Source organism: Miniopterus schreibersii, assembly GCF_964146895.1.
Source record: "Miniopterus schreibersii genome assembly, chromosome: 10".
Lineage (NCBI taxonomy): Eukaryota > Metazoa > Chordata > Mammalia > Chiroptera > Miniopteridae > Miniopterus > Miniopterus schreibersii.
The window spans coordinates 12,061,463-12,121,806 of record NC_138110.1 but is presented as its reverse complement, the minus strand read 5'-3'; the positions used below and the strand labels follow the sequence as shown (position 1 = coordinate 12,121,806).

Here is a 60,344-nt window from a genome sequence, read left to right as displayed (position 1 = left end):
CACGACGATCCCCTCTGGTTCATTCCCGCCGGGGGCCGCCCCGCCCTGCGAGGACCCGCCTGGAAGGGCTGCGCGCGCGGGCTCGAGGCGCGCGCGGGGCGGAGGCCGGGGCGCCGGCTGCCTCCCCTCCCGGGGGACGCCGGGGGTGCAGCAGGCTGGCGCGAGCCTGCGAACCTGAAAGACACCCAGGTCGGGTCGCAGGCAACCCTGCTGCCCGCTGGCGCGTGTAACCTGCGGAGCCAAGGGGAGGAAGCTCCCTGGCTACGCCCCGCGCCCACTGGGGCGGCGGCCGCGGAGGACCCCCCTGCCCCGCCCTCCCGGGGCCCGGTCCCCTCGCACGTCCCGGCTGCAGACGCCGCGCCCCGCGCTCGGGCACCACCTGGCGGGCGCGGCCGGCTCGGCCGGAGGGGGGCTCCGCGGGAACGGCGGGCGGGGACAGGTGCCCGGCGGGGCGGGGCGCGGCGGGGCGGGGCGGGGCGGCCCTGAGGTCCCAGGCACCCCGCCTCGCCGCCCGGGCCACAGAGGCCGCAGAGCGCGGCGCCCAGCCCGCCCGTCCGCGCCATGGCCCCGCGCGCCCGGCGGCGCCGCCCGCTGCCCGCGCTGCTGGCGCTGTGCGCGCTGCTCGGCCCGCTGCAGGTAAGGGGCCGCCCGCGCCCGGCGCCCTCCCCGGGCTGGGGGAGCGCGGGGGCTGCGAGGCGCCGGGACAGCGGGACTGAGAAGCCTTTGGGGGCAGAGACGGTGGAAATCTGGGGAGGCGGTTGCGCGGGTTGGACCGTGGCGGGAGGGAAAGGGAGGGAGGATGGGGCATTGGGGACTACGGGACCCCAGCACCGGACCCGGCGCTTCCCAAAGCCCACTTAGCAGCAGGCTTTGGTGGCACTATTGCCCCGACATTTCTGGAGCCCCGAAGTTCCCACGCACAGTCGCTGCCGCGCAGACTCAGCGCCTTCCCCTCCGCGCGGGAGAAGCCCTAGGCGCAGACGTGCCTGCGTGCGGGAGCCACCCCTAAACACGAGTTCCCAGGCCATTCGGGGGCCCCCCGCGAGCTCGCGGGCGGACCCTCTCCGCGGGCGTGGCGCCGTCTCCCGAGCTCAGCGCCCCGTCCTGAGGGCGGAGCGCGCTCGCCCGCAGGGCGCCTGGAGCGTGGGACGAAACCAACCGGGCGATTCTGCAGAGAAGCGGACCCCGGACCTTTTTATCATGTCCCCTCCCACTACCCCACAAGCAGTTTAAGGTCCACCAGTTCAGGCTCTGGCCCCGAATAACTAAAATCACTTGTTCTCAGGAACCCTTCGATGGTGTGGGGGCAAAAATGCTGTTTGCAGTGGGAGAAACCAAGGTACACGCGGGGCTTCAAGCCAGCGGGGGAGCCAGAAACAGCCTTGCTGTCAATCTGTCTGTCCTGGAGCTCAGCCGGATGGGGCTGGGGTGGCAGGCACGGCGGGGCAGTGGTTAGTGCAGCTGGTGCCAGCCCCCCTCCCCCCCCAAGCTCCCCGCCTGGAGTACCCCGTGGCCCGTGAAGGGCTTCAGTGTGAAGCATGCTAGGGGTGCCCCCAAATGAGCTCCCAGGCCCTTGTCGCTGCGCAGCCCCCTTGGAGGAATTGTCTCTATCCCATCACTCGGTACAGTTGCAAGTGAGCAACGCCAGCCACTGGCTTTCTCCCCTCCTGGACCCGCAGCAAACCCGGCACCGCAAATCCTATGAGAACCTTGTGGGCTTGGAAGTTCCGCGGAGGCAGGGTCAGTGGTGGTGGTTTCCTCGGTTTCAGCAGTTTCAGATTTCCCCTCTGGTGGCCTCGGTTGAGGCTGCCGTGACCGCCCGTGCAGAGGCCCGTGCAGGCTCCCAGAGGCATTTGCAGAACTGACTGCGTTTGGGCTCAGAAGACGGGGAAAGCCTGCCTGGGAGTCAGGCCTGGAGAAAGAGAACAGGAATGTGCCAGAGGCCGGAGCAGAAAATGCTCATGGAGATTCCTTCTGTGCTCTTCCTCCTTGTATGGGTCCCTCAGAATCGTTGAGGGAAAGGAAAGCCTAAGAAACCAAACGGGATTTTTTTCATTTTAAACACTTCAGGTGTTGCTTAATTAAGTGTTCAATAGGTTGGGCAGGGCACTACCTTACTTGAACTAAAGAAGGACCAGGGTTCCCAGGAACAACTAGACACCGGAGAAAAACCTGCCAGCTACCACGCAATTTAAAAAAGCGTTTCCCATTTTGTTACAAAAACTACCCACATGGGCATAAAATGCAGTAGGTTGTAATAGTAACAGCAGATGCTACCCAAACAAATTTGTTTTTCAGAGAGCCCTTTCAACAAGTGCTGTTTCCCCTCCCTTTCCTTTCGGCAACTGGAATTATGTGCATTTATTTATTTATTTGCCAATCCTCACCTGAGGATATTTTTTCCATTGATTTTTCTCTTTTTTTTTAGACAGAGTAGAAGGGAGGGAGGGAGGCAGGGAGAGAGAGAGAGAAAGAAACATTGATGTGAGAGAGACACAACTGTTGGCTGCCTTTCCAGTGGGCCCTGCAACCCAGGCATGTGCCCTTGACCAGGAACTGAACCCATGACCCTGAAGTGCACTGGCTGACCCTCCAACCACTGAGCAACACAGGCCAGGGCTGAATTATGTGCATTTTTAAAATCATACCTGAACAGAAAACAATCAGATGATATTGGCATTGCAATCCAATGACATCCTTTATGCCCACTCTCCCAGTGGAAATCCACTGACTGAAAGTGGAAATGCAGTATTACCCTCCAAAGATACTTGTAGTTACAAGCACTCCGTGTGTTCAATTACTGCTTCTTTGGCTAACCTATTAGTTTGTAAAAAGGAATTGTTTTGGCTATCCATTGGTGTAAGTTACACATGGGGCAAGGCTTGGTAAACTGCTTGGTGGTGTTGGAGGTAGGGCATTGGTTTTGTAAAATAGTTGGCAAAAACAGCTTCTAGAAAGTGCTTTATCTGCAAGTATTGAACTTGGTTTCGTTTACATTAATTAAATAGAAATAAACTTACCTGGAAGGCTGTAAGTTTTGCCTTTTAAATCATTTCTGTGGTTATATCTCTGTCTGCCTGTCTTTGGGAGGGAATTTGTTTTCAGACATAAGAAGAGTATTTGCCTACAGATAAAAACATTTTAAGCTTTTATGTCTGTTTATTCCAAGTAAGAAAATGTAGAAGCATGCCGTTTTCATTAAGGTAACTGCTTATCCCCAGTTATCCAAGACCTAGGGGCAGATTCATTCGTACCCAGGCCAACAAACATTTATGGGATGTAAAACATTGTGCTAGTGAGAAACAAGAGGGAGACGTGGCTGTGTCTTCACAGGTCACAGTCCAGGGGAGAGGACCAGACGGGTGAAGCTAACAGTGATAGAGCAGCTGTGATAAGAGACAAGCAGAGGGCGGTGGGGAGCCGGTGGGAGTGAATATAGCTGGAGGAATCAGGGAGGGCTTTGGGAGGAAGGGGTTTCTGAAGTGGGCTTTGGTGGATGGGTAGGAAATCAAGAGAAGGAGTGATTCGAAGAAACGCTTGGGGAAGAAGCCTAGTCGAGAGGATGGCATGAGTGGTTTAGGCTTAAAGGAATCTTGCCAAAAAAAATACTTTCACATATTTTTATGACTTTATAGATAGCACAAAGCACTTAATTCAGGAAACCTCACCAACAGACAGGGCATTAAACATTTATAGTTTTTGAGATAACTCCTATATGGCCCTTATTGAGGTGGTAAAGAGAGTAATCAGAAACAGATAGGCCACAGGGCCCTGGAAGGGAGACCCCGTAGAGGAAATCCCCTAGGGTGGAGCTCTGTCGAGGCTATAGGATAGGTGGGTGCCCCGTGCCTCCATGGCTGTCTCTCTGCCTCCCTACTTTGGAGAACCACAGTCACACAGATCAGTGGCCTTGTAGTTCATTTTGTCAATAACAACTACTTCAAATGACTCCCCATTATTTCCTTCCCACCAGTTCCCCCCTGAAAACGGCAAATCTGTAATATGAACGCATTCTCTGCCTTGATAAGGAAATATGAGCTTGCTTTTTTCAGCTATCTACCAGGAATTCTCACACCAGGAAAACTGAAACAATAAAGGTGAATCTTTAGAGGTCAATAAATCAGTGCTTTACGAGACCATGAAAAGGGGAGTTCCAAGCCAGGGCCTCCTTTGCGCAGTGTTGTTTTAAGAAGGTGCTGCAGGAACTCTATCTGCCATGTCAGTATTAACCCCCCTCCCCCTGCCCCGTGTTATCCTATTTTTGAAGTGCATGGGAAGAAATATTAATGTTTTTCCCACCGGGTGTGTCCAGTGGACTAGGAATGCTGTGTGGGCTGTTCTTTTTGCCAGGTGGGTCTGCATCCACCCTAATGGTCATCAATCTACAGGTGACCCACTTCCTAGGGCCACTACCCTCTGGGCAGATGGACGCCCACGACAGCTGAGGGCCTGTCTCCCTGCAGTATCCTGACCTGAGCCCACAGGGGAAGCACACCCCACCCCTGGAGCACACAGCCCCCCACTCTCCTCCATGCCTCCCCGGCTGGCATGGGTGGGACTCTGCCCGCAGGCGACTTTCTCTCCAAGCACTCCTAGGCTCTTCACCTGGTTTGTGGGCAGTCGTTCACCTTGTCTGTGTCCCCCGTGGTGGCCATGTGTGGGCTTCCTATAGGGTCCACTACTAGGAAGACAGTCTAAGCTCAGCTCAGTCTCTCTGCCCCAAAGCCCTGAGCCCGAAGAAACCAAGCTCGAGACAGCGGGCTTCCGCGAAACAGAAGACTCGGGCCGCCTGAAGTTCTTCGTGAGCTTTGAGGTTTAATGCTGAGTGGGCGGCGGGTGAGATTACGCAGCCTTCCGTATCTCTGTCCCCATTCTGAGAGCGGCTGTCAGTCTGCTTCCTGCCAGCGCTCCCCGCCCGCCAGGCCTCCCCGTCTCCTCTGCTGTCCAGGGCTGGCTGGCGCTGCTGTTCTCACGACAGCAGGTCCCAGGGTGAAGCCCTTTCTGGATGTGGGCTGATACCTTCATATCTGTGTTTGTTTTGTGGGCTGCCCCCGCCGACTTCCAGCCTTTGATGTCTGTGGGCCGTCTCACGCAGGGCACGGTACCCAATAGTGAGATTAAATGGAGTTTGTGTTCCATGTATTTGTTTATTTCAACAAAGGGAGCCCCATTACATGTGGGGCAGTCTGCACCAGGCCTGGGAGAGCAGGGTCTGGACACGGCAGACACTTGGAAGGTGGGAGGGTGCGCGTGTGACTGGTATCGGTTGCAAAGTGTGGTGGGCACCCAGGACAGGAGTGCTTTAACCCTCCTGAAAGTGTCCGGGAGAATGCTTCGTGCTTCCTTACCATGCCGTCCTGTGTGTCTGAAGCACACAAAGACAAGAGAGAGCAGAGTTTGGGCCAGGGGTACAAGGTGGCTAGTGGTATGTCAGGTGGGGGACTGGCGGAGGGGCGTGACAGTGTCTCCAGGGATCTCTAGGAAGGACAGCATCCTGGTTTCCAAGAGCCTATGTGCAAGCCAAATACTTGAGATTTTATTGGATGTGCGGTGGGCCGGGGAGGGACGTGATCAGATTTGTGCCCTATGGGGAAGTGTCTGGGGTGGGTGGAGGGGGCAGTAAGGAGGCCACTGCTTGAATCAGGTCAGCGCAGTGGTGAAAGGAGAAGCCGAGAGTCAAGCGTGGCAGAGCCAGGGGCCTGTGCTAGTGCCGACAATGCAGGGCCAAAGGAAGTGGGCTGGTTGGACCTATCAGTAAAAAAAAAAAAAAAATGTGGTTGATGTCACAACAAATAGCTGACTATTTGGATTGTCTTTTTCACAGTTTATGGAGGAAATTTCTGTCTTAGTCCCAAGCAGAATGTTGTTCAGGTTCAAGTAACGAGAGACTTTTTTTTTTTTTTCGAAACAAGTAATAATGAAGGATGAAGTTTAGGCTATTGAACCCCAGCTGCTTTGGATTATTTTATTGGGCAGCAGACAAGTTACTTAAATTTTGTACAAGTAAACCAGCTAAAAGTCCCAAGGCATTGGGATCTGCAGGAAATTGGTGCACACTGGAATTTAGAGCCATTTCCTGACCTAAAGGTGTCTTGTCTCAAAAGTTCAGGATGTAGGCAGAGCTCTAACACTCAGGACTAAAGAGAGATAAGCAGCCAGTGATCCCCAGAGGGTCCAGCATCAGAGCAGGTGTGACCTGACCCATGGTCCTCTCACACTGGCCTCAGATAAGTCACCTGCCCTCAGCGGCAGCAATGTTTTCCTTGGACCCATAGCTTGGCAGAAAGCTTCGCTTGCATAGAACACATTTTTCCTGGTGGATTGCTAGTCCCTACGATGAGTGTTTCTCTTTCTTTCTGACCAGCTCCCTAATGCCTCCCCGACCCAAAAAAAGTCCTAGCCTAGCAGGTGACACAGAAGTCTGTCTGGCACAAACACAGTCACAGCTGCCAGTTTTCTAGTGGCAGGAAGAACTGACTGCAAAAGCTACCCGTTCAGTTCATAGGAATAATAATAACTCATTACATTTCCTGTTCAGTGTGGAGAGGACAAGAGCCACTTCCTCCAGCTACCAGAAATTTGAAGACTTTCCATTAAAAATGAGGAAGAAAAACTTTAATTTTGCAAATGCGATGGTTAAACCTGGCAAATGGGAAGAGAGGATGTGTGGTATTGCATAAATCCTATTAGCACCACATTGTTGGCTGGTTTGGGTTCTCATGACACCCCTGGAAATGGGAAAGGAACTACTTCCATAAGGTAATCAGTTTCTAAAAACATTTGTTACTCTTTGTAATATAGTTAGCAACTAACTGAAAAGTGTATCCTTAAGTAGTATGAACAGCTGCTAAACTCATATCCAGTTAAAAGAAGGGCCCTCCCCTCCTCTCACCTTTATACCCAAGGTATAAAAGCAGGGTATAAAAAAGAGCAATTTTCATGGTAATTGAGATAATCAGTTCCATTATTAAAGTTTAGCCAAGATTACTCTCATCGGCCCTTGCTAACCCTGGTTGATCACTTAATAATCCTCAATGTCAGGAACTTCCCCAGGGCAGACCTAAACCTAATATGTCACAATTTGATCCCATTTCCTCAAATTTGTTCCATCACAGGGGTAAAGATCAGTTGGTCGATGTCATCTTTATTTTAATGGTTCTATTATTGAAGATTGTTAGCCCACAACTTCCCCTTGCCCAGCGTTACTCATTCTAGTTCCTTAACCTCTGTCAGCTTTCATTCCTCTCAATTCAGTGGATACCTATTTGCATTTATTAGTTAAAAACCAAAAACAAAGAAAAGCCCATAAGACCTGGTGGAAAACCTCAGACTTTTGCCACACAGCCTCTGACCTGGGAAGCTCCCCATCCAGTAGGGAAGACCAGACATCACAATCTTCACTTCTTGCAGTTTTGTGGGTCTAGTCCACTGCAAAAGAGGAACAAGTGAGATGCCCAGGGAACACAGAACGGGACGGGAGAACTGGGCAGGTAGTGCTGCTCTGGTACTGGATGGACAGGCGAAGGGGCCAAGATAGGACATGCAGAGTGTACAGGACAAAACCATGTCCCTTCTGTTTGCACAGCTCATAAGTAGCAGAGCTGGAATTTCTCCTAGGTGTCTGCTTCTGTGCATGGTCTTAACCCCTCAGGGAATCTTATTCTAGAGTGAACTACTGTATGGCAGTGTGGGGAGCAGAGAGGGAAACCTCTTGGGACGGTAGGACAGCTGCAAGCCTCAGCCTGCGTTGGTGGCTGTCTGCTCGAGAATGTACACTCATTGAGGCCGTGTGTCGCTGTTATTAAGCAGGAAGGAAAATGCTGTGATTTTAAGGCTAATTGAGTTTGAGGCAGCTCCTCGAGTACTCTCAGGACAGGGTCCGTATGCCAGTTAGTTGATCCCTGACTCAGGAGGAAAAGGAATGTGACACATTGAGTCATCTCTGCCACTTCCTGAAGCAAAGGCATCTCGGAGTCCTCTACACCACCCCCCCACACACACTCACCGGTCAGTTCTGTGGGTCTGCAGCCCTGCTTCTGCCCCAGTCCAGGTGGGGACAGGACTGTTTATGTCACTCCTGTCAGTTGCTAGACTCTGTGCTGGATGGTGGGGGTGGTGTGTAGGGGTGGTGTGTGGGGGGGGACAGGAGGGAGCCGAGGCCTCGCAGCCCCAGGGCCATGTCCAGTGAGCAGGTAAATATTATATTTTTAGCAGGTATCTATTATATTTTTAAATTGTTAGAAGTTCTGTCTTACTATTATTATAATCACAGTGAATTTGGGGACTCCTCTCTTGGCCCAGATTACCTGTGCTCTGATTTCTTTTTTTAAAAATATCTTTAACTTTAAAAAAAATATGTTATTTCATTGATTTTAGAGAGAGAGAGGAAGGGAGGGAGATCGGCTGTCTCGTGCATGCCCCCTGCAGGGGATGGAGCCCGAAACCTGGGCATGTGCCCTGACGGGGAATCAATCAGCAACCTCTTGATGCATAGGTCAACACTCAACCACTGAGCCACACCAGCCCGGCTGGGCGCCAATTTTGATGTGTCTGTCATGGCACAAATCTTAAGTCATTTCTATTACTGGCATTTTTTTTTTTTTTTCAGTCCCTTCGAAGGTACTCCCCTAAGTAGCAGGAGAAAAGTTGGAATGAGACAGAGGGTCAGAACATATATAGCCTCGGGGTCGCTGCCAGGCCTCCAGCTTTCTCTCGGAGTGAGATAGGAAGCTTCCAGTGGGGTTTGGGTGGAGAATAATACTGTGTTTCTAGTGCACAGCAGCAAGGAATCTAGATCAGACCTCCTACCCTATGACAATGGGGTGTGACATACAGGGGCAATTAAGTTCAGCAGGAACACAACTGGAATCTTGGTCCTAAACTTTAACCCATTACAGTCACAAGGTTTCAAAATTTAGCAATGAAACCGTTCCTCTTCTGATAGGCTCAGGTTTTCCTTGCCCCAGTTGGGGTCCCTGTAACCAGGCATTGAGGTCCTATTTATGGGTAAAATTACAGATGACCCAAGCACCTTCATGCACAACCAGCTGGTTGTCACCACGGTGCAGAGCAGTCCTCACAGGCGAGGTTTGCAGAAGGGGTGGGCGCTGGCTCCTCCTTGCCTGGAGAGCGGGTCTAGAGTAGCCACGAAGGAGCCTCATCCAATGTGAGAGGCACCCCAGTCCCAGTGTGAGTGACGGGCATGAGAGGCCTGAGCAATTGTGCTGTGTGTTAGTTAGGCAGACCTGAATTCCGATCCGACTGGAAAACAGAATTGGAGCCGAGGGAGAGGTTGCACTCTGATCGTGTGGCCTTACCCCACTGGGTATCTCTAGTTTTGCGCACAATCGGTGGAGTCTTTCCAAGTCAATGCTTGGGAGTGTGAACCTGATTCAGAGCGAGTAGGAAACTGTTACTGTCCTCTGCACAGGGAAGTTATGAGATCAAACTGTCCTTTAGGAAAAATTACTCATTGGTCGAACAAGAGTTTGGGCATTTGCTACACACCTAGCACTGTTCAGACTACTCATCACTAGCCATTTGTGAGGATGCTGGAAGGTCAGGAAAGACAGGTCTCTGGCCTAGTGCCTGGCAGGCACGCAGTGGATGTTTCATGAGCGTCAGCTTTGCCTTCGCTCCCGCTCAAGATCAGTGGTGTCTGTGTCCAGCGGTGGGAGAGGTGGTTCTCTCTGCACAGTGCTTGCGAACATGAGGAAGTTCTGGCTCTTGGTCTTTAATGCAATCTCTGACCGTGCTACTCAAAGACCATCAACATCACCTGGCACCTTGTTAAAAATGCAGAATCTCTGCCCTGGCCAATGTGGCTCAGTTGGTTGAGTGTTGTCCCATGCACCAAAAGGTCATGGTTCGATTCCCGGTCAGGGCACATGCCCAGGTTGCAGGCTTGATCCCCAGTACGGGGCGTGCAGAAAGCAGGGGATAGATGTCTCGCTCTCACATCAATGTTTCTCTCTTTCTCCCTCTCTAGACCTACTGAATCAGAATGTGCATTTTAGTAAGATTTCCAGATGATCCCATGCACATATAGAAGCACAGGACTTGACTCTGAGGGCCAGGGGCAGTCTAGTCCCTTCCTTGGCCGCTCTGGGGGCTCACGGCCTTATTAGCTTGGTGCACCCCCAGAATGCAGGCAGAGCCTAGAAGAGTCCTTGGCCTCCAGCAGACCAGGGTGCTCTTGGAAGCACAGGGGGTCACTGACGTTTACTACAGGAAAGAAAAGAAAGCAGCTCTCATCTGGAATGAAGGCAAGATTTTGTTTTTGATCTAAGAATGGTGGTGGTGGGGGGAGCCTTGAACCCTGGGAGAATAAAGGGGCATTCACTGGCGCCTTTGGAAATCGTGTTGAGTGTAATACAGGGACAAGTCAAAGCCATCCTAATTGCCGTGTTTAGGAAACAAACCTACCTTGTATGTTCATTTCAGGTAGCCCACAGCTGCAAATTTTTTAAACTCTTTATCTCTCTGGAAGACAAAGAAACTTGCAATTAAAGTGTTGAAATGCAAGGTTATTTCTTCATTTTCCCTTGGGGCATATGTTTTCTTTGGGAGGAGCAGAGATAATAAATGCTTTGTGAGGAGAGAGAAAGGGTTGAGTGAAGATCAATGGACCTTTGAGATCTAGAATCCAGGGGTTCAGGGGAAAAATGCTGATGTATCCAGAAAAAAGCAACCTTTGAGATAGTCAGTTGTTTAACATTGGCAAAATCAAAACTGACTATGTCAAGACGTCTAATAGGCCACAGTTACTCTACATTTTTAAGGTGGGGGGGTTTTTTTGTGTGTGCTTTTTTATCAATTCTTACCTAAGTCAGATTTTTTTTCCTGTGCATAATATCTATTCCAAAAACATCTATGGCAAAAATGATTCAGATAGTCAGTTTTATAATTACGTGCATTTTATCACAATTAAAAATAAAATGAAAAAATAATCTTATAGCAAATATTATTCCTGCCTGGTAATGAAAATAGCACGAAGTGCTTGTTATTTAAACATTTGTGGAGTAACAGCAATGTCCTATGATATGAACCTACAGTCAGTATCACACAAGCCTGGTGCTGTGGGTGTATATTAGCTTATGATGTGGATAAATTATGTAACCAGTTGTGTGACTTTATACACCACCCTCTCCCCACTGCACTAGTCACCCGGGTCTTCTTGCTGTTCCTGACCACGTCACACATGCTCCCTCCCAGGCCCTTTGCAAATGCTTTGACATCCACCTGGAGTGCTCTTCCTCCTGACCTTGCTGTGAACTTGATATGTCCCCTCACATTGTGCAGGTCTCCACTGAATGTGGTTTCTCAGAGAGGCCCCCCATCATAATCCTATCACCTTACTGCTTTATTTTTGTCACAGAAGTTATCACACCCAGATTTCATTATGTTTGTTTATTGTCACTCTTCCCATGCAAGGACTCTCTAGGCCCCTGGTAGCCTCTATTCTACTTTCTGTCTCTATGAATTTGACTACTCTAGGTACCCCTTATAAGTGGAATCATACAATATTTGCCCTTTTGAATCTGGCTAATTTCAAGGACTCTTACATACAAGGACTCTCTTTGTCTAGTGTCCATCTCCTGTATCCACAGAATCTAAAATTGTCTCTGGCACATAGTATATGTTCAGTTAATATTTGAAGACTAAGTGACTTGGGCTTAACTTGCCCCACCTTTAGGCTGTAAACTCGCTGATTATGTCTTACCGAAATGCTAAACCTCCCAGGTTACTTTCTAGGGAACCAGGCAGCAATGCTGTTTAGAGTGAGGGCATTTATCATCAGTAGGAAAATCAAGGATGTCTCTCAAAGTGGTGAACATGAACCTAAGAGTCCGACAGCCCCCTGATTCCATTCCTGTCCTGTCTAATGAGTCAGCCCTATTAACAGCTAAATTAAGTCATTGGAAGAGATCCAGGCAAAATTCAATTACCCCATAAAAAATCACAAAGGACTTGAGTAGACATTCTCCAAAGAAGATAGACAAGTGGCCAATAGACACGAGAAAAGAGGTTCAACATCATTAATCATGAGGGAAATGCAATCAACCTACAATGAGAGACCACTTCACACCCGCTGGGATGGCTGTTACCAAAACCCCAGAAAGTAACATGTTGGCGAAGACGTGGAGAAACTGGAACTTGTGCATTGTGGGTGGGATTGTATTAAACAGGTGTAGCCACTACAGAAAACAGTTTGGTGGTTCCTCAAAAAGCTAAACTTAGAATTACCATATGACTCAGGTATAGACTCCCAAGAATTGAAAACAGAGACTCGGAGATTTGTGTGTCAGTCTTGCAGCACTATTCACAGTATCCAGATGGTAGATACAACCCAAGTGTCCAGTAGTAGATGAGTGGATAAACAAAATGCAGTAACTACACAGGCTGGAATATTATTCTGCCGTGAAAAGGAATGGAGATCTGACACACGCTGCAATACGGATGAACATTGAAGACTTTATGCCAAATGAAATAAGCCAGACACAAAAGGCCCAATATTGTATGATTCCACTAATAAGGGGTACCTAGAGTAGTCAAATTCAGAGACTGAAAGTAGAATAGAGGTTACCAGGGGCCTAGACTTAGATAGAGGGGAAAATGTGAATTACTATTTAATGGTTAAAAGTTTCTATTTAGGGTGATGAAAAAGAGCGTGGTGATGGTTACACAACATTGTGAATGTAATTAATGCCACTGGATTGTACACTAAAAAAATGGTTAAAGTGGTACATTTTGATGTGTGTATTTTAATCACAATAAAAACATTTAAAAAGCAACCCAAAGTTTTAAAAATAAAAAAAGGCATTCAAAATACAGACATAGAAAGAGCCAAATCTGATTTTTCCTGATGGGAGACAGTTTTCTTTCCCTCCTGCAAATAGAGCCCAAGATCCCGAGTCGCTGCTTTGTTGTAATAATCTATTATTATCTACCCCTCCCGTCTCCGTGCCTGTGTCCTCCGACGCTAAGTGCCTCAAGAGCGCTGGGACGGGCTAATTCCCTTAGCCCTGCACTCAGGCAGCCCCTTGCACAACTATAAATGAGAGCCCAGTAAAGACATCTCAGTGAAGGTAACAGAGTTTACCTTCACTGCTTTCTACTGTTAAACTCCAGACTAGACAAAAACCTATCTTCTGACAGTAATTATGTGAAAAATTATTTTCCAAGGTAAAGGCGGATGACGCAGGCAAAGGAATGTCTGGCCTTCCTCTATTATTTTATCAACTCACCACCCCTTTATGGAGAAAGGAGTTGGTTCATATTTGTGATTTTCGATGAAGCCAGTAGAACTTGACCTGCTGTGATGAATACCTTTGAGCTGGAGTTTCAAAGACTCCTTTTCAGAGGGAACACAGTCATAAAATTTATTGCAGAATGCCCCAGATCCTTTACTAGCAGGTCAGTTATAATACTGTTGGTGACCAACACCATTTCCTTCACAATCTTCTCAAACTAGCCACATTTCTTCCCATGCTGTACCAGCCAGAGAATGCTCCAACCTCACTATTGGCAGTGGAATATTTTTTTCACGAGCGGTGTGTGAAACATGTTTCTGTGAAATGACTTATATTTTAAACACAGAATTTTCTGTTTAAACCCTTTGATTCTCTGTACCCGTTTCTGTTATGACTTAACAGCCAGGAACCTGGCTGGTATAACTGGGGCTCTTTGAGTTTCTAATGTGTCTTGTAGTTCAGTGCATTCCTAGGGGGGTGAACAAGCCAAAGGGAGTGTACCAGGTGATCACTGGGGTACCTGGGAGATCCCCAAAGCTACCCCTTGTTCTCTTTCTGTCTTTCATTTGTAAGATACTATCTTTATAAATGCCGGTCTAATATTCTGGAGCATGAACTGTGAGGCTTTGGTTTGTACAAAAGAAAATTGAGTCTGATATTTTCTCTGTAAACCTGTAAGCTTAAAATTCTGTCTCTCAAGTTTATTTAAAATGAAAATGTCTAGAAGGGCATTCAGTCATAACTCAATGATGTCCTAGTTAACAGGATCCCTGACAGATAGGATCTAGCGGCCGCTTTATCAGCAGACACCCTGAGTAAACTGTCTCTCCCCTCACCCAAGGGTGGCTTACGTCACTGACTGAACCCCCAGACAGAAAGCCACTGAGATAACTCGGACCGCTTGCCATGACTGCAGTCCCGTAAGAAAGCACTTCTTTATAAGAAATTGAACATCTTTCCAGAAACAAGCCTCTTTGGTTAAAAGCACATTCTTCCAGTCCCCAGCTCACGGCTTTTCTTTGTCATGCAGGCGAAGGGTCTGGGGGCTGGCGGGTAAGGAACCTTGTCAGGCAGAGTTTTTCTGTGGGTCCCCTTCCTGTCGTTTCCACCCGCTTTCTTCTTTCTGGTGACGCTCTTTTCCGTTTAGCCCCCGGGGAATGATCCGAGTGACTGATGTTTCCCACCTCGCTCAGGTGCGCGCTTTAGCAGCCGCCGCTCCTGACTGCAGGCCAGGTGTGCGCCTCTGTGCTGAGTGATTAATGCGATTACTTCATTTCCCCAGCAGCCTCCTAGAAAGATCTTTAGCTTTGAAGGGAGGAAGCAAGCCTAATTTTCGTTGAGAGTTGCTGCTTGCCAATGCTACGTCATGCACGTGAATCACCACATCTGGTCCTCAGTGCGGCGGGGTGGGCACAATTATTAGCCCCATTTTACAGGTGAGCAGACTAAGGCTCGGAATTGGCTTTTTTAATTCTTGCCTTCCAATTGTACAAATGTAGACAGTTCTATTAAAGAAATGTCAAATAACAAACAGCACAAGAAAAAGAAATGTCTGGCATCGCTTTGTCCAGGCCACACTGGAAGCTCAGTTCGGAGAGTTGCCCTGGGTGGAAAAAATCTTCCTGCCCCGAAGCCCACCTGCCCTAACCCGCGAGGCCGCCTGGTCAGGCCCCCTCCTGCCTCCCCACCAGCACTCTGGGTACCACCCCCCTCCTCAACCCGTCTTCTCCCAGCCCCTACCTGTGCTCCACTACATTCCCGCCTTCTGGCATGTCAGCCTTTATCGTAGGTAGTGTTTCCTTTTTCCTTTTTCTGTAGAATCCTGCCTTATCTGATTTCCGAGCAACCAATGACTCCTCAACAGTTTCCACTTCCAGTTATAAACTTTTATCCGAGAAGCAAGACGGGGGGATGCTTTTTCCCACTAATGGACACGTGGCTGTGCCATGATCGAAAATAGAAAGCCAGATGAAATAGAGAAGGCCATCCGGAAGCTCCCGGAGAAAAGGCGCTAAGAAAGGGCCCAAACTGAAAAGATCCCCTAAAGCATCTCAATCTAAAGGGGCGGCGTGTTGAGTCATCACGGGAGCGTTTGTGAAGGAGAAACTGAGACCTCTCCCTGGCCCGTCTGCTCGGCCAGCTGAGAATAAAGGCATACAAAGCAATACACAAGAAATGACGGCACTTCTTTGTAGGTTCCTCTGATCTACTTATTTCAGTTTTATTTGTTTGTTTCTAAAAACAAATGGCTTCAGAGAGAGACAATTTTCTGGCGTAAAACTGTCATAGGAAAGAAGCTGTCACTAGAAATCTATTGGTATTCTCTTCTGGGTGGGACCAGTTTCGATCGTGACTTTCATCAAGGATTTTTTCCCCCAAGGGCAGCAGGACTATTAAGTAAAGTGTTATTTTCGCATTTAATAGTTTCTCTCTTAACAAAAACCACATTTTTCAGTTCTACTGTAGCATTCAGAAATTCAATACTGTCTTTACTTAAATTATAGCCAAATTCTCAACTGTAGTCATGGATGATATTTTACAAAATAAAATCTATGGAAGATCCCACATTTGTTCTCCTGGGTTGGGTTCCTTTCCCCTCGATTTGACCGAAGGGGCCACACTTCTTTCCGCTTGGTTACATGTGAGCGTGGATTTTCAGTAGGGCAGGAAAATAATTTAGTCTCTGTGATGACTTTCACCACAATCAGGTTGGTAAACAGCATGAATAGGAAATATTTCAGTCCACCTGCCCTGGAGGATCCTAAATACAGACCCACGAGTCTCTGTAGCTCCACCAGCAGAAATGCTAGGTTTCTTCAACTTAGGGCTTTTCGGAATTACACCCACCTTGGCTCTGCATCAGGAGATAAAGCCACGTCGCTTTTTAATGAGAATTTTGATTTACGATGCATTATCTTCCTCCTACCCCCCCAAAGCCTTGCACAGACTGTGGACATGTTTATTCCAGAAGGGTTTGTTAGCTGTTAAAATAAAGACCAGCCTGTAGGCCCTGAAACAAATAGACATACAACACAAAACCCACAGGAAAGGGAGGCAACAGGAGGCCAATACAGTAAATGTATCATCTTGCCACTTTAACCTTTAACTCCTTAAAAAAAAGACTTTCTGAGGAATTCATATGGAAAGGAGGGGTGGTATAAAGGGTGTTTGCTATAAACAGATTCTAGTGTTCCTTATTAATTCAGGGTGGGTCTGTTAGAAAACAAGGGTTACTGGACGTGAACTCTGTGGGCCAGATGTTTTTGTAGTTTACTGATTAAGAACTGTAGTAGGACCCTGTCACTCTATGGCTGTTTTTTACACGAATTCTAAGTACCATAAATTGAATTGTATTTCCCAATACACAAGTGCTGCAAACAGACCTGATCCCAGCTGGCCTCCAGGGCAGCTGCTATACATAATAGTCCTCCAAATGGGTCCCAGACCACTTCTTTCTACCTGCACAAGGATGCCAAAGAAATGGCAACCCTGGTAACCTGTGAGGAGGGCTCCCTGTGAGGATGCATGCAGAAGGCAACCAATTGGTATGTCTCTCTCACATTGATGTTTCTCTCTCTCTCTCTCTCTCTCTGTCCCTCTCTCCTTCCCTTCCACTCTCTCTAAAAAACTAATGGAATAATATCCCCTGGGGAGGATTAACAACAACAACAAAACGCCATTCTGAGGATACTCATGGTAGGCCAGCCAGGGAGCCTGGCATAAATGAGATCCAGCACAAGCTAATGGAAAACTGAGCCCAAGCAGGTGGGACTAAGTAAGGGACATGGAATCTGGGAGTCAGGCAGCAGAGCCAGTCTGGGCTGAGTATCGAGAGACAAGTCCCCAGGGGACCAGCAAAAGCAAGACAGGCCAGGGAGTCAGATCTGGATTACTTAGTAATTACGAACACAAGGACTGCGGTGTAGACTGCAAAGCGGGGAGCCTGTCCCCGGAAGCGGTGCACGGGACCTGGGTGAGCCCGGCACAGGGCGGGCTTTGCCTGCTGTGCGAGGCCTGGGGAGCTGCGCAGTGCTCTGGCCGAGGGCTTCTCCTGGGCCAGGCTCTGCACGTCGGGGGGAGAAGGCTGGAAGCAGACGCCAGGACCCAGCAGGAGAGGACAGCAAGGGCACATTCTCCGGGATGTGCAGGCACCTTCGGAGAATTCCCCACATTCTCTTTATTTACCCCCACACCACACTTCCTTAAATATATCTACGTTGTTGGTTGTCTTCTAAGTTGTATATTTATTGCCTTTCGAAGATGAAGGTGCGCTGCAGAGTATGCAGTGTCACTACCGAGAACAAAGTCGCGTTCCTTTCTCAGCTGTACCTTAAATCAGATTAGCGCCGTGATTTTCTGCCTCCTACAGCAGATTTCCCCAGCAGCAGAATTGCTGCTGCTCCTTAAAGGGCCTGTAATCCTGTAGGTCTGTCCAGGAGACCTGTCAGCTTGGGGTAATAAAAATGCCCTGGAATTAGGTAGCAGCGGCTGTTGTACAACGCCTGGTGAGCTGTGCCCTTTGAAAGAGCGAGTGTTATGGTATATGAATTATATCTTGAATTTTAAAAAAGACATGTCCAGGTGTAAAGCCACAGTAAGCTTAGGAGGCAGAAATGGATTCTCAGGACTCATCTGTGAAAATCTGGTTAACGGCTAGGACCTCTGGTCACCTCCATCGGCGACTTCCCCATTTTTGCCGGGAGGTGAAAGCCTGGGTTAGACGGAGGATGGGCTGAATGAATCACAGCCACACTCCTAAGCGTGTAAAGAATTTGTCTACATGCTCAGCAGGAACCAGGATCCGGAGCCCAGGGCACAGCTAGTGGCACCTGTGTTCCTAAGCATCTGCTTCAGGGGCAGCCCTGTACCAAATTCCCCTCAAAAGAACCCTGCCGCGTATGTGACACAAAGTGTGCGATTATCTTACGGAGATTTGCAGCTCTCTTGTGGGTTAGAAGCAACTGATAACCTTCATCTGAAACACAGCCCGACCGCATGGTTGTCTCACTTGCCTGTCATCAGCATTGCAGCAGGGTTCACAGGCATGCTATTTGACACATGTGCACCGACCTCCTTCAGCTCCGCCACTGTGCCTCTGGTCACCTCCCTTCCATGTGCGCACCTGACTGCGAGACACAGGGGGCGCAGCAGCCTGCAGAGAAACGTGTTCCTACAAAAACAGAGAAAGAGAGACCAGAAGGGAGCGGTGCCGTGATTTCTGTTACGCTCATCATTCTTCCTACTTTCCACTGGGCTCACGGGGCTGCCCTTGAGCCCCGGTCATGCGGTGAATGCGTGGGGAGCCCCCAATTCCCGTTATCCAGCATCCAGGGGAGTGTTAGCTGGGTCAAGGAAGCAAGTCCAGATACAGCCTTTAGGGTACACCTGGCTCCAGGAACACATTGGACTTTCTCAGCAACCTCAAAGGAACTGTCCTGGACGCCCTGTCCCTCCTCTAAGCCCTTGCAGGGCCAGAGTGAGGTCAGAGGTCCACATTGGCTGCATCCCCTACCCCCACTCAGCTAGCCTGGGGTTTTCTGGGCATGGTGCTCTTTTTATGACACTTCCTTCCCTAACTGAGGTATTTTGAGGACGTGTGGCTTCTTCTAGGCTGTTATTTCTACACCTTCCATCCACGTGCAGAGGAAGCCCTCTATCACTGTGCCCATCTCCCCCAGCCCTGCTGATGGTCTCCGTGGCCACCCCCACCCCACATTCCATTTCAGACCTCAGTGCCCCTGTCTGAACGGTTCATGCTGTCTTAAAGAAGTCTTCCTTGCCTCTGTCCCTACCTCCACCTGCCAGTTCCCTTTTCATCTGGCCGATTACTATTCATCCTGTGGGACTGAGCTCACTCGTCATGTCCCTTAGGACACCAGCCCCAGCCTTCTTCAGTGAGGTAGGGCCCATCGGCCCCCACCATAGCACACCCGGGTGTGTGAGGTCCCGGAGGGCAGGGCCCCCAGGACCCCTTGGGGAACTTGGCCCTTGGCATGGCATAATTTGGTGTCCGTTCAGCTAAACCGGGCTATTTTGTTTCCCTGTCAATTTTTACATGACTGCCTGTCAACAAGTGGTTTTTTTCTTACACTGAGAAAGCTGATGAGGAAAAGAGTTTCTGCCGCATGCTGATAAGAATCTTCAAGTGAATGGAAGGGACTTCGCTTTTTGGTTTGTTTTACTGACATGGGCAGATCTGGAAACGAGCGTTTGTATTAGAATCATACGGAAAGGAAACAGGGACTCAAAAAGCTTAAGCAGTTCGCCCGAGGTCCCTCAGCCAGCAGGCGGTCATGACGCCTTGCCTGCGCGGTTCCTAACTCTGCTTGCTGTCCCCCTTTTAAAAATTCTCTGCGTGTTTAAAATTTTTAAAGGTAAGCAGTGTTAAACATTGTTTAGAAATCAGAGATAGCCTGTAAGACCAAATTTGAGATCCCCTGGTATAATATCCAGGGGTGCACAAAAGCGGGTTTACAGTTGTGAGCATGTGAAACAGTTTATTCGTGTATTATTTATTAATTATTTTAGTATTTTCCACATGAACAGCTGCAAGCCTACCTTTGCCCACCTGTACATGCTAAGGGGCCTCAGCGTGTTCCCCTACAGTTTATGACCAACACTGACTGGGCTTGTCATCCACCGCGTGACCCGCAGGAGTGGGACCAATGTTATATGTAGCTGTCTACATCAGTTTTCAAACTTTTGCATCCAATTCGTAAACTTTCCTTTCAGTCCTCTTATTGCCATGAGCATAACCCAAATATTTTAAAATATTTAAGTGGATTTTCATGCCAGCATCAGTTGGTTGTATATTTTTAGGGGGAAATGGGCTAGAGTAGGAAAGTAACATTTTGGGGGGGGGGTAATATTACATAGAGCAGTTTTAGGAGTGTTTATGGTGTTTTCTTATGCTTTACCAAAATGTAATTGGATGATTTAAAAAATTTTTATTTATTTATTCAGAAAGAACTTGTGCATAATCTCTGCCTGATGTCAATTTTTTTTCAGGTGACTTTTCAGATCACCCCTCCGTGTGCCAGCGAGAGGCACTATGAGCGCTTTGGACGGTGCTGTAACAAGTGTAAACCAGGTCTGTACTTCTGAGCCACCTTTCATTGTCCCTCAAAAGTGGGAGGGGCTTGTGTTAGTTTTTTTTAAAATCTGAGGAATGATTTCTATCTGCCAGATGAAAAAAGAAATGGGATGGACTTTTTATGGTCATGGCAGGTGGTAACGTCTGTTGCTCTGAAGATAAAAACCTTTCTCTCAGAAGGTAAAATCACTTGAGAATCAAAAGCAAGTTCAGAAACTGGTATTTAATTTGTGCTGGAACGCTGTTTTCCCAAAATGCGATTTCTTGAGGAGGAGGAAGGCTTTTAAAAGCATGTTTTAGCACTTTGGGATTCAAACTGTCAAAATATGAAATTCAACTCTTGTTGAAAGTATTGTCACAGAAAAAAATTGGGGGGGGGGAGGCAGGGATAACCATACCGGAATTGTTGCTGCTGAAATTGCCTAAACCCTGTTATACCTTCTCCCCACATACATACCTGCTGAGGGGCAGAAGGTGGGCTGGTGACGACAACGTCCCCAAAATTGTTCTACCGGGTTGTGGCCACGCATTTCTACAGCCCCAGTGAACTCCTGAGTCAACGGGGTCCTCGTTAGCTCATTGCTCTGGGGAGGGGAGCATATCTTTGAGGAATAGGTGGTTACCTTATAGCAAGACCCTGTAGATATTTCAGCTACAAATATTTCTTGGATGTGCAGAACCAAGATCCACTGTGTATGTGAGTGTGTGTCTGATCAAACTAAGTTAACCATGAGCTCACGGTATGTGTAGGACAGAAGGTATCTATCCAGACTGACGGTAGGGGGAATTTTGAAGATGGGAGGGGAGAGGTGAAAGGATGCCTCTCTTGCTTAGCCCCCAGGGAACCCCTCAAGTTCTGCAGGCGCCAGTTTGAAAACCATTGTTCTTTACCGTACTCAGCAGGGGTTTGGCGGAAAGGGTGATCTTTCCCATGGAAGAACTAAAAGACTGCTGTGACCACAGGCCCAGCAGCCCCAGAATGGCTGTTTCAGCCAGCTGGGAGGCCCGAGGAGCCCATCACTGTGAGATGTGGCCCTGTCTCCTGTATCACACTGTCTCTGGGGGATTTCCCAGGGTCACGGTCATATAAATGGTCCAGTAGATGGGTGCATTTTTGTTGTTTTGTTTTTTGGGTACTTTTGATTAGCGTATTTTCCCCCTTCTGATTTAAGGAACGTATATGTCTTCCAAATGCACTACTACCTCGGAAAGTGTCTGTGTGCCCTGCGGCCAGGATGAATACCTGGACACCTGGAATGAAGAAGATAAATGCCTGCTGCATAAAGTCTGCGATACAGGTGAGCCGGTCAAGTCAATGGCAGTGCGGATAAACGATGTTTTTAGATACAGCAGGGCTGAGCCTTTGGGGGGCAGAGGAAGAAGTTTTGACCACAGACCACAGAAAGATGCGCTTCAGATCCCAGAAGCAACTCTTCACTGAGAACTTTTGTTCTGGACTGTGTTTGTGTTGCAGTTTAATCATGGAACACCTCTTAGAGTTGACAAAGTACGTCCCCAGTGTTTCCATGTACATTGTGCTATTTAATCCTCACAAAAACCCTGTGAGGTAGTCGCAACGATCCCATTTTAAAGATGAAGAGAACTGAGACTGACAGAGGTTGAATGACTTCTCCAGAGTTATCCAGTGAGAAGCAGGGCTCCAGGTCAGATCTTCTGACTCTCAAGTCTTTTCTCCAAACGATAAATGTTCTATTGACTCTGCAGTTTGATCTCCTTATCAGTCTGCTATAGTTTTTTTTGCCTCAAATTTTTTAAAACTGTAGTTTATTTGCAGGAATCAGCATCAAAATATGACTCTTAAATCTCAACCTAGCGGTTACTTTCCTTCTTTTTCCTTTGTCCATTCAGTTTATCTGGGGGAGAAACCCTGTCGTCGGTCCTGTGGGGTTTCCACAGTCTGATTTCTGCTGGTTGCACTCCCTCCCTTGGTGCCATTTAAAACTATTCTTCTACCTCCTACATTTCTTGTAAAGTGGTTGTGAGATCTAGAAGGCTGCTCAGATTCTGGTTTGTTTTTTGTTTTGTTTTTGGCAAAACTCCTTCGTAGTTGGTAAAATGTAGTTATGTCAGGAACCATGTAACAGCTGCTTTTCTCTCTTTTTGTGATATTAGCAGCTGTTGATGATCATGGCCCAGGTTCGTTTTCATTCGGCGACTTTCCAGTTCTATCATGCCTTCTTCATTTCTTAGCTGGAATGCTTTATAAAGGGAAACTTCCCTCAGCAGCGAGTTGTTGCCCTGAGGGTCATCACATACAGGAAAGGCAGGGTGAATGCTTGCAACTTTGTTTACCACTTTTCAAAGTACTGACTTGATCAGCAAGCTTTCTCCAAAGGCTTTGTATGAATATTATGACTTCGTGAATTTAGACATATTGAGGTGTTTTTGTCTATTGCAGTTACTAGTTTTCCTGGTGCTCATATTGTCCCACCTCCTCCAGGTGGCCCTCATCTTTGATACAACCCCAGGTGTCTTTTTAAGAGCTCCCTTCTTCCTGGCTCATCTAGGACATTTCCTGCCCTGCACTTGGAACCAGCCATTTCTCCAAGGATTCCTGATCACTTTCAGCAAAACATCATATTTAGCGACCTCACTCTGGGTGCTAGGGAGGCTCATTTCTTCTGGATTCTTATCTGCAGGTTTTTTGTTTGTTTGTTTAAATATATCTTTATTGATTTCAGAGAGAGGAAGGGAGAGGGAGAGAGAGAGACAGAAACATCAATGATGAGAGAGTCACTGATCAGCTGCCTCCTGCATGTGCCCGACTGGGGATCGAGCCTGCAGCCCGAGCATGTGCCCTGACCGGGAATCAAACCTTGATCACCTGGATCCTAGGTTGATGCTCAACCGCTGAGCCATGCCGGCCAGGCCTTTTTTATAGGCTTTTCTTTTTCCCAGTGGAAAGAGCAAGGAAATAAGTATTTTTTAAAACCATAATTTTTCTAATGTGTTAGAGACAGCTGGCAGATTTTGTTTGGAGAAGATAACATGGAAACTCCACTGAGGAGAAGCATCTGATCAAGTCTTTTTTCTTTCCCACTGCTTAGTAATGACCTTGACTCATTGCTGTCTCTTGGAAATAAAGAATCATTCTGTCTACTGCCAAAATTGATTAAAGCGAAAAGCCTGGTTAATTAAGATAGTCAAGAATATGTCAGGCTTACATGCACTTGCATTTGCATGAGATGCTGGAATTAGGATTTTTCAAGGAAACGACAATGTCAGTGTGTGTTCCAGGCATCCTGCGCCGCGTGTTTAGACACACTGGCCTTGGTGCTGCTGAGCTGGCCGGGGCCTCAGAGAGTGGGCACAGAAGGAAATGGAGATTTCTCCAGCTTCACCATGCTTGGGCCCAAAAGGTAGGGGGGTCAGAAGTGTCCCTCCCTGCTGGCTGCCACTTGAGACAGTGAAGGAGGGAACAGGTTTCTGGTTTGTTTCTTTTCCCCTTGGAACTGTGTTCCAGTCCATTCAGGCTGCTGTAACAGAAATCCACAGACCGAGTGGCTTAAACAAAAATTTACATCTTACTGTTCCGGATGCTGAAAGTCTGCGGTCAGGGTGCCAGCATGGCTGGGTTCTTGGTGAGGGGGTAAAAGGTCTGTTTTAAATAATGTCATTGCGCTCCATCGCGTGTGTGTGTGCAATCGATTCTCATTGTTCAGCAACCACTGAACCTCTGTTCCTTCAGCCTGTGGTTACAGCGTTTTTGTCAACCGATCAACACATTACCTTGTTTTATATGAGTTTCTGTTTAAGGACACTTTATTTAGTAAATACTGTGGTTTATTAACATTGGTCTCACAACCAAGAGTGCTGTAATTCTTGCCTGAACCAAGTTTTTCTAACATGTATTTCCTCCATGAGACACATCACAGCCTCCTTGGGCTTAGAAGCACTGGACGGCGCCCAAGCACTGCGCTTGGAGGACATTTTAAACCGTGGAATCGCCCACCAAAAGCACAAAAATGACAAAAGGTAGAGCACTAAACAGGCCACAAAAAGGACACTTGTTTCCAGTGTGAGAGCTGAAACAATTAGGCAGAACGGGTCACCTCGTTCACCCTCACCTGGGAACATGCATGGTCAGCGAGTGGCTGAAAATGTTTGCCTTTCTCCAGAAGTGCCAGGGGTGTTGGTTCGGGGGCTACGATGACATTTTCAAGAGTAGGTGAAACTGCAGATACAAATCACTGGCTATTGCGGATGAACTGTGTGAGCATTTGCCTCTGTAGCACAAAAACCGGGCAGGGCCAGGAGATTGGGGTAACAGGAGAGCGCTTTGCTGCGCTTTGTGAGAAAAGATAGACGTGTTATCTTGAGTAAGTGGGAGAGATGAATTTCTAAGTATGTCTTCAGGCCCAACCTCTGTACTTGTCCACTTAGCTAATTACACAGTGACCCCCCCCACCCCCATGTTCCAACTCTGAATAATTGTGGCCCTGTAGGATGTCAGGAGGATCCCCGATCTCCAGAAACCCCATCTAGCATCCGTGTTGAGGCTATTTATCACATCTGAATTTACTAAAAATTGGGAAAACTATGAGGTCTATTTTGTATTAGCCAAAGTAATCAGTGATCATGAACTCCCCAGTCCGTGATCTTCCTAACATGAAAATTGACTTTTAAAAAGCCACACGACTCTTCATTATTGAGAGAGAAAAAAAAACCCCACCAGGGTGTTTTAGTGCCGGCACAGGAAGCTGAGAGGGGACTTGGGCGTCCCTGAAGGCCAGCGTCCTGAATGGGTCAGTGGCCTGGAGGAGGCCCGTGGGTGTGGTGTCAGCATGTGGCGGGAGGTGTGTCGTCGGGCCCCCCTCCCCGTGTGTCCCCCCACGGCCTCGCTGCCCTGCCTCTCTCCCCGCAGGCAAGGCCCTGATGGCTTTGGAGCCCGGCAACCGGACGGCCCCGCGGCGCTGCGCCTGCATCACCGGCTACCACTGGAGCGAGGACTGTGACTGCTGCCGCCGCAACACCGAGTGCGCGCCCGGCCTGGGTGCCCAACGCCCGGGTACGGGGGTGCTTCCCACACTGGCCCGCTCTCGCCGAGCCGTTCAGCCCCACCGAGGCCCGAGCCCGCTCTGAGAAGGCTTCCCTGCGTCCTCCACGCCCCGGGGAGCCAGGCGGTGCGCAGGGAGCTTGGGGCGCCCCTGGGGACGGAGCCCAGGTTCGGTTCTAACAAGGACGCGTGAGCGCTTGGCCCACGAGCTTGTCTCCAGGCTCCTCCATCTGCGAAGCCTTAGCCCCCCCCTTAGGAGGGAACCCAATAATGCAGGGCTCCTCCAACTTTAAAACACAGAAAACAAAACATTCGTGCACCCCCCTTAGCCGAATTTTGCAAAAACCGTGCACCTCCTAGCCTATTTTTAAGTGGACAGCTCAAATTTTTTATTACGAATTTGAAGAGTTACTAAGGCCTTAGTTTCCAAGACATGATAACGATAGTAACATTCTAAAATATTCAGCGTCATGTTAACACCATAGCGATTTGATACCCAGCATCTGGGTAAAAGCGCACTGGTCGCCTTAACTGCGGGACATGTTACAGTTCTTTTACCTCTTTTGATTTGTGTTCAGTTCACCTTCCCCGCAGAATTTTATCATAATGTATTTTTGTGCTTGGAAGATTTTTACTGATCACCTTTCATACTTTTTCCTATAAAAAAATAGGCACCTACTTGAAATCTTAATTTTAAAAAATGTTCTGTTGAGTCAAGGTTCTAAGGGTTAAAAGCACTTCTTCTGGACTAAATTGTCTACAGTTATTAACAATAGTCAAAAATGAACATATTCTATTTTGCTATATTATCATTCAAAAAATAAAGGCTTTATGCTCTTCATAATGAATGGAGTTTTTCCAATTGCTTCATATCTTCATGGTTGAAAAGAACTTATTGCTAAAATGCAACAGAATTCAACATTGTTCCTATTTCCACTAAGTGCTGAGAAACTCGTTCACATAAATAACTAAATGGCTAAGGAAGGACCTCCGTGACGGGAATGTCTCTCGATTCTGTCGGGACCTCCTGAGTGGCATGTCTGGGAGCACAGTGATGCGACATCAAACGCGTGTTTAATGATTGCTCAGTTAAAAACTCAACTGTGTCCTGCAGTTTTGTTGGAAGTGAAGAAACAGAAATCTTTTTGACTCGGAAAAGTGTTTCTTAGCGGCAGTTATGTCCTGGCTTCTAGGAAGTATGCCAAAACTTATTCTTCAAGACAACAAATTATTTATACCTGTTCACCTTTCCCTTAAAGGCATTCTGTTTTAACCCAGAATACTTGGACAGGGTTAAGGAGAATTAAAATATTATTCATTTCAGTTCATATTGAGGAAAATGTCCATCACAGAATCAATCCTGATTATCAAATGTATCTACTGAACCAGACAAGCTTTCTCTTAGCAAAAGTCTGGCTTGATTTTTTAAAAATAATTTAAAAATTTTTTCAGTTACAGTTGACATACAGTATTACATTAGTTTCAGGTGTACAACAGCAATCAGACATTTATATAACTTACAAAGTGATCATCCTGATATTGACTTTATTTTTCAATTTTTAAAATAAATCTCCCTGTGACAGCCGGCTCCCTTCCGAGTTCTGATTCTCAGATAGACAAGGCCCAGAGCCTATCCGCCAGCTTGTCACCTGCATGAAAAAGGCGCTGTCACCTTTTCTGCTTTTTTTCTGATCGATGTCCTGTCTGCCTTGCTCCTTTGGGAATGGCTTATTCTTTGGCAATAGGTGGAAGTAGAGGGGATGGCATGGGTGAATGAAAATTCCACCCTTGCCCTACCTTGCACTGTACAGTTGACCCTTGAACAATATGGGTTTGAACTACGCAGGTCCACTTATATGCGGATTTTTAAAAACTTACGGTATTGTAAATACATTACAGTATTTTCTCTTATGATTTTCTTCAGAACATTTTATTTTCTCCAGCTTATTTTATTGTAAGATACAGTATATCATACATATAACCTACAAAATATGTGTTAATTGTTTATGGAATCAATAATGCTTCTAGTCAACAGCAGGCTATTAGTAGTTAAGTTTGGGGGGAGTCAAAAGTTATATATGGGTTTTTGACTGCACAGGGGGGTTGAAAACCCTAAACTTCACATTGTTCAAGGGTCACCTGTATTTGAATTCAGAACAACTCAGCCTGGTCCCAGTTACACTATTTCTGTTGTCACACTTTGGCCATGAATAGATAGGGAGAGACGGACACTGTACTGAGATGCTCTGAATGCAGGAGCTCTGCCATCACCAATATTTATTTTTTTTAAATTTATCTTTATTGTTGAAAGTATTACAGATGTCCCCTTATTCCCCCATTGACCCCTTCTACCCCACCCCAGGCCTTCGCCACACTATTGTCTGTGTCCATGGGCCAATATTTCCACTTTTTGCTTTGCTTAGCGTCTCAGAGGTTTGGCACCGTAGCCATATTTGGAGTGGGAGAAGTGTGATTAAGAAAGGAAAAGGGGACAGAGAGCCTGCAGGGTGCCCCTGGCAGGTCAGTTACAAACAGCAGATAGGGGGGCCCAGTGTAGGGAAATCAATGAGCTTTAAGCTTTACTGCCTTGTAGCTCCTTAAGAAGTCTCTTTGTTTGTAAGGGTTACTCTTCTAGAGTGTGTTTATCTTTTTCAAGGCTGTTAGAATTTATGTGAGCTGACTAGATGTTAACTGGGCTTTTGTTAATATCACTCTAAGGCAAATCAAATAGACTGAAGGAGGGGTACCCTGCTTATGGAGGCAGTTGCAGAAATCAAGATACTTCCCATCGACTCTGGACAAAAAACATGTAATTCCTTATGTTAGTGTTTATTCATGAAAGTAAATCACAGAAGTGCTACTAATTTCAAGAGTAATCTATGGTTTTGGTGCAAGTCGATTGCCTGATCCTGATATCGCATGGAACCAATATTCTTCTTTATTGGAATTCCCAAAGGGTCAGCTCGTATCAGTAGCAGTAAAGGCAATAAACATAGGAAATCCGAGACATTTCCTATTTCAATAATATAGTTTTACGAGGAATTTGAGAGCGTTGAAGACAAGCTTACTAAGCAGGATCAATTCCTGCTTTCAGTGCTGTGGCTTAAGGCAGGGGTCCAAAATCCATCCCACCACTTGTGTTTGTGTAAATAGTCTTATTGGAACACAGCCGCATACAGGGACTGCTTTCATGCTAAAAGTATTTGCAGCAGAGACCAGAAGGCCTGCAAAGGATATTTACCATATGGCCCTTTATAGAAAAAGTTTGCTACCTACCCTTGGTTTAAGAGAAAGAGACCTGTAGGGGTTTTTGTTTGTTTGTTTTTTTAAGAAACCTGTTGTCAGTCCCATACTTGGACTGGTGAGATTAAGCTGATCAGAGAGGTCAGGTCAGGAAGTTGTTCTTAAAAGCAGTAAAAGCACTGCCATTCTCTCTAGATCAAGGTTGGTGTAAGCCCAAAAGACTGAAAAGGAGGATCAGACAGGTGCTTGGTTAAAGCAAGTCAGACAGCAGGCTCCCTGGCTAGGAAACAGAGTATTGGTGACCAGGACAGTGGCTCTGAATAGCAAAGGGTCAGGACCTAACTCAGATACTGGCATTAGTGGCCTGACACTGAGCCAGCTATCTTCCTGCACATAATAACCCTGAACCTCCTGCTGGGATCGCGGGCCCTCTCGAGCCTGTGGGGGCTGAAGCAATGAGCCAAGGCCGGCGGGGGCGGGAAGGATGGGGCGGTGAGAGGCAGGGGGTCAGCTCCTGCTATCTGTCTCTCTTCTGGACCACCATCCTGGCCGATCTCTAAGTGTCCTTGCTTGGTTTTTGTTTGTTCTGTTTGTCCGTTTGTTTTTTGACAGTGCAGCTCAACAAAGACACGGTGTGCGAGCCCTGCCTTGTCGGCTATTTCTCCGATGCCTTTTCTTCTACAGAAAGATGCAAACCCTGGACCAAGTAAGTGACAACGAAGGAGCCCGGAGAATTTGTTGATTTTAAAACACTCATCCTCCGTGGTCTCACCTGGGTTGGAAACAGACTGATTGCGTTTGGTGAGGCTCCCTCTCGAAGCCGTGTTCAAAATGGAAAAAGGGTGGGCAAAATAAACCCGTCCAACCAACCTTCAACCCGATGTGACAGACACTGTTTTACTTTTTAGATTCAGTTTGACTCAATCTTTGACCTAGAGTTGCAGCTTCTTTTGTCCCTTTTCTAACCTTATTTAGTTGAAAATGATTGATGACACTTGTTAGCATTCATTCATCACCCCCACTTTGCCCAGCTTCCCAATACCGCCAGTTTACTGTCTAGAGATGTGTGTGTGCATAAAGAAGCCTCCTGTTTACATAAATATTTGCATACTGTAAACACTTTATAGTTTTTTTCACATTATATATCTCGAAGGAAATTCATTCCATATTAGTTCACTTAGATTTTCATGGCTTTTTATAGGTATGTAATATTTCATTGTAGAGATGTGCTGTAATTGAGTAAGTTTCCTATTGATAGACATTTAGGTTGTTTCCAGTCTTGTTCAGTAATTAATCATTTTGAATGAATCATCTCATATGTACCATTTCATACTTATGTTAGTGTATCTATAGTGGAACCTGGGTCCTTTCATTGCATGCTGCTTGTTAAATATTAATAATCAATATAATGATTCTTTCAGTTCATAGTATATCAATTCTCATTAAATATTTATTTTCTGATCCGCTTACCTAAGTTTTATGTTGAAAAGGTTTTGTGTTTTCAACTTCAAAAGAGCATTCATCAGAAGTTTATCACTTGGCAATTGAAGCATTTGGAACCTTCTGTACTGTAGACACCAACCTACTATCCTTCGGACCATACTCTCGGAGTAGTTCTTACAGATTGCTTTTGTTCATTCATTTGTCCACCTGGATGATGTGTGGACAGGCACTGGGGACCCAAATGTCCAGGGAGACCTGGGTTTCTCTCCTGAAGGAGCTAGCAGTCTAGTGGAGCAGAGCCTTTTGTAGCTTTTCTTAAAAAACAAGAATATAGCCAGTGTGGTTCAGTGGTTGAGCGTCAACCCATGAACCATGAGGTCACCAGTTCGATTCCAGGTCGGGGGTCATGCCCTGGTTGTGGGCTTGATCCCCAGTAGGAGGCGTGCAGGAAGCAGCGGATCAATGTTTCTCTCTCATTGATGTTTCTATCTTTCTACCCCTCTCCCTTCCTGTCTCTCTAAAATCAATTTTTTAAAAAAAGCATAGTAAAAAAAAAAATGATAAGACTATAAAACTGAAGCACTTAACTCCCTTTGCCCCCACAGCTGTACCAGTCTTGGACAGACAGAAGCACTTCCTGGGACCAATAAATCAGACGTGGTCTGTAGTTCTTCTCTGCCATCTACAAAACTACCAAATGGTATGTTTATTTTTTTCCTTTTTATTGAATTTATTGAGGTGACCCTGGTTAACAAAACTATACAGGTTTCAGGTGCACAATTCACAACACGTCATCTGTACACTGTATCGTGTATTCCCCATTTATCCCCCATAAGCTCCCCCACCCCCACCTCCACCCCTAAATGCTATGTTTAAATACAGCAGGTTGGTTGGTAGTTGTGGCCTGGTCTAGTCAGCTCCTAGATTTCCCCCAGATTACCTACCATATCTGGAAGGCTCATCTCTCCTTGCCATCTCATCCCATCCATGGCCAGTTTAGTATTTCATTTTTGTCAGTATTTTAATTCCAGATATGCTGTTTACTTGATAATTTTTTACTCTGGAATGGATAACTAAAAATGAATTTATATATACAAAACAAAAAAAGAAAATTGAGCTACAAACATACATTAAAATGCCCAAATATGGTAGGGTGTTGGTGGTCACAGTACGAGTGTCTGTGGGAGATTTTGGTCACCAACTAGAGTTAGCAACTTGTTAGACTATAGCTATCATTATTTATGAAGCATTTTGTAGGTCAAATTAATCTTGAGTAGGGTGTCAAAGAGTGACAGAAAGTGACAGTTAATGGTGGCTGCTGCTTATCCAGGCGAGTGAGGTAGCCGGAGGTGGGTGCGGATATCGAAGCACATGAGATGGCAGACGTGTCAAGAAGACCTTTCGAATGAGGCAGAAAGACCTGGGCTGCAGAATAGCAGGATTAATGAACTTTGACTAAGAAAATTGGGGGTTTAGATTTGACATTTGGGGGGACAAGAGGACGTCAGACATTCTGGATATGGAGTTACACAGTCAGAGCAGCATTTTAAAAAGACCATTTTGAAGATGTTAAAAATAACCAGGGGAATGTTATTTTAAAAAAGAGAAAGGAGGAAAGGCAGAGTCCCGGAAACCAGGTCAGGTAAACCAAGAGTTTATAATATGGGGCGGGGCAAAAGTAGGTTTACAGTTGTGAGTGCACGAAACACTATTCTTGTATTCTTATTTATTAATTATTGTATTATTTTCATACGAACAGCTGTAGACCTACCTTTGCCCCACCCTGTATAAAGGCTGCAGATGAACCCCCTGAACCCCCCCAGCATAGCTGTGGTTCTGCCTCGGGGCCAGCAAGCCCCGGTGCCATGTGGGTGTTTGGAAAAAGATAGGATAAGGGGCTTCCTTTTGCCTCGGAGGCTGGGCCCCTGGAGAGATCGAGGTGTCCTTAGGTAAGCAAAGGTGGAACTGGATGGCACTGTAAACGTGATTTGAGTTGTCCTGAGGTAGAAACACTTCCAGATGGCCCGGGCTGGCCTCCCCGCAGTGATGTCCCACAGGGGACTGGGCCGCGCTGGTGACTCCACCCTTCGGAGCGCGAGCCCTCTGTGACAAACCTGCAGGGTCCGGGCCTTCACACTTCTCTTATTCCAGGCCAGCAGCCTTGATTCTGGGGCTTGATTTAAAGGGTTTTGTTTCTAAGCTTAGAGGCTAAAATGATATCACCTTTAATGCTGATTTTCTCGCTTCTTCCCTCTAGAGCCCCAGACTTTCTTGCCCAGTTTGGTCATCCTGCTTCTCTTCATATCTGTGGCCTTAGTCGTGGCTGTCGTCTCTGGTGTTTACTACAGGAAAAAAGGGAAAGCACTGACAGGTATGACGTCTGTGGTGGGTTTGGAAAACGAATCTTCAAAATAGATGCATTTCTAGGTATATGCTTTGGAAGATGCGTCTGTCACCCACTGACTACATCCAGTGATCTGCTTAAAATAAGCACCCTGAGGTGGTTGTGCTTAAAGGAAGGTGGAACACCCCTTATACCTAATTTGTTGTTCTCTGGCAAAACAACCAAAATCCAGTGTGCCTATTTATGTATGAACAAACAAAAACACCTTAGGGTCAGGAAACTGATGACTCCTAAGCTATCTGTGTATATCATGTAGGTTCTGTGGTGTCAGATACACAGGGGTGGCATTGATCCTAGAATATAAACATTTTTAATGTACCTGGTTAAAACAGAAACAAAACATTCAGGTCAATGGTGGAGTGAAAGTTTTGATTAGGGTATTGTTTGATAGTGTCTTTTTATATCACACCATATTTGACTTTTATACTATAAAGCTAAAAAGTGTAATTTTTAAGAAAGGATTCAAGGCTTCAGTAAGTTTCCTGAAGATATTTCTTAATGCTTAGATAGTCACTTCATTTTCTTTTGAGCCTTTCAGCCTCACCATCCTTTTCCATTTTCAGTTGCTCACTTGTTTATCTTGCCCACCTCTGCTTTGCTGTGATTTGATCAGTTCTTCCACGTTACATCCATGGGCTTCATGAAACCCTGCATATCTTGCTGTTTCCATTAACATTACATTACGTAATGGCACAATGAGCAATCAAAAGATTAATTAAAGAGGGAAGATGGTGATTGAAGATGCCACTGTTAATCAGAGAGCAATGCCAATCCAATTTCTCAAGTCAATTCATTATTGAGTATTTCTATTTAATGCAGCTTCCCTTCCCTAACAGTGTCGTAACTGGGGATTTGAATGGTGCATGCTCAGATGCTGCGGACCGCTAGTACAGTCATAGTTTTGTGAGATAAACAGACTTGTGCTGTTTGTTCTTTAGTTTTTGCCTCTGTGATAATCTCTTACTGCCATCTCATCAATGAGAAGGGCATGGACCTAGGGGTTACTGAATTGAGATGTATGACTGTTAGCTTTATTTTCATGCAACAAACACATGTTTATTGGCCACCAGGGACAGGACTGGCACAGAAGTCTCAATACTGGGCAACACACAAGCAGTGAATGCCCTCATGGAGGAGGTGTCCCCGTGGGCAGGGCAGGCATGGGGCCCACAGAGTGAAGCTGAGTATGGAAAGGGGAGGTGCAGAGAGGCCTCCAGGTGATCAGGCAACACAGGAGTCTGCCCAGCCTTGGGGTCAGCCAGGGCCCCCAGAGGAGGAGACAGGGCTGCTGCGATCCGAAAAACAAAGTGGAATTAACTAGCCCGTGGGAGACAAGAGAATTCAAAGCGTTCCATGCAGAGGGAATTTCATGATGGAGGGAGCAGGGCGAGTTGGGGGGTTTAAGGAAGGTCAGTGCAGCGGGAGCAGAAGGTCTGAACCATGTGAGATGACAGTGGAGATGTCGCAGCCCTGCAGACCTCAGAGTGCTCCTTACCTTTACCAAAGGCGAGTGACAACAGCCCTCCGGGTTAGTATAGAAAACAAATGAGTGAGTGTAGAAAACGAAAGAGCTGCAACTCTCCTTTTACTTGGAGTCTCTTTATTTTTATGTAATTTTAAAATTGCAGAAAAGAACCAGGAATAATGAGGATGATGATAGCAGTAAGTGACACTTATTGAACATCGATGCGATAAGTGCATACACTGCCATGTGCATATCACATGTACTAACTAAATCTGCCCAACAGCACTACGAGGTAGGCACTACTCTTTCCCTGGTTTCATGACGCGGAAACTGGGGCTCAGAGAAGTTAAATAAACCGGGCAAGGTCACACCATCGTATCCTTAGCTATTATTATGACCTGGATATCTTCCCGTGGAGAACTGACAGCGGTGAAGCCAAGATTAAAATTCACTGGAGGCGGGATAACGTTTTATCTTTGTATGACATAATGTCATAGATTTTTTTTTTAATTCGTGGTTTTGACTTTTTAGGTTTCAGCACTTCTATTTTTAATACTTGATGGAGATATAATTTGTCTATGCCACAGAACATATTCTTTTTTTCTGAGAAGCAACAGGGTACAGTGGGAAAGTATTTGGGCCCCCCTGGAACCCAGGGGTGTCCACCGCAGCCTTCCAGCGTGCACCTGACTTTCACTGTACATCTATGTGAGCGAGTTCAGTCTCCTAGGCCCACGTCATCTTGGTTCCCCTACGATGCCCAGCCCAGTCCTGTAGTCAGAGATCAATTGCTAAGGGACTGAGAACGTGCATCGTCCCAGCGGCAGCTCTGACACCCTCAAATGTGCTCCTAGGTATTCAATGGAACATTAGTGGGTCATATTTTGCTTCGCATGGATCAAAAAGTTCTGTTTTTGATGGGAGGAAAGAGGGTAAGATGTCTTTACAGACTTTAGATGGGTTGATTTTCTTCTGAATGTTTTCACTCTCAGGAACTCTCACTAAAAGACGTGCAGAGGGTTCTGTTTAAAGATGATATTGCACTGACATAGTGGTCAGTGAGACTGAATTAGGAATAGGAAATAGTAACACAAAGACCTCATCCTTGCTTTGTTTTTCTAGCTAATTTGCGGCACTGGGTCAACGAGACATGCAGCCGCCTAAGTGGAAATAAGGTAAATTTAAAAGTCTCAAATGCCTGCTTGAAGTACCTTTAACAGTTAGGCTGAGATAGTTATTAGTCAAACATTGAGCCTCATTGTGTTAAGAGGAACTTCCTTGAAGGGCTGGGGCTCCAGATCCCAGGGCTGATCCCCACAGAGTAGCCCAAGGCCCAGGTCAGTACTCATCCTAAATGCTGCATTCCATTTCTGTCACCTCCGTTCCAGATATTAATTATATTCTTTTTAGTGCCAATCTTGATTGCGTAGTACACAGGTTCCTAGAAGAGATGAGCTTCCATTTTCCTTTACTCTGTAGTTATTTTGGTAGCTATTAATTTTGATATAATTTCAAAATTATAGAAGCAGTGAGAGTAGTACAAAGACCTTACACATAGCCTATTCTCAGGCCCCCCCGTTGTTTATACTCTGCCACATTGCTGTACTATTTGCACTCTCTCTTTATGTGTGTATATGTGTATGTGTATATTTTTTTCTTGACCTATTTTAGAGTGAATGGCAGACGTTGTGCTCTAGGACCCTTAAATACATCATAATGAATTTCTTAAGAACAAGGACATTCTCTTACATAACCAGAGTTCATTTATCAAAATCAAGACATTTAATAGTGGTTCAATACCATTATCTAACCCACATTTGATATTAAAATTTCAGTAGTTATCTCACTGTGTCCTTTAGATCAGTTTTCTTAGGTATAAAAATATATAAATTGTAAACCACGAGCTCATACCGATTTCTGCAGTTTCTGTCGCAGCAGCGCCTTCTGATCTTTCCCTGCTCTGTAGCGGAATCGTGTTGAATCCAACAGTAGGAAACCTGCCTCCAATTCTTTTCTACGTGTTTACTCATTTGCAGAATTCAGAGAAAGTAGTTTCAGAATTACTAAACGCTACCACAGCAAAAAAATAAAGCTAATAACTAGAGTTCAGTATTTGTTTAGGGTGGTTGTGTTTTTTTTTAAAAAAAAACTTAGATGGAGATTCTCTATGCAAGGTTGCGTGCTGGGAAGTTCTGGGGGCTGGCCCTTGCCCTTGCTGCAGTGTGAGCATGCATTCCCCTGAAGCGAGTTCGTCCCTCCTTTCTGGTGGCCCTGGCAGGGCTCGTCCCCACTCTAATTTTAAACAACACGCCGTGGCCCCAGCGAGGGCCCCACCCGCTCTCCTTTGGGTGACGTGACCGCTGTAAACCCCGTTTTCGGCAGCATTGGGCTGAACCACGTGCTAATCACGGGGTGTCGATGCCCTGCCTCCTGCCTCTCTCAGCAGGAGCCCGCAGAGGACCCCTTGGGCCGCAGCCCGGCGGGAGCCCCGAGGCCGCGCGCACCCTGCGACGGCGCCTGGCTGCTGACCCTGGAGGAGAGGACGCTGCCCGAGGACACGGCCTGCGCGCCCTGCGCCCCCGAGGGACACGCGGGACGCGCGGGGACGCTCGCCTTGGTCAGCGAGGCGGAGGGGGACCCCTTCCAGCAGGTTCCCACGGAAGACGAGTACGTGGACAGGCCGCCCCAGGCCGCAGGCGCCCTCCCGGGCCGCGCGGGGCCTGGGAGCCGGGGCGCGCCCCCCTTCCCCGAGCCCCTGGAGGTGGGGGAGGACGACAGCCTGAGCCAGGGCTTCACCGGGACCGAGAGCCTGGCGGACTGCGAGAGCTGCCCCCTGGCCGAGCCCCCGCGCAGGACCGACTGGATCCCCGTGTCCTCCGAAAAGTACTTGCAGAAGGAGGCGGGGGGCGGCCGCTGCGCCCCCTGGGCGGCCTCGGGCTCCGCAGGCGGCTGCGCGGGCTGCGGGAGCCCGCCCGAGGAGGACCGGGAGCCCCTGCTGGGCTCCCCCAAAACTGGACCGTTGCCGCAGTGCGCCTATGGCATGGGCCTTCCTCCCGAAGCAGCAGCTGAGGGCCCGGGGGGCCGAGGCCGCGGGGACGAGGCGGATGCGCGGCCCCCCGGCTGCAGCGGGGGCGCCCCGGCGCCCGGGAGCCCGGGCAGCGAGCAGCCGCCCGCGTCTGGTAAGTGACCCCCTTGGCCTCTCCCCTCGGACCACTGCGGCCTGGGCGTGGTGCAGGGTTTGGGGGCCAGGGCCCCAGACCGTTTAGGGAAAAGCGGAGCCACGTGGGGAACAATTCAGCTGGAGCATTTTCTCGGCAAAGCCTCTTTACAGGGTGGGTTGTGGGGCAGCCCCGTGCTGGGGGTGTGGGCTGTGCCCACTGCCCTGTGACTTCACCCTCTGCCCCGGGCTGTGTCTTGGTGTCTGCAGGTCCCTTTTGTGCTCAGGCCTCTCAGGGTGGGATTAGACCTCAAAGCCCAGCATGCACCCCCCAGTCAACACTGACCTCAGAACTGGCTGACATCTAGGCACCCCTCAGACTTCCAGTGTTGTTGCTTTAAAGCAACCTGCGCCTTCAATCACCCCCCCCCCCCAAAAGCTATTATAAATTTCAGGAGAACAAACAAAATTGTTTAGTTAATCCTTCATTAATATTTATCGACAGTAGCTTCTGGTTCTATACCAAGTTAACAAAGCAGTCAGGTGTCCTTTAATGCTTTCCGTGAGGAGCCCCTTCTGCAACCACCGAATGTGATATACTTAGGGCACCTGGGGGACAACTTTACAATTAAAATCATTATAGAGAATTTATCACTGCACCACGGTTTGAGTGTGAATAGCCCACCAATTATAATATAAAAACTTTTTTCCCAGGACAGGAAGACGCTCTCTGTCTTATTGTGTCAATACAAGGCTCAGTGCTGCTGGTGGGAGGGCTTCCTCTGCTCTCCGTGGAAGGGGGTGGCATGAGAGGTGGGGGGTGTCAGGGATCGCATTGAGAATCTTCTGGAAGCCATAGACTCTCTCCAGAAATCCTCCGCCCTCTCCCCACCCACCCCAAAAAACCCGCATCCATAGACCACTTTGACCCTGGGCTGTGTTTTGTTTTTTTTTCCTGCCCCTTTATTTACTACAAGTGATGCTAGTAGCTGGTCTCAACCCTGGTAGCTCAGTCCCTGCCTTAAACACAGAGATGTTTGCCTCTTGCTGACGATGCTCTTGACTATTTGGGAGAACAGCGTACTTTTTACCTGCTTTCTCAGCTTTGAGGTTTGCTGCAACTGCGCAAATTCACTGACGTGTAAATTCTGTAATATCAATCCTCAGGGAGACCCAAAGGAGGAGATACATTTGGGGCTATTTTTCAAAGACCTGATGTGTTTTCCTTCAGAATATCTCAACATTTTTTAAAGATCTTAAGGACTTTCCATTACTTCAGCTCCATTGCTCTGTTTCTTTTAGTGGTGACTTTCCTTCCCATTGGTTATAGAGACACACAGAACACTAGTTTGGGGAGAGTGGGGAGGTGGAAGCTCAGTGTGGCAGAGGCCACGTCTTGGTAACACTGCCAGAGGCAGACCGGTTTTTCAGTTGGTGACACCAGGAAGGTGACGTTGGCTGCTGTGTGAAAATCATTGACAGTTTGTGGAAGAACAGTGTTGGCCACGTTTAAGGAGATATTTTTTTCTTAGTGTCACAAAACCCAAAGCCAGATCTGTGCTCTCCCTTGATGAGAAGAGTTAAAAAGGTACCCTTGTCTGTTTTTCATTATCTTTTATTTCTCCAGCTCTAAACATCTAGGCATGGAGAAAAGGAAAGAAAAAGTGTCATCGACTAAGTGGTGGTAATTTGCAAAAAGTTCGTGTTGCTTTTTCTGTCCTGCCTGGGGCTTAGCCGTGTGACACATCCGTGGAGATGCGAGCAGGCGGGCCAGGTTCACTTTCATCTGAGCAGCAGCAGCAGCCAGATTGAATTTTGAGGCTGTTCCTTCCATAATTACTTCTACACACACAGGCCTTCTGGTTTCTGGTCAAAATAGCACTGTCTCATTATTGCTTTTAAAAAATATATATTGTCATAATATATGTTCTGTAAAATGTGTGAAAGAGGGTGAGATTGGCTGACAGATAAGGGGGGGTAATCCTTTTTGAGCTTCTAAAAGCCACTGTGCTCTCAGGACTTGAAGTGGTGTGTTTTTTTTATTGGGTGTTGGATTTTTATGCGTGAGTGTTTTAAAGACTTACAACCAAGTGAAGTGGTTTCTAGAGAAATGACAGTGCCTAGACATTTCCTCAGTAGGGAAGTGTGTCTCCTTCGCACCCAGCATTCTTTTCAGGACAATGATGGTTCTTTAAAGGGCTCTGCAAGTCTGTCTTTTAAAAGTAATGCCCAATGCCAAGGCTGTTTTAGCAATGGTATAACTCTTCCGAAAGACCAGTGAGAATTATTAGCAAAGACTGAGGAAGGGGGAAAACAGAGCTTTGTCTTACATAACCATGTCTTAAATTTACATCTTCCATTATTTTCTGTTTGACATAATGGTGGTTACCTTGGTTACAGCCCTTTCACCTGGAGTTGGGATAATTCTCACTATATCTAAAAAATTATTTCATGTCAAAGAAAAACAACTGCTTATATTTTTTCTTTTTTTATTCTTATATTATTATTTATTAATTATTGGGGGGGGGCTTTGCTTAATCCCTTCACCCTTCTCACCCAGCCCTGCAACCCCCTCCCCTCTGACAGCTGTCAGTGTGCTCTCTATCTATGAGTCTGTTTCTATTTTGTTCATTAGATTACACACAGTATCTGTCTTTCTCTGACTGGCTTATTTCACTTAGCGTCATACTCCTCAGGTCCATCCATGCTGTCGCAAAGGGTAAGATGTCCTTCTTGTTTATGGCTGGGTAATAGTCATTGTGTAAATGTCCCACAGCTTTTTTTATCCACTCATCTACTGATGGGCACTTGGGCTGCTTCCAAATCTTGGCTGTAAATAATGCTACAGTGAACATAGGGTACACATGTTCTTTCAAATTGGTGTTTCGGGATTCTTTGGATGTTTCCAGAAGTGGAATCGCTGGGTCATAAGGCAGCTCCATTTTAAATTTTTGAGGAAACTCCACACTGTTTTCCACAGTGGCTGCACCAGTCTGCATTCCCACCAGCAGTGCACAAGGGTTCCCCTTTCTCCACACCCTCGCCAGCACTTGTTTTTTTTAGCAACTGCTTATAATTAATGTGTCTAGAGCTGGCTAGTGACTTGCTTTTGGCTCCTGAAACCACTTCGTTGGCTCAGCCACTCCTGAGCTGGAGAGAGCTGTTTGTTTACAGGCCCACGATGATTCTTAAGGAACCCCAGCTACATATCTGTGTTTCTACCAAATCTTTACCGAGGGTCCACTGAGCCACGGGGACTTGGAAAAGCTTGGGAAACAAGTAGGGATTGAGGTCAGGGAATGGGCAACACAAAAAGAATCGATAATTTGAGAAGACAGAGCCTCCCACTGCCTGCCTCTCTCTAACCTCTGGTCTGTGGCGCCCTCCCCCACTCACCCACCCGAGTTCTGCCCAGTGTCAGCCCCTTTTAGCAGGAACACCTCTCACTGTCTCTGCATTGTCCCCTTTCCCAGAGCACACAGTTCCTGCTGTCCTTCAAGTCCCAGCGCGAACACTACTCCCTAAACCAGGGACGGCAGGCATGCTGCTGCGGCCACTGTCCCCTCTGTGCCCTCGCGGCCCTTCACAGTCCCCCCCGGAGTCTTTCTCGCTGAGCCTGGCGCACTCGCACCCTTATCAACAACCCGTCTCTCGGTAGCCACAAGCAATCATAGGAATGACGGTGACCTCGCCGCGCCTGACCTTTCTAGTCTCTCCCAGGGTGGCTTGGTCGCTGCATGTTGTGAGTAAGTGTTTATAAGCACATTCCTTCACTCGCCCAGTCATGAGTAACTAGGGAAACAGAAACCAGAGCTCCCTGTTTGTTCCCTAACTCACTCTTGGCTTCCCACGTCCTCAGTCTGTCCTGGGGAGCGGGGCGCCACGTAGGGGATGGAAGGACTGGCTGTCCTGGGCAGACCTAGATGTCCTGGGTGGAGGGTGCACAGACCCAAGTGGTGCAAGTCGCCAAGGCCAATGCCTGGCAGCCAGGGGCACTGGAGGATGGTGGGCACATGCCTGGCCCCCCTCCCTTCCCCATCTGCAGTCTCCCATCCCCGGGTCCCACACTCTCTTGAAGTGACTGCTCTTGACCATCCATTTCCATCCTCAAAGGGTAGATAAAGATTTTCCTACCCCGATTTTCTTCCCTTTTCTTCCCCTCCCCCCACACGACAGCCTGTCCTCTACTCTTTCTTCTTTCTCCAGTGGGAATGCCATCCACGAACTTATGTTTCACTTTTACCTAAGTATTGTAAGGGCTCATTGATTCTATAAGTTCAAAATACTTTTTAAAATTTGTCTTTATTGTTGAAAGTATTACAGATGTCCCCCCTCTCCCCCCACTGACCCCCTCCACCCTGTTCCCGCCCCCTCCCCAAAATATTTTATAAGTTGGTTATTGGGTAATAATATTGAGCATTCATTGATGCTAAAATCAATGCACTATTTCAAAATACATGAAACATTAATTCACTGTATACTTTGTTTAATTCAGTCCTGCTTGCCTTCTGTCTGTTCTAATGGGGCTCATTTTTAGACGAGTTTCATTCACAAACCATTGTAAGGAATTTTCAGGCATGATTAAGAATGGAACTATTGAATCCTGCTTCCCTTCCCTTATCACCATACACCCAGTTTCTTCCAAATGCCTAAAACAGAGCTTGCATTTCTGTGAAAAAGGAAAACAGAGCTTGCATTTCTGTGAGAAGCATATGGATTAAATATAAAACCATTTTTTAAGAAATTCTGAAAGTACCCAGGGTAGCCTGGGTAGCTGGAGCATATTCGTGTATATTTTTAGTTCCCTTCTACAGAAGAATATCTAAATGACAGCTGGATGGTCTTATTTGCTATAGTTCTTGTGATTTAATATTCATATATTCTGCATTTTAAATGACATAATAAGCTTTTTGGAAGTACGCATTCCCTTGCTGAAAAATGCAGATTCTGTTGGAGATTGAGTTCTTAAAACAAAGCTGCTTCTCTCTGCCCAGAAATGGAGCCCCTATAAAAGCAAGGAGTCTGCTTTCTGATCAAGAGGGGCCATTTTATTTGCTCACTATTTCTGTTGAACTATTTTTAACTTTCTCAAGTTACCTGAAAATTCTTCTAGTTAAGTCATATTAAATATTCATGTTAAGCCAACTAGCCCATTTTGAATGTTAGAAACTCTTCAACGTTTCTAACTTACTAAGTATCCTCATGTCCTCCTGGCTCCCACATCATACTTTTGGGGTGGCCTTCAGGTACAATTCAGTCGACGTAAGACTGTTGTGACATTCTGCTTATCTGACTGCGGAGCCTGTACCTGAAACCACAGCTCCACTCCCCTTAAAGTGCTGCCAGTGGGACTGCATTTGTTTACTGTGTGTTGGAGAACCTTCATGGGCCGTCGCATGGGCAAACACAGGCCCGGGAGAGATGGCTGCTCTGCTGAGAGAGGGGCAGTGCCCAGGCCAGGCCCACTCAGAGGTTCCACGGAAAAGAGACAGGCTCTGTGAGGTGGGTGATGGCTTCCCGGCCCTGGGAGAACCCTCTCCTCTGCCAGTTGTCTCAGAAAGGTACTCTTTGCTCTTACTGATTCTTCAGTGAGGAAAGCTCTTTCTTTCACATGTCTCCAAATCCATCTTTTTCTGCAAGTGCCATAAAACTAAAAGAAATGCCTTGTAGGGGAAAGCTGTCAGAAAGGCAGCTGAGGGGAGTAAGGAAGAGGGACGTGCATGCGGGGCCCTCGCTCTGCTCCTATTGCTAGAAGCTCTACAGGCTAAATGCCTCGGGCCTCTTTAGGGCATCTTAGATAAGTCCCATCCACACCATCCTTCCCTTTTCATATTCCCCCCCTTACCTGCTACCAACAAGGGAGGAGCTCCCCCAACAGCAGAACATCCTGGGGCTTCCTTGGCGTCCAATGGAAAGTTACCCCTTTGGGGCCACCCATCAACTGCAGAAACCATGGCAACCATGCTGACCCGGAGGCCCCGCAGCCCCCACCTGGTCATGCAGCCTGCTGGCACCCAAACCTGCTGATTGGCTATCCAGGGCCTTGCCCTCTCGACTCCGTTTGCATAACCTGTAAAATCTTTCTGTTCTGAAAGACAGAACATTTTAAGGAATTACTGCTTTTAAACAAAGACAATTCAGGACTGAGGGATAATATAGGATCAGGATATTACCAACTCATTCTAAAAAAATGTGATCTACTGGAGTACTACCTTCGACTCACAGCCAACTTGCATGGCAAGAAATGAGACCGTGGGTTCAGTGTAGAATTATATAGATGAATATTCAAACCAGAGACAGAAGGATGGGTTATTCCTGCGGAGAAAACAAAAGTTGGTTAGACTTCTAGAGGAAAAGTGCCCTTTCAGCCTTCTAGACGTATTGAGATCCCCCAACAAGACAGGGATGGAAAGAGCATTACTGCTCAGTACCTTTTCCGAATCTCTGTTTTCTTGGGAGTTCAGAGCATGACTACTACATTCTGGGACTAGTAAAACCATCGTTGCACCTGTGACTAATTCTTTGCTGTTTCCCAAGTATTTTCAAACCCATCATCTCGTTTGACCCACATGCTGTCCTGCTGGGTGTTCGTGCATTCACTTATTCATTCAATCAATATTCATTCATTTAATGTTTATCAGATGCCTTCTCCTGCGGCTGCATCCTGCCAGGCTAGCAGGGCTTGAAGATTGATGCTCATTTCCTAAATGAGCAGACTGAGGTCTGGGCAGTTGTTAGGTGGTTGGTCCCACATTTCAGGGCTAGTGAGGGCAGAGCCAGGACAAGACCAGAGAGCTTTCAGATCCCTGCACTCTCCTCTGCCCCACCCCCTTTCTCACCCTCCTGTTCTCAGCCAGCCACTGAAACCGCCATCCCTTTAGTCACCAGCTCTGCACCTTCTGCTCTGCAGCGACTGACGTGCCAGGATGACACTGATGTTATTAGATTACTTGCACATGAGTCTGCGTTATGACAAGCCATGAAAAGAATGTCAAACACGAGAGGGAAAAAGACAGCAAACCTGAATGTCACAGGCAAAGTACCTGCGAGCTGGTGCCTGCAGTGCAGCCAGCCTGGCATGAAGGGAGCACTCAGTGACTTCTGGGTGGTGGTGCTGTTTCTATCACTGTTATTACTGTGATGGGTGCTCTCTGTATCTCCACTTAACACATAGATTGGCCCCCACTCTCCTTTCCCCCTGTAGAGTGAGCTGACTGAAGGCCACAGCACACTGATTACTCGTAAGTAAGGGGTCACTCTGGAATATCCCGGCCCTTCTGCTCCACCAGGCGAGTGGCCTGCTTCCTATCTCCTGTCCTGAGAGTGTGAGCTGATCCTGTTCATTTAAAACATGAATTGTTACATTAACTGGGGAAAAATGAGGTGGATAAGCATGAAATTTTTTTTCCATGAAAACTGTTAAGTACTTCGGGACAATTTTAAAAAGGAGTCGCTAAAAATGTTTGCTGTTGAGGTTGAGGAGCATGAGACAATGATGAAAGATTTGGGGGAATAAAACTCTGGGAGGACTCTGCGCTTAGACCGCTTGGCAAGTGACTTAGTTTTCATTCCACTTGGAAAAACAAAACAAAACTAGGGATTGTAGGCAAACCATTAAAGGTGTAATCGATACTGCCCTGGCTGGTGGTGTTCAGTGGTTAGAGCGTCGGTCCGTGCACTGGGCGTTCACGTGTTTGATTCCCGGTCAAGGGCATGTACCTGGGTTGTAGGTTCGATCCCCGGCCCCCGTCGGGCAGGTGCAGGAGGCAACCAGTTAACACATTGATGTTTCTCTCTCTTCCCTCCTCTCCTCTCTCTCTCTCTTCTCTCTCGCTCCCCTTCCCCCCTCCCTTCCACTCTCTCTAAAAAGCAATGGAAAAAATATCCTCTGCTGAGGATTAACAACAACAAAACAAAAGTACGATCGATACAGTCAGTAGACCTTTTCTCAAAGGGACGGCCCTTAGTTCTACATCAGAAACTTGGTGTTGAAAGTTTTACAGCAAGTGGTAAGTGGCTTGACCACCAGGGAAACACATCATGGGATCCGTACTTTAAGGGCAGAGCGGCTAGCCTCTGCAACTCAGTGTTTTACTGAATTGTTCTTTATCAATAGAGCAAATTAGATTGGCAAAAACACTCCTGCAGTATTGAAACATGTCCAAGTTATAAGATGTTACCTTCAAAAAGAGTGATGCTAACTTAAAGCATCGATGGGGGGAAGCCCAGAGCAAGACTCAAAAGAGCTGCCTGCCACTCAGGACAGGCTACATAATTTCCAGAGCCCAATGAAAAATGAAAATATGAGGCCCCTGTGCAAGAATTAATAAGAATTTCAAGATGATGACAGCAGAGTATTGAACCAACTGTGGGGCCTGTCTGAGTACAGGGCCCCATGTGTCTGTACAGGTCACACGCCCATGAAGATGGCTCTGCCGCCACTTATTGTTACTAGCAGATCAGAGCTTTTAAAATTAGTCTAGCCTGTAGCAGTTTACTACCCTCATAAAAGTCAGCAGGGATGGAATGGACTTGGACTTGCTCAAAGGTGGTTTTGTCATTAATTTTACCTTCGATAAAGAAACACGTAAAGAATAAAATTGAGAAGCTCCTATCTTTTTTTTTTTAAATATCTTTATTGATTTCAGAGAGAGGAAAGGAGAGGGAGAGACAGAAACATTAATGATGAGAGAGTCATTGATCGAGCCCACAACCAGGCATGTGCCCTGACTGGGAACCGAACCCCGATCACCTAGATCCTAGGTTGACGCTCAACTGCTGAGCCACGCCTGGCCGGGCGAGAAGCTCCTATCTTTTTACATAACTTTTCTTTACATCCTAATCATTAGGAATTTGGAGGTCTTGTTTTTGGTGCCCCCCCCAAAGAATTATGTTCTTGATCCAATATATGAATCAAAGGATTCTGAAATGTTTAAATAGATCTCTTAGGCAAAAGGTTGAGTTCCATTTGGAAAAAAGTAGAAAACAAGAATACAGATCCCATAGGATATATCAAAGATATTGTTTGCCATGAGGCAATGCTGGAATGACATGAAATTGTTAAGGTAAAAAAGTAACACAGATTCTTGATGTCAAGACGATGGTAAAAACATGGGTTTTTACCTGAGCTCAGGCAAACTGAACATTCTGACAAGAAAGGAGGTCAACAGCAGTGGATTCGTGATGTTGACCTGCTGAAAAGTAAAATTTTAAATGCCGGAGAAATCACATGTAGCATGACACAGACAGATAAATCTCAGTAGGAAGAGGAAGTAGTGAGATCAAGTTAAAGAACGCACGTCAGTCACACGGGGGCTAGGGTGGCCCCTGCAATTTTACACTAGGTTGGAGAACCACAGAACCAGCAGTCAGTGACGTTGTAATCGTTAAAATCTAGAGGGACTATGCTGAGAAAAATCATACGTCTAAGCAACTGAAAATTACTGGTTTTATTACAGAAACATGGGATATTTTAAATGAAGATAGAATGATTATGGTATATGCCCATTTTTTGGTTTCTCACTTTGACGTTTTCTGTTAACCAACTAGTGACTCATTCAGCTGCTGCCACAGTAGGAGTCCTTGTACCAGCCCTGGTCAGGGGTTATTGAGTTACTTGAAAAGTCATTTATAAGTTCTTATCCTAAACATCTTTTTAAACTTAAAACATATAACGCATTAGTATAGGGCCATACGTATTGGCTAATTATCATTTCCTGAGCCGTTGTTTACAGTAACAATGCCAGCTTAGCTCCCAGTTTCTATTTCTTTAGTGTGGAAAGAGAAGTTATAGACATTTGCAAAACAAATTTGAGTGCAAAGTCTTCCTGGACTTTTAATGGTTTTGTTTGTTTGTTTGTTTTCTTTTTTCAACAGTTACCTTGCCCGCACACCACACCAGGTCAGCAGTTAGCTCATGGATTCTTTTGTTTTGTGTTTAACGACTCGCTTTTCATTGGATTTCCTCATGAGTTCAACTAGTAAAAACATACTTGAGAACTAACTTGGTAACTGGTGGGAGCGGAAAGGCATAGACATACTAGAGAGCAGAGCCCTAGCTTAGAGTTCACTGTATGTTATGAGCACCTGTCAGTATGTTTAAGAGGGAGTGGAGAATGTGGGTCAGTCTGGCTGGTTGGTAGGTGGAAATACTAGCTGGTCTCCCCCATGTTGCTTGGGGGTTTTTTTTAGGCAAATAAATCCACCCACTACCCACCTTGGAATATACCCCCAAAGAACTGTCTAAGGGAGAAATAGCATGAGTCACAAATCTTCCCATGTGACTTTCGATTTGTGGCTCACATTTGGAGTCCCTGCATTTTCATGGGCCGCTGTGCCTCAGTCCTGGCTTCTCCGCAGCTACCCTGTGGGTGATAGGAAGGCTCCCCAAAGGAATATCCTGTATGCCGTTGGTATTTTAGACCTTCCAAAACATGCTTTCCAAATTTGGAGAGGATCTCTTCATGTGTTGTGGGGACAGAACCAATTTTATTTGTGTAAATTATTATTAAGCTTTGTCACATAGAGAAGAAAAAAGATGAGGGCATTCATAGTGAGGAACCACTTTGACGCTCACCTCCCCTGGGCAGACAAAGGTTCTGTTTGTGATTCAGAGTGTTGGGGGGCACTTCTGTATATCTTGGTTTGTGGCATTATTTTCAGTTTTCACCAGAGACATTTCTATAGCATCAGTCTTTTAAAACAGAATATTAATAAAGGGTAGCAGGTTTCCTAGTATTTGTTGAACCTATTTGTTTTCCAAAAGGTCCATTCATTAAAGACTGGCTAAATCTAGTTACCCAGGAAGAAGTGATGATAGAGCCCCCTAGGGACAGAACACTCCTCAGCGTTCAGAAGGAAAGAGTGACTTATAGGATTGATTCCCCCCCCCCCCCATTTTAGTCTTCTGAATCTTTTTTTCTTTTTTCCAGGAGTTAAAAAAAAAAAAGAAAATGTTAAGGAAATTGATAAATTAACCTCTGCTAAATACTGAGCCCAGGTGGCCCCGTGGCCCTCCAGGGCTGAGCTGTTAGGGACCTCCAGGGAAGGAGGGAGGTGTCCAGGCACCCAGGGTGACAGAGGCCTCAGATGTGAGATTGGTCAGAGAGGAGGCTGGGCTGAGGTGGGCTCAGGGGCCTACCAGGTAACAGCCTTCCCTCCAGCCTTCACTTCCCTTGGCGATACCTTGGACCATAGCCGGGCCATTGGTTGGTTGCTGCACATGGATCACACGTGGGCACATGCACCCGGCTGTAGCATTTGAATCTTGTCTGTGATTTTACAGTCCCCGTGTGCTCCTGCTTGTACTCCCAGAGTCCCACGTGGCAAGCGGCAGAACGTGAGCAGGGGCCATGGCCTGCCTTACCTTTCCTTGTCTTCGCCGGTCTCTTCTCTCTTCTCTCTCGTCTTCTGTCTCTCTCCCTTCTTCCTGGGCCTCAGCAGGCCTGGTAAGAGGGCGCATAAAGGAACTCCTGGGTGTGCCCCAAGCATTTAGGAGCCCTGAGGCTGAGGGGTGACGAGGGCCGCCATCGCCCCTCCGTTCATTGGGAAACTTCCCTCTCACAAGACCCCGCTCTCCCCACGAATGGATGACTCACCCTCTGCGTGTTCTCTCTTCCTCTCCCTGTAGGGAATGTGACTGGAAACAGTAACTCCACGTTTATTTCCAGCGGGCAGGTGATGAATTTCAAGGGCGACATCATCGTGGTCTACGTCAGTCAGAACTCCCAGGAGGGCCCGGCGGGGCCCGGCGGTGGCGCTGCGGAGCCCGTGGGCCACCCGGTGCAGGAGGAGAGCCCGCCCTGCTGCGACTCCTTCGCGGGCCTGGGGCCGCGCTTCCCGGACACGTGCGGCGCCGCGGAGCCCGACAAGGCCTCGCGGCCGGTGCAGGAGCAGGGGGCGCAGCGCTGATAGCCCGGGACCCGCCGTGGCTCTCGGCGCCCCTCGGACCCGACGCCGGCGGACCAGCCGCGACTGCCCGGCCAGCAGCCCACCCTGCGCGCCCACGCGACGGGGGCCAAGTGCCCATGTGGCCGCGCGGGCCACGCTGGCCTCGAGCACCTGCGCCTGCACCTGCACCTGCACCTGCACCTGCACCTGGGCGGGGCGGGGCCGGGGGCGGGGGCGGGGCGCGGCCCAGGATCTGCGCCTTCTCGCAGCTCCAGTCGGTACATCTGCGCCCAAATTACCTGACATTCTCTACCCGCTGTGCCCTTCGTACAGTCGGGGGCTTTTTAAAAACGCAAGTGTGTTGTCACCATTCACTGGCATCCAGTCACATATCAACTCAAGTGCACGTTGCTCTAGTCGGTTGCCCCGCTTTTTTACCCCCTTTTATGGTTTTCCTCCCTCCCTCCCACTTCCCATCATCATTTCATCAGGAGCTTGTCCTTTTTTGACTTCTGTTTTTAATGGCAGGCCTGTTCTATTTGGGTCTGTGTTTTTCCCCCCTCCTGTATTTGTATTTCCCTTAATAACATTTTTCTTGATACTCCCCCCCTCCACCCCCACTTTTTCACTATTTAAGGATTTTTCTTTGCATTCTCCCAGGGGTGATGGTCTGTCTGTATTATCTGTTGCACCCCTTCTCACAAGTAAGTGCCTGTGTTTCGGTGATGGCTGCAGGCAGGGGCGGGGCGGGGGGGATCTGTACTAAGCACTTTTGGAAAAAGGCTAGAAATGTGAAGCCCGGAGGGAGGCTCAGGGAACAAGTGGAGGGGCTTTTAGTTTTTGAAAACATTTCTGTGTTCCCATTTTTCTAAAAGAGAGGAAAGGAGAAACCCCTTTTCTCCCTCTAAATGTTTTTACATTTTTGTCTGTCCTTAGGCAGAACTGAGTTGCAGTGTGTATCTTCCCCACATGTGCATCCCTGGGGGGAATTTGTTTACCTGGTCCAGCAGAGGCAGCCAGGTACTTCAGTAAATAAATCTCTAAAAATGCAGGCAGCTGCTTGGCATTCTTATGCTTGATGTCTCTCGGGAAAAGATGTGGGAGCTGAAAGGGCTCAGGGATAGCCTGCACACAGAGTGAAGAGAAGGCGCTAGGGAAGTTCAAGAAAGAATCATGTTGCAACGTTAATATGCATTTTCTTTCTCTAGACAGGAGGGGCCTAACTGTGTTTAGGCAGTAGGCCCCAGCTTCTTCCTAAATAACCGTGCATCTGTAATTCAACCTTGTAGAAGTGGAAAACGTTCCTGCTATTTTCCAGTGCATTTACATTAAAAACCAGCCTTCCTATTGTGAATCGAAGCAAATGTGTCATACAGGTGCTTTTCTCTTAGCATCAGCCCTCTTGTGAGGAAACATACGGTGTGAGTCAGGCTGAGTTGCTCCGTCTGTCCTGGTCAGTGAGTATTTGTTCTCAAATACTAGAGAAAAGTTAAAATGCCTAAAATTAATTTTGCAGGTCTAGTAGGCTCTCAGAGTGCTAACAGCAGACACTGTCCACACTCGGGTGGCCCAGCTGAAGGGAATGACCACTGATCGTTGGTTTCTCCCTGCTGGCTGAGGTTCTCTTGGAAATGCTGCAACAGTAGCAGTCAGTTTTGTTCATGGGGAAACAGAGGGCGGCTTTATAGTTTATGGGATTCCTTAGCCGACGTAAAAAATTACAAGAAATAACTGCATTGCCATGATGATTGGGAATTGACTGTCTGTTCTGCCCTTTTAGTTAACATTCATCCAAAGAGATGTTATAAAAATGGAAGAAACCATGATACCTTTTGAGATGCAACATATCAAACAAAGTATCATTCACAAAGTAGGATGCTGAGCTAAAAACCCAAGTTTCCACTCGGTGACTGTCAACATCCCTCTGATAGTACTCTACCTTTCTGTGCTTTCATTTTTCTTCCTACAAAAAGGCACTAATGATCGCTGTTGACACTCTCCCTACCCAGAGGTAACAAATTCAGCACCCTAAACAAATGTTTAGCACCATTTGTTTCGGGTGCTAAACAAATAAGAATCTACTTTCGGAAAAAGGCAGTACTCTCATTCCTCCCCCCACGGATCCCTCCTGATTCTATATTGACCCAAAGATAATTCGTGATGGAGAATGTATAGCAATTATTGGTCTGCATCTGCGTATTATAAAGATGTGTGTGACAAATGTATGAAATGAAGAAAATGATGAAAACTTGTTTGGGGGAATGTGATAAAGAGATTATTAAATGTATATTTGACCACAGAAGATTTTTTTTTCATGGTTTGCTTAAACAGGGCTCTTTGTAAAACAATGATCTGTCTTACTCCTGATCTCTGTGGTGGTAAATTTTGGTTATGTCGTGTCTTATTGGTGGAACCTTTGACAACTGAGTTGGGACAAAACATGACTTGCTTGCTTTGATGACATATATCTGCTGTTGATCTCATAAGAAAATTCTTTAAAACATAAAGTTGAAAGGGAAATGGAGTCCAGTAGTTCCTACCCATATTTAACTCAACTACCAGAAGAAAGAAAAAAATCTATTTTTCTCTCTCCCTGTAAGTGCAAAGAGCAGTTTGAATAATATTCTGTACTGGAACCTTCATATGGTGGAGGAGAGAAGGCTCTTGCTGTGAAACAAACTACCCAAAATTTAGTGGCTTAAAACACTACCACTTATTTAGTTCCTAAGTCCGTATTGGCTCAGCTTGGCTCTTCAGGCCTGGTTCTTCAGGCCTGGCGTGCTCCCACGTGCAGTCTGCAGGCAGGCGGGGGTCGGCTGGGCCTGACCGAGCCCTCTCCACATGGACCCTTATCCTCCCAGCAGGGGGCCTGACCTTGTGCTGATGGCAGGGTTCCAAGAGAGCAGGCAAAAACGTGCCAGGATTTTGGAGGCCTAGGCTCAAACTGGCACGCTGTTCTCTGCCACTCTCTGTTGACCAAAGTGAGACACAAGGGCAGCCCAGATTCAAGGGGTGGGAAGCAGAGCCCCACCTCTATGGGAAGCGTTGCACAGTGACAGTGGGAGAGAAGAAGATACAAGGAGGGGACAATGGGGCCCTTTTTGCCCTCTGTCTACCACAGGTGCATTGCTCAGAGTAAAATGGTGCAGGGCAGAGCTGTGCACCTAGGAGCAGGAGCGGAGCCTCCAGTAAGTGGTCCCTCCCGTGGCAGTGCAGAGTGTGGTGCACCCCTGCAACCTCGAGGCACATTCATGTTAAGTACTGAAATTCCTTCCAAAGCCAAGTGTTCGTGGTTGGGGAACTGGGTCTACGGTCCAGGTGCATTCTACTGGCAGTCGTTGAAAAGTGCCCGTATTTGCAAAATCGAGGATGCTGATGAGATACTTTTGGTAGGAAACCTGTTACATAAATGAAGGATGTCCTTTCACCCTTTATGCTGATTCAACAGACAAACGACATGGTTATACGCTTGGCAAAAAGGTGAGCTTCAGCCAGGGTGCTGTCCTTGGTGGAAGAGGTGGAATTTTGGAATGTTTGCTCTTAGACAATCTCTGATGGCACGTGGCTCCCCTTGGCCATCAGCTTCGGGGAGCTGTGGGGCGCGCTGGGAGCTGCGGAGAGGGGATGAAGCATCCAAAGCCCTAACGTTCGATGGGTGAGTCGTCATTTTTATTGAGTGTGCTTTTGAATCTTGGGCCCTGGGCATCCCTGAGAAAGGAGATGAGATAGCTAGAGAGTCCTTGGGAGTCTAGGGATGTCCTAGAGAAGGAGGAAAGACCATGGGCATTGCTCTGCTCCGGGGCACCAGGCAAGGCTGCTTGGAGAGGGTGGAATTCCTAACCCCCCGAGGCTGTGCTGTGAACAGACTACCCTGCAACTACTAAAGCCTCACAAAAAAGAAGTGGGGACCTGAAACTGGCCTGTGGTGGGGCCAGCAGCAGGCACAAGCATGTCAGGTGATATGACTGAAGCCAAGCCCGCAGGTGCAGGGGGCCACAAATGCTGCAAACCCTGGACTGACATTCCCACATCTGTATCCCTGATGTCTCTCTCAGTTGGGGAAGGGTAAAACATTGGCCACTAGCTTAGAAAAGGGGGCATTATAGGCCCAAGCCCCGTTGGGAGGGGACTGGAGCCCAGTAAAAGCTTCCACTGTGACCCAGGCTCTCGATTTCTCTTGAGCAGGGGTAACCCCGGAAACAAGGCTACATGGTCTGTAAAGTCACCGTAACAACTACAGTTTAATGATGAGACTCTTATGAGTTGCCTTAATTGAGGCAGAGGCAGTAAAACATCTTACCCTAAAATAGGAAAGAAAGTTCATATTTATTGGCTTTTATCACCCTTTTATTTTAATGGCAAGGAAACCATGAAAAGAAAATACATCTTTAAAATCTTTAAAAGAGCTTTTTTCTAAATACTGTATTAGTGGAAAAATAAACCCAAGAAAAGATATGTTTTCTAATTGGAAGCCGCGACAAGAAGCCACATGTAAGGCTCTGCTCCTAAAAAGTTGGGGGGAAAGCGGATTATTAAATAAGCATTCTTTGTGTGTCTTCCTTTTCAAAATACGATTTTTATTAAGCAGAGCTGGCTATGGTTCAAAAGGTAAAGGAAGACAGGAGTAATTCCTGATGACATAGCATTTAGCCATAAAAAAGGAAATCCTGCCGTTTGCAAACACATGGATGGACCTTGAGGGTGTGTGCTGAGTGATGGATAGGAGGGAGCCCTCTGGGGTGAAATCACACAGAGATGGACAAAGATCTCACTTAAATGTAGAATCTAAAACAGCCAAAGTCATGGAAACAGCATATTGGTGGGGGCTGAGATGGGGGAAATGGGGCGTGTTGGTCAAAGGGGACACACTCCTAGTTACAAGTGTGAGAGAACTAGCTGCTCCCCTCCTCACCAGCACCTGGCATTGTCCACAAACTGACTCTAAAAACAGTTACAGATAGTTGCTAAGGTTGCGGAGTTTGTTTGATTTGTTTTGTTTTGTTTTCCAAAAGCAAGGCTTTCATAGGCTTTAGATCTAGCCAAAGAAGTTACTAATGAAGTATTCTTGTGGGTAATTGCACTCTTAAATTATGGCTTTTCCCCCCTCTCATTATTTAATTAAACCTTTTACAGCCAACATCCTTGAAGCTCAAGCTGTAAGTAGGACAGCATTTGGCCCTGTGCTCAGGAGGTATTTTTAAAAATTGAAATGAGGTGGTATTTTCTGTAAAAGGAAGCTTTCTACTTCCTCCATGCTGTTTTGGAAAGAACGTGAGGATTCCTGTGTCCTGGGGAAAAACAAAGCCATAATTAGAACAATGGCCACCTTGGACTGTTCTCATTTCTCTTGCAGGAAATCTCTCTCTCTCTGTCTCTCTCTCTGTCTCTCTCTCTGTCTCTCTCTCTGTCTCTCTCTACACACACGCACACACACACACACACACACACATGCCATCTATAGACACACACAGATTATCTCCTTCCAGAATTATATGCAATCAGTTTAGAATACTGAGTTGCTCCAGTTCCCTTCACTGCCCCAGCCAACTGATTCCCTCCCCAGTCAATCCAGGCATGCTACAAACATGATAAATAATTAGCACTAGTCCAAATGGAACATAGAGAACTGTCATCACAATGCTTATATAAATCAGTATCAAGACAAATACAGCTTCAAGTATTCCCCATATTTGGAGAGTGGAATCTGTAGGTCTTCATTATCCTAGGAAACAATAAAATGAAGATGTGTCAGCCGCAGGTGACAGGGAAAGACTTGGAGGAAAGGCACCTGGGCAGGACTCTCCCTCCCTCCCTGGCCTGCTTCCCAGCAGCCGTCCATAAGCCAAGTGAACAGTATTCATAAAATTAGCCCATCACAAATGGAACGCAGAGGCTTCCGTGAGGATTGAGCTAATCGTCTCTGAGAGAATCGTTGAATGCTTGAATTACTAGGCAGACAAGTGTAGTAGTTTAGTTTCGCTAGAAGGGCTTCTAGAGGTGTCTCTCGAGGTCTTTGGGCCAATTGTCAGTCAGGTCCTGACTCTGAACTACCAACAACAAATGCATTTGTAGTATTTGTGTATCCCCAATATTGCATGGGGCATGCAGATACTCAATTTTATCTGCAAATGCAGATACTCAAATTTATCTGCAATGCAAATTTAACCGGACATCCTATATTTTTATTTGCTAGACCTAGTAACGCTGGCCCTCATTCTGCTTTCTGGCCACACGATGGAGATGACAGGATCCTGCCGTTTATTCTTCCTTATTAGATCACTGCAAAAAGATTTCTTCTTGTTGAGTATTTTGGGTGGTGGAGTGAGGAGGAAGGGCTCTAGGGGAAGCACCAGGTGAGGACAGTACATGTGGGAAAATGACAAGCATTTTCTCTTTCAGGATCATGTGATTGGGGCTGGAAAATGCCAGGCCGGCCAGGTCGATTTCCATGTGGCCCATGTATCTAGTTTAGAGATTTCCAAAGTTTGTTATTGTGGAGCCCTGACCCCTGACCCTGAGCTATTTCAGGGACAGACAACTTTAGGAAATGCTACGGGAGTCTGGGTGCACATTAGACCATGGAAGGTCTTGAGAAAACCCATAGGAAAGACTGCCGTTGATTTTCTGGAACAAAGACATGCCAGTCTCTCTGAAGACATGAGTTGGAGCCCCTGCCTGTGGAAGGACCAGAAACCCAGTCTTTTTTCAGGTTCACTTCCAAGACTCTTTATAGAAACTTCATGCCCTGTTTACATATTTGTGTTTATTTTGAGGCCTCAGAAATGGAGCTCACGTCATCTATAAATTCTTAGAGGTTTGCTCTTTGGGTTGGAGTGTACTCCATCTACCTGCCGTCCCCTCTTGCCACTTTGTCACCTGCTTGCCTAAGCTTCTGGGCTCTCCCATATTGATTTGCTCAAGCATAGACTCTAGTCTGCTTCTTAATGCCCCTTTTCCAGGACAGAAGAGACAGTGTCATCTCTACCCCCCACCCTCCCATCAGTAGCATGCTGGTAGATGTTTAACAACTGGTGGGAGGGGGCTGATTCAGAGTGTTGGCACTTCCCCTGGTGTAAATACTCTCACCGTGGCTGATTTCAAGCTGCCAACCTAGATGGCATCAAATGGGAATTGGGCAGAGAGGCACAGTAGCACACCCTCTACAGTATTTCTACCAACCAACACATTAGACCTCAAAAATATAGATAATAATAATGTAGCAATGTAAGTATGAAGTGATGAGCTTTAGTATTTATTAACTTTGTGTTTAATATAATGTATTTAATTGTAAGTTCACATTATTTAATTTTTAATGATGGCCCTGTTTAGCAACCAGCTGGCAAAGTCCCTGAGAATTTATATAATCATCTATTGCAAGTCCATGCAGCTAGCTCCAGCTTCAGGGTCCCGTCCCCTCTGCCTTCAGCCTGCATCCAGATTGCACCGCCTGTAACTCCCAACGCCTACTCACTTCTCCCATCCCTACCCAAGCAAAGGAATGCACTTGAAACCATTTTTGTCCTACCCAGATTCCAGGCCCGATTGCTTCCCCCAAAACCACTCTGCAGATTAATAAAAACAGATTTTTACATTATTATAGAAGTCCCTTTATCTTGAGCCCATTATTTCAAAACAAGATATTTACTCTACTTTGCATAAACAAAAACAACCAGTCTATTTCCCCCAAAGCAAAAGAATCAGCTGCTCCCAAATGTGATTTATAGCTTCTAGCTGGAAGTCAGCACAGTGGAGAACCATTGCAGCTTTGGAATTTGGGGGTCATTTCCCCCCAGGATTTCAATGACTTCGGGACCAAATCCTAGCTTGGGCTCCAAGTTTCTCACTTGGGCACTCGGTTCCTCAATTGCTATTGAAGAAAGGCTTTTCCCAGGTATGTGGAGTATGGGAGGTGCTGTGGGTTGAATTGCTTCCCCCCCAAAATATGTTGAAGTCCTAGCCCCTGGTACCTGTAAATGTCACCTTATTTTGAGGTCTTGTCTTCCCGTTGTGGACTGTACCACTCCGAAGAACCTAGAAGCGTGCACAGGAGTAAGCAGATCCCTCTCCATCACCACCCTCGGAGTGTTCTGTTCTGATCCCAACTGATCCTTGATTTATGTGTAACCCGTGCAAATGTGAATTCACTTCTACTCCAAGGTTTGTCAGTAGCCATGGTAACCCTCCTTCCCAAATAAACCACTTCCTGATGGGACCTGAGATTTCCAGAAGTCTCAGGAATTAAAGCAGTTTACCTTGGAAATTCTTAATTCAGTTGATTTTTGTCTCATAGCAGGTGTTCTATAAATACTTGATTTTTGATCACTTTCTCAGTCCCCATAAATGTTTACACCATGTTAAAGGGGATGCGTAGAGAAATGATATAATTATTGCCAACTAATTATGCTAATTGCTCAAGCATGATGGAATTGGTGAAAGGAGGGGTGAGGCCCATTCATCCATGTCAGGTACTGCTCTGGCTGGTGTGTGGACAGGACAGGGCTCCCCCTTCATACTCACAGGCTGCAAAAATAGGACATTAACAGGCAAGAATTTCACTTGTTGGGAGAAATCTACGTCCTGTATCCTTTATGTTAATCGGGCTTTGTTTTATCTTCCTAGAGTAATATTTTATATTTCTAAGGGATATGAAAAATACCCTCTACTTTTCTCATAAAAGCGTCAGGCAGTCATCTGGTTAAAGGCAAGTGTATCTGTCTCCCACTGCTGATGTAACAAATGGCCACCAACTTAGCTGCTTAAAACACGAATGGATTCTCTTACAGCTCAGGTGAGACATCTGAAACAGGTGTCACTGGGATAAAATCAAGATGTTGGCAGTTGCCCCTGGAGGCCCCAGGAGAATGTCTCTGCCTTTTTCAGCTCCTGGAGGCAGCCCCATTTTTGGCTCAAGACCTTCATTCATCTTCAGAGCCAGCAATCGCATCGGCCCCACCTGGCCTTCTGTTGCTCCATCTCCTCTGACTGCCCCGCTTCCCTCTTTTACTTGTAAGGACCTTCATGGTGACACTGTGCCCACCTGGACAATCAGGATGATCTCCCCATCTCCAGATCTTTAATTGCATCTGCAAAGTCCTCTCTGCCATGTGAGGTGCTATATTTCTATGTTCCAGGGATTAGGACACAGACAAGGAAACTTTGGCCCAGAATCTGCCTTGACTGCCGAGGTCAGCTGGCACCCATACCTGCGTGTCCCTCTCTCCTGCGTCCATGACATGCCCACCTTTTTGCCCTGACTTTGGCCTCTTAATCGACTGAGAGATACACTTGACTACTAGAGCCATCTGTCTTCCGTTTTGGATACTGGAAAATATTAAATTTCAAAAATGTCAAGTTGGAAGGTTATTTCATAATTGATGATCTGGCCATCTCAGTATATTTTCTCAACTGTAATTGTCAGGGCTCCACAATCGCTTCTGCCCAAATCTCTTCAATGCCACACTGGTCGTCTTTCTGAATGTTAATTTAAATTCATAAAGCATGCTGGCACCTTCCTGCATAAGATGATGGGTAATAATTCAGCTAGCCAGGCGAGCACGTGCTATAATGTCAAACCGGGGCCAGGAATATTCAGCTGTGATCTTTTAGAAAATTCTAGGGGTCTGAGCAAAGCTTTTTAAGAGTTCCATCTTAAAGGGAAAAAGTCCCAGAAATATCCTCTATGGGGCTTCCCTGGGAGCTGCCTGGCAGTAACGATGCCTCTATTTCACTAACCAAAATACATTTCAAGGGGGATTTAATTGAATAGTCTAAAGTTATGTCTTGGGAGAGGAGGGTTTGTCTCCCTCCCCCGACTATCACCTGGAGAAGGCAATTTCTGTGGTCAGGGCTGCCTTATTAGGGATTCTCTGGCATAGACAGAAACAGGAAAAAGGAAGTCCTCGCTGTGAGCACCTTACCTTCTCCTGGGACTGTGGATTCTCCACTCTAGACTGAAACCCGCATCAGCTACCAATTTATTTGAATATCAAGCGACGAAGACATTGAAATCAGTTATGTTGGCTGTAGTGATTGAGGTGTGCCAAGTCAACTGTGGCATACCATGGCTACTTGTAAGCGTGGCTGCCACCATCTCTTTATCACAACCGATACCCTCATTAATAACCAAACTCGTCCCTGAGCCTGCCTGATCGCCAGCCTCCAGGCCTCCAGCAAGTGCATCTCCTTCAGCTCTCTTGAGCGTTCCTGCGTTTTCCTCCAGATGCTGACAATTTTTCACTCGTCACTATGACCGAGAAAAGGAAATAGAATGTATACAACGTAAAATTGACAAAAACGTCAGAGAGGCCGCCACTTAAAAAATGAAGCTTGGTGTTCCATAGGTGTTGACAATGTTAACAATAAGTTCAACCTCTGACAAGAACAGATGCAGAGATGGTTTGTGCGACGTCAACAGGAGTTCAGTTCTGAAGGCTCAGGAAGGAGGTCAGCTCAGCTAGGGTACCTTTGGAAAATCAGATATGCCATTCAAATCAGAGGGGCAACCCTCCCCCTTAGAGCTCTCCTACAGAACTTTCTGAGGTGATGGGAGTGTACTCTTCAGTGGTTTTGTTGTTGTTGTTGTACTTTCAGAGTTGTGCAAGCATCACCAGGACCTAGTTTAGAACATTTTCATCACCGCCCCGAAACACAAACCTGACATCCATTAACAGCCACTCAATTTCCTGCAACCCACACCCCAGCCCTAGGCAAGCACTAGTCTTTCTGACTCTGCAGATGTCCCTGTTCTGGACAGTTCATACAAGGGAGTGAACATGAAATGATACAATATGCAGTCCTTTGTGGCCGTCTTCCTTCACCTAGCATCATGTTTTTAAAGTTCATTAATGTTCTAGTGTGTATCTATACCTCTTTCATTTTTTGGCCAATATTATTTCATTGTGTGGACATGCCATGGTTTTTTGCTGTTCTTTTATTTAGATGACATTTGTATATATGTCTAACTCTTCAGTGTGGCTAGACCACATTTGTTATCCATTTTCCAGTGGATGAACATTTGGGGTGATCCCACTTTGGGGCTAAGTGTAATGTTGTGAATGTTCATGCGCAGTGTTTGTGTGGACACCGAGTGACTTGCTGGATTTAAGGAAGAAACGCATGTCTGTACTCTCAGTACCAAGTGCAGCTGTACAAATGCAGTAAGTCATCAACTTCTTCCTCAGCATCGGCCCCCCATCAATTTTCCTGTTTTGCAGTTGGAAGGGACCTTCGCTGTCAGCTGGCTATGCTCTTGGTCAGGTGACCGTCCACTCAGCTCCTGGTCATGATGTGATGTTATCCAACTCACATTTCTCCATCTTGTGTACGTGATACCACGAGAGCCTTGGCCAAAATCCACATCCATGAGCTCTCTGCCCCCCCC

General features: G+C 46.8%; 1 protein-coding gene across 1 annotated transcript; it reads left to right on the top strand.

The window, feature by feature from the left end:
- Nucleotides 1-561: 561 nt before the first annotated feature.
- TNFRSF11A (TNF receptor superfamily member 11a) lies at nt 562-51,324 on the top strand (the record flags this gene model as incomplete). Its single annotated transcript, XM_081149062.1, has 10 exons — nt 562-636; nt 20,262-20,343; nt 21,519-21,644; nt 25,232-25,375; nt 29,219-29,312; nt 30,655-30,749; nt 32,307-32,420; nt 35,041-35,093; nt 36,362-37,097; nt 48,705-51,324. 10 exons carry the CDS (start codon nt 562-564, stop codon nt 48,983-48,985), a joined length of 1,800 nt encoding a protein of 599 aa, XP_081005188.1. The 3' UTR covers nt 48,986-51,324.
- Nucleotides 51,325-60,344: the final 9,020 nt, after the last annotated feature.